Raw genomic sequence first — 72089 nt, forward strand, 5'->3', positions numbered from 1 at the left:
TACCTGGCAACATCCAGGCTCCGGATACCCAGAGCTCTACATTTTCAGAATGCAGGTAGGCGGTACGACTGACATCAGTGGGCGGTCCCTCTGACATTGGTGGGCGGTCCTGACATTGGTGGGTGGTCGTACTGACGTCGGTGGGCAGTCTGCTAACATCAGCGGGCGGTCCCTCTGACATTGGTGGGTGGTCCTACTGGAGTGGGTGGGCAGTCTGCTAACATCAGTTGGCGGTGTACTGAAAGCTGCTTCACCCAGAGTCTCCGGGAGAGTTCCCACATATGTGTATAACATTCATATACGACAGTAATATTTAAGACATAACTTTATTTGGGAAAACGTTGAAGAATATAACAGCCATAATGAATAATGAATTAAATTAACATATAATATATAAAGTGAATATTTACATATGTACATATTGATAACTTATTACATAAAATACACAATGGCATCCAGAATAAGTCAACCGAAAGCAGCAGTAACAGATCTGGCCTGTTACTTAATAATACATAGTCAAGAACTATGAAGGGCTGTCCCTAGTGAGCTTTTCCTGTAACAATGAGTTCACCTGTTGTAAAGTAATAGAACTCGAGAACCGGGATATGACTTCATATACCTCTACCTAATAAGGACAGTGTAAGGACAGTGGTGCAAAAAATAAAACAAATGCTTCACTACTCCTGACATGAATTACGCACTATACAGGGCCAGCTAAACCCTATTATCAGGACAAGAAGTTCGCTAGGCTCAGCCCATCATAATGCATACAGAAATCATTAAAATGTTCACCTGCCCTGCAAACTCTAATGATAATAATAATAATAATAATAATAATGTAATGAATAAACCTCTCTGCAACTGTATGAGTCTAGACTGTAAGCTCGTTTCAGCAGGGTCCTCCTCACCTGTTGTCTCTGTAAGTCAATTTATTATATTACATGCTACTTGTTAAGTCTTGTCTACCCATTGTACAGCGCTACGGAATTTGATGGCGCTATATAGAACAATAAATAATAATAATGAGCTTCATATAACACCTTAACCGGTTTAATATAAATGAATATTACATTAAGTTAACCAATTCACTACCTTTAATATTGTTTTCCTCCGATGATTTTAAGGATATTTTAATGCTATAACACGGTGCCACAAAAAAACGCAAGCAAATACTTCAGTCCTTATTGTTTAATCTCAGGTGTGGCGTGTATACTTTGTAAATAGTGAGCGGCTGATAGAATTCATTTAGGGGATAATGTGCAAACGTGTGTAACGAAGCTATAAAATATTTCTAGGGGTGTAGTTAGTGGCGTATTAATAATACAGTAACAAAGGGTGCTAATAAGGGCAAATATATCGTGGGTTAACCCTTAAGGATACATTATGCCACAGACAAAATATATATATAGAGAGAGAGAGAGAGAGAAGTGCTACACATGTGACTGTAAGGGATAAATAAATAACATCCAACATAACTTGAAATAAACACACACAACACCAAATGTTTGGAAATAAACAGGCCGTTTAAATTAAAACGTAACGATTACAAACAAACTCATTGGAAACACAAGAACATATTCAATAAAAACTCGGCCCAAACCCAGAGTTTCAAAGAACTTTATAACTTAAACCAAGCCAACCGCCCTGAAGCCAGAAGGCCAACTAACTGGTTACCAGTTCACCCCCCTACAAATAGGAAAACTTTAACTGCAATTAAAGCTCCGACAAATATCATAGATAATTAACTTCATTACATATATATATATTTATTTTCTTCATTGGGTTATATAATGCGAGCGCAACCAGAATTTTCCCGTTACATAACCTTACAATTTATATAAAAGTGAAGTGCTGAGATATGACATCATATTCCAACACCCAATAATAATAATAATAAGAGCGGAGGGGGGTTTAGGCCCAGGGTAGCACCAGAGGCAGATATACCCCTGGGTGTAGTAAATTTAACCAAACCATATAAAAAAAAAGTACATAAAACTCTCTCTGTTGGGTTACCTGTGATGTTTGGCTATCTCCTTGGCAACGCCTTTAGTGGTAGGCGTTGGGTCAACACAGAAAAAAGATGTAGAGTCACCAAAGCTTTCAGAACCTCAAAGGTTTCTCGCTAGGATGGAAAGGAAGACTGAGGGGCAGAAAGAACACAAACAGAAAGAGTTTGGATAGTCATTGACAGGATTAACACAAAAACGGATGTGAGTCATAAAGCCACACTCATGGCTTAAGTTATCTCTCCTTAAATCAAGATATTGATATATTTCAATTTCCCTGTTTTTTCCTCATGTGCATTCAGATTCGTACAAATGGCAAATTTATTGGATTTTGGTAAATACATACATTCGTAGAAAGCCACAAAAACGAGGCCAGATCCCTCATGAGTCAGACAAAAACGAACCAAAAAGCATTTACTCAAACTCGCTCTCACGCTCTCTAAATACTTCCCTTCCTTCTCTGCCCACCGCTTCCACTTCTGCCGACCACTTCCGCTTTCGGTGACGTCCTTTCCCCCGATACACGGCTGAAGTTCCTGCCGGGTAATGTCCACAGAGATGGGGACGAAGATAGAGATTTAAATAGAAGAGAAGAGGGAAGTGAAGGGAGAAGATAGAAGATGCGGAAGTGAAAGTGGTCGGCAGAGAAGGTTAGGGAAACATTTAGAGAGCATGAGCGAGAAAGTGAGGGAGAATTAACTTAATTCCCACATTAAAAATTCCCCCGAATGTTCGGACGAAACCGGACGGGCAGGGAACATAATTTGTTGCCTGAAAATGAATGGGCCAAAAACTGTGGGCCAAAAAAAGTTAAAAATTGTTTTTGACCCATTTGTACGTCTACCTGGGAACTTCCAAGATACATGGAGCTCTCATCCTATTATGTAGTGGGAAATGAATAGAAATAGATGACCCGGGGAAGCAGTGCTTCACCCAAAGCTTCTGGAACAAACTCCCAGGTATTTGATTAGTCCAACAGTCTTCCTGCTGTGACCAGAACAACATTTTAAAAGGAAATCAGGTAATTATTGAGCAATGTTTTGTATTTTATTAAGACAGTTATCACGACTAACTGGCAGCTGTGAAATAAAAGCCTTTCCCGTTGCCAGTCGGTTACTAGGAGCTGAGAAGCACGTGGTTATTCTACAATCATTTACACCTTTTTTTTTTTTATTCTTGCCTGGAAGAAATTTGCATTCCTCCAAAATCTCAGAGATTTTTGACTACACTCATGACATTCAAAGCCAATTCTTAGGATCAAAAAATACCAGAATCCTATGTAATCTCCAGTTTATGTAGTTCTTGCAGGTTCGTCAGTAGTTGGAATCCCTGATTGAATATACACAGTATGTATTTGATTACCTCGAGGCTTTGTGATAGAACTTTAGCAGTTCCACAAGGACTTATCCAGAGAGGGTACAGCAAGGCGTGTGCTGCTGCATAGAATCTTTCTGATCAGCTAAAAATAACTTATATATTCAACATTTTTTACTGTGCCTCAGTGTGAAGAATCACCTTATTCTATACTCTAGAGACATATGCACCCCCCCCCCCGTTTTATCACATAAATATACTGTTATGTAAAATTGAGTTTGTGTAAACTTGACAAGCTCATTAATGTCCAGAGCTGTCTTCTCAGTGACTGATGAAGGAGCATTAATAGAGCTGAGCTGTTTAACTGCGTTCTGATAGAAAGCCGGGCTTCTGTGCCGGCCAAGACAAACAGGACAATATAGGGGTGTGAGCAGCTAAATATTTACCTGGGGTGTATACCTTTTCAGTAGGAAAACAAATTAAGATCGCTGGACTGTCTGCATTTGTACAACTGAATACTAAGAATGTAATGCTATATTTTAACCAGACTTTTTTTTAACTAGAGGTGCCACAAGGTACAGGGGAAATAGACACAAACCAAATAATAGGCAATGGAATACCTAGAATTATGTTGTTAGGAACTCTGCAAAAGTGCAAGCAGTTGGCTCAACCATATCCTCACTGCTATAGTTTCCCACTTACGGTCATAGTCCACTCACATTTTGCCCATTTTGCTCATGGCCTACCCAACCCAATCCATGCCTATGTTCTTACTAAAAATTCACTTTTCATTATCAGTAAGAGTTATCTAACCACAAGGCGCAGCTGGCTGGTGGCCAGAAGGGCCTCATACGTGCTGATTCTGACACTTTTGTGTTGATCGGGTTCTGTTGTATGCAACCGCCGACTGGCTATGCTTTGCGGCAGAATGAAATGTGTATCCAACTGGCAGCCAATGGCCTTAAAGTGCCGGGGCCGCTTAGTCATCCGAGTTCAGGCCCTGTCCCCACTATATTTCATTACCTACCTGCCAACAGTCCTAAATATCCTATTTTGTTTAATCCCGTCCCATCAAATTCGGGTCTCTCCTGGCATAGAAAATACTGCCTATGCACAGTGCATTGTGTTTAAACTGTGTATAACACACAGCCTTAACGCTTGTAAATCAGCTCCAAACTACTCAGTATCTGTTCTGGGTGGCATGGAGCTTAACGCGCAGAGTACATGGCCTCCTTAGTCCCAGGGTCCAGGAAGGAAATATTGGGGAGTATGCACATAATGTAAATGGTTTTCCAGCCGTAAATCCCAGGCCAGATCGTATGGTCTACAGTCACTGGATGTAACAGTAAGTTCTCAGTGACAGAATTATGGAGATCAAGAAGGCAGTCCATGCCCATTAACATGCACTAGTTATGGCAGGTGGCAGAGTATCATCAAGAATGTTTACTCTATATTCTGTACTCCAGAAGGTTACTTGCAAAACATGATCTGAACCAGGACCAAGTCTGACACTAACGTTTTCTTCTGGCAAGGGCCACATAATGAAATACAAAGGAAAGTCCATAGGAATCCTAGCAAGAACACAAATACTGTGTGTTCAGAGAAGTTCGGACCAGCCTGGTTCCTGGCTACATGCCGCACTTGAGCCAACCCTAGATCTCCAGCTACCCATTTTAAAGGCTATCAAGGTCAGAGCCATCTGGTTGTTAGTATAGATTATCAGCGAGCGGTGTGTGTGTGTATCCTTTTTTCCCTTTATACTTTAATTGGCCCCAAAGACCAGTTGAAACCCCAAGAAACCTGTCTATGATCATATTATGCCTAAAACATGTTGCTGCTCGTTGGTAAACCATCTAAAAAACACCCAGCGGCCATCAACAGCAACGATAAAGGGACCTATACAAGAGTATCACCAATTCCTTATACTTTGACACATTGTGTTTAATAATGCATGCACAATTACTCCGGGGCCCTAAAAACCTCAGACCACCCATGAGGAGAGGATACACACACATACACATCACCGGCTGGGGTTGAGAGGTATGAAGTATCTGGAAGTGCCTGCCACGCTATGCAGGTGTGGCATATTCCTCTGCCAAAGGAGTAAAATTGAACAAAGACATGCCAAACAATACATGGCAGCATTTCCCTCTGTAATTTAGATCTTTGATCTCTTCTAACGATTTTCTTAAACACAAATAGCAAAAAGAATACTTAGACAACCCACGCTTACATGAGTGTCTTTGATTTTTTTCTCCTTGTCAAACAAGATGAATTGCAGGGGTGAGAATTATGTAGATTTATGCACATTTAATCCCACATCGCATTTAAACTGTATGTTTATGTACGGCGCCGGCGTATCGGTGCAATCAAAGCGTAATCATTTTCCTGTCACTATTAGAATTTCACAAATTGGTGAGGCTTTTGCAGAATACTGATGTATATGGGTTAAAAATGACAAGAGGATCTGCACGGAGAAAGATTTCTAATTGTATCTTTTTTTTATAGTTTTTTTTAATCTACTCCCAATTTTCAGGCCATGTCCGCAAAGCTGTGGATGAAGAGAGATGAAAGAGAGTAAATGCAAAAGGGAATATGGAAGATGAAGAAGAAGATTCGGAAGTGGTCGGCAGAGAAGGTAGGGAAATATTTAGAGAGCATAAGAGAATAGGATTGAAGGGCCTGCAAATTTCATCAGAAAATTCTGGGCTTTTTGCTTTTGGTTCGTCCACTTTGTGGGGGTCTGGCCTTGTTTTTGTGGCTTTGTATGAATCGTCAAATTTGCCAAAATTCCTTACATTTGTAATTCGTATAAATCCGAAAGCACAAGTCTAGAGATTACTGTTATGCAGGGCCCTGGGGAGCACAGGAGAGTTGGACCCACGTAGCAGAGACGGTAGATAGGGCTAACAAGGTGGTGGAAGAATAGTAGGTCAATATTGTATAACAGTCGGAGGTCGAGGCAGGCGGCACAGATGCAAGGTCAAGGATATTCAAGGTGGCGCCACAGGATGGAGGTCAGTAGACAAGCCAAGGTTCAGTACACGGTAGACACTAAAGACACACAATAAACTAGAAAACGCAAATACCCAGAGCAAACAACAGTAAGACTCTTTGATCGGGCACTATTGAAGTGGAACTCTGGGTTTAAATAGGAACAAGGGCGGGAAACTACAGACAAGAGCCAATAGGAGGAAAGAAGCAAAGTATGACATCATTGCGAGCGACGCGAACGTGTAGCGTTGTCGCGCATATCATTTCAGCACGTCGCAGGACCCGGGCAGGCACGGTAGGTGTAACAATTACCAACAAAAAGGCATCAGTGGAGCACACTATTTTTCAATTATTCCCGAGGAAGAAAAACAACCAGTAAACCACAGAATCGTTTGCTGTCTCCAATCCTGGATTATCCATTAGGCGTACTAGCGATGCACCTGGAGACCCAAGAGCAATTCCGCAACAAAAATGATTTATTGTTTCAGGTGTCCAGTAATGGTTGAAATGTGCGAGGGACTTAATAGTTGAACTCCTATGTTTTCTTGATGTTGTTCCCACCTTCACTATGTGTGGTATCAACGCTTCCAAACTATTCTATTTGGGAACAATGGACCTTTTCTGTTCGCATGGATTAGAGACCAAATATTTTCTATAGCATGAAGATTTTATAATGTGTATTATATTGGTAAAAAAAACCTTGCAATGCACTGTTATTTACATCTGGATCTTCTTATCCTTGCTGGTTGGGCATTAAATCTCCTCTACGGTCCTCTAATGAGATCTCTCTGGTACCCGTGGTCAGTAAGGATTTATTAATGCTTTTTATTCCCAGGACTGAGTGAAGCTTGTTTGGTTTTGTTAAGAGCGTCTAAATTGCTGAATCTTCCAAAAATACCTTTTAACCCTAATAAATGCATCCATTTAAAAGCAGCCATGCCGTGTAATGGTTTCTAAGGTCTGATCAGTCGTGTTGTGACGGGATAGCACGTAATTTACGTATTGTGGATTGACCACAAATGGAGAGATCTAAGGAGCCAGGTGGCCGTTGATCAGAAAATGTTACTGTTGGAACGTATTTTTTGTGAGGTCTTTTATGAAAAATGAATATGTACCACTGCACTTTTCATAAGTTTTGTAAACTATAATTTAGTATATCCTGGACTTTGGATATTTTGAATATGTCTATCTATAACTATAAAAACTACTTCTTCCAGTCTTTATAGATGTATGATTTTCTAAATTGAATGCCTTGGACCAAAAAAAAAAAGATTTTATATGTATTGAGTTTTAATGCACCCCAAAACAAACTAAACGAGCAAAATAAGACTAGCAACAAATGGATGTATTTGCCTCATAAAATTAATTTATTGGGGACAGCAAACATAATATTTTCTTTAATACAGAGGCTGCAGAGAGCAATAGCTACACGTACAATTGAGGATACATGATACAAGTCACTAGGAATCTGTAAAGCCTTGTAAAGGAATTCCCAAGAGGTGGAGAATGCGCCCACACTGGCCCAGCCATCGGGTGTCATCAAAAAATAAACGGGTAACATCAGCGTTGTCCTGCAACAGAGTACTTCTGCAGCTAAGATTAGCCAATGGACTAAATAGCACCCATTAAAATAAATTAGCAAAGGTAATCTTTCTAAATATATTTAACACAAGCTTCAGAATCACCTGTATACCTATTTACATTCATCTTGGGAATGTTAATGTGACGTCTCTTCCTTCCGATAAACGTTTGCTGCTTTGTTACAGATTGTAGTGTATTGCTGGTTATACTGGGAAAAAGTGAACGGATTGCTTTTTGAATGCACCGAGTGATTATCCCATAGAACCATTCATGCAATCAGCTCTGAAATGAACTATTAGCTGAATGTGTCTGGAACATATCCCTGCAGGTTCACAGAGCACCCTATGGCTGCAGGCTCACGGAGAGGCACATGGCGATAAATTGATCGTCCATAATCACAGAAATGCGGTTAAGAATAAAAGTATTGGAGCCCCAATTTTTTTTTTTTATTACATCAGAGAGGACCCAGTACATACAGAAGCTGCTGAGTTCAACTAAAATATATGACCGGTATTAAAGACGTTTCATTAGATGAGTAAGCTTCCTACTGAAGATTGCTTCTGCCTTTTCACCTGCTGTTATATAGGTACTAACAGAACGTAAGCTGGGGCCTATGGCTAAGCATCATGGGATATTCAGTGCTGCAACGGCTGGAGAGCTGTCAACAATCCCAGGATCAGATAATTTGCAGTATGTACATAAGTGCCTTCGAGTGGACATGTCACACGGTCAACTAGGGCCAAGTCTGACCTGTTATGTATATACTGTGCTATGAGTATCTCTGGCAAATCTATATACAAAATGTTATAGTTACCTGAACTTTGCTGGTGTGGGTGATGAGTGGGTTGTGTGCCCATTGGCATACACAAAACGCTATATAAGTAAGTATTCTATCACCCTGGAGACAAAGATAATTCTAGGTGTAAACGTTTAGTGGAAATGGTGGACCCAGTAGAGCGCCAACATGCCATTTTAAGAATAAAGCAGACAACTGGGCTACATAACAAAGCAATGTGGATATAATTATAAACTCCTTTGATGGCACAACTACGAGACCTTCCTTTTGCATTATTTTCATTCATTTGATCATCTTTGTTTCCAATGTGTTAACTCAGCAATGATTTGCTTGTATTTTTCCCTCATCAAAAGACTTTTAACCGAAATTGGTTTAAACAGTCCACCGATTCATGGTTGTGCTTAAAAATGCTGTCTAAGTAAAAAAAAATGAGTCTTATTGTAAAAAAATATATATAGGGTGTATAGAATTCTAGGCCAGTGATTTGTGCTTTAATCACATTGCCTTAATTATCAAGATGTATATATTCCATGATTGGTTTCCCAAATGTATTTTTAAAAGGTAAAGCAATGCCTTGGTGTCATACATCATATTGCAATACAATGCATCTCCCATCCCTCTGACTCTCAAAAGTTAAGGGCAACTGATATTATAACAAACGGGATATGGGCATTTTCTCCATTAATCATAGAAGACAAATGCAGATCCACTCAGTCCACGCCTTGTCTACTTAGCCCTACCTTATTATGAGTTGTATCTTGAGGTGGGCAGAGGTTGTCTGTGGTGGTTATGCCTAGATGCCCCTGGGAAATATGCCCAGTACTATCTACACTGAAGATCACTGCCAGGGGGTTTGTTGTATATTTCGACTTATCTTCATATCATAATAATTACCAATGGGCAAAACAATTCCTTTACTATGTTGTTACCATGTTACTATGACCAGGTATTAAATACATTCTCAGAACAAAATACCAGGAAAGCATTGTTTATAATATGTAACATTGTTTCCCATCTGTATGGCTCACGTTGAACATTATTCATGTGATTTTTACATGTTAAAGGCATGTAATATGTCTTTATATATTACTTGCTGGTAATCCAAACTGTATCTAGGGGCTTGCTTTGAATTAACATTTAGAGGACGCTCTTGTATGTAGCAGCAACAGATCGGTCAAGAGCAACAGCAGAAATATGTATACACAGAAAAAATAATAGTTCACGATACAAAAAAATGAACCTGACATTAACGATTCAGGCTACTCGAGTAATCTGTAAATTTAAAGGGCAAAAGCATCAAAGCAAGTATGCACATTGAAGGACTACACGGTCAAAACAGAGATCTTATTCTAATGCAATGAAACCACTGATTCGTTATTGAGCTCTGGTGTCTTTTTTTGGAATTTTCTTTTCTCCGGCTCTCAAATGGGTAAATTTGCTTGCTTTTTATGTGGATGGTGGCAGGCGAACAGATAATTTTTTCCTTCCTCTCCCCAGCCACTTTTAAGGCTGTAAAGCTCCTCTGGACGTGTAGAATTCAGGAATCGGCAAACCTGTGTGAAGTGTTACCTAGAATCGAAAAAAAGATAATACAGTGGGGGTGGTAGGGATATGCTTGCCTCCCATTACCGGTATTTTTTAGCAATGTTAAATGGCTTTAAATTAATATTAGTTAAGAAACAAAATTATTATTATTATTTAATTTGATTAGATGAGGAAAACATGTCTGTCTATAATATTGCTTCACTGCATTACATAGTTGCTAAGGCGACTTGTATAATATGACGTTTTCATATCATGAATTTCTACGAGTGATCTTGCTCTAACTTTAGATTTGCATTCATTTGCTGGGAAACTACCCATTTTTTTAAAATAAAACTATATAAATGTATATATATATATATATATATTTATTTATTTTCATTCTGAAACGTTTTAATTTAGCATTGTCAAAGCTACATTTACAGAGGGTTATTTCATAACAAAAAGAAATTTCATAAAAGAAACATTACTGACTACTGGTAAAAATCCTCTTTTTTGTAATGTATGTGATCAGAGAAATGTAGTTTGTAAATGGAAAGTAGACACAATAGCCTCTAAAATAAAACAAGAGTAAGTAATTTCAAATCCTACATGTAATCAAGAAGGATTCTCTTCTCTTGATCCAACACATCTAATGCATCAATTAAGCTAACATGAAACATAATGGGTTTTTACCTGAACATTTCTATTCAAGCTCACGGCAGGAAAAAATAAGCCTTCCATGTTTTCAAACGCAACCGGTCCCTGCTGTTCCTCATTAATACAAAATGTCAACGTTCTTCTGGTAAAGTCCAGAACGACCCCAACAGTCGCACCTTTTGTGATTCCACCTTCAGTTCTGTGGAAAACAAAACACCTTTCCATTGTCAGACAGAAACGTAAGAATTAATTCTCTAACCACACGTGTATTCTACACTGGTTAAAGTTTTTTTTGGTCTAAAGAAGTATTTGAGAAGCATTGACATTCAGCAATTGATGGTAAATTGGCACAGAACCAGATGGCAGTGAGAGGGAAAAAAAAACCCACGAAACAAGAATGGCACAAAATATGAAAAATGACAATCAGTTATTTAATTAAACCCATTTAATCGCAATATTATATTTTAACTATAAAGCTAAATATTGTAAATAAATGTAAAGTCATATGGCTTGACTTATTAAAAGGTGAATAACTTGTGAGTTTAGCGTCTTTTATTTGCCAATTAGAAGTTTTATTTGCCTGCTGAAACTTAAATATTGTTTACATAAAATCATTCATATGGTTTTCCATCAGACAGATCAGTAGTAAAATGGTCATACTGTAGTTTGGGGAAATTCAAATTCTAATTCTGAATTAAGAAAATGATCCAATGACCTGATTCCATGCTGTTGCATGCTTGTAAAAATGTATGAATATTGCCAAAGGAGCACCACTGACATATTCCGTATTAAACAAAACAGATGGAAAAGGGGTCAGTGCTCACAAGTTTTTTAAAACAGAAAACAAGTGTGACGTGGTCAATGGTTGAGTACACACAGAGACCTTCATCATGCACATCCTTCCAACCCACCCTCTATATGGTATGAAATCCAGTGATGGGAATCGTGTAGAGATGGGCTTAGAAAGAGCTGATTTGAATGATGCAGAATGTCTCAGGCCTGGGCATCCTACAGAAAGAGGCCTTGGTTTCTTCCTAGATGGATGGTTTCCTGGTTGGCAGCTGCCAGAATTGCTGTCACCGATCATTAAAGGGACACTATCATGAAAAAAAACATACGCTGTTTGTGATTTTAAATGTGAAGTAACACATTACGCTTAGTAGTGCACTGTAGTAGTTGTATTACACTCTTCTAAGTTGACGTCTCTTTGGTAAAGTGACACGTCCGAATGTGCCAGAAGATCTCCATAGAAGTTAAGGCTCTGGTAGAGACTATGTATTAATACAAGGATTCTGGTGAGACCCGTGTGTTTTATAGTTTACAGAACAGACATAAGATGCATTTAGATTTGATTTTCTTAAACATGCAGTTGAGGTGAGTTCTAAATGCATGCAATTTTCATAGAATACTATAGTCTCAAACACAAGGTTTCACTGGCAACTGACTAATGCAATGACCTGAATTGACAACATTTAAGAGGAGGCTTCAAGAGATAAGATAGCTATAAAAAGTATTCATGATAGTGTCCCTTTAGGCGTCTTTGTGCTTTTGATGTGTACACATTGTAGTGATCCCAGAACATAACAGCAGTACCTGTTAGTATGTGAGTTGTTGTGCATGAACCAGCTGCGGTTATTGTCCACATACATAGCCCAAGCTTTGTCGTCTTTTCCCAACATAACATCTTTCATCACCTCAATACGAGCCACGCCAAAGGCTGGATCTGGGTGATTATCGTATCGGTCGATAGTCAATTCCCAGTAGTGGATTCCTTTGGAAAACCCAGTCTTTCCGAGAACTACCCTGTCATCGTAGCTGTTGCAAGTGACAGTCATGTTGTCATTGGAGAAGATGATGTCTGAGTGAGCAGAACCAGGGTCAAAGGCAAACCACGCAACTGAGGAGAGAGGGGAAAATACAATAGAATTCAGTGACAGAGTCCCTTTACCAACCAAATAAAAATGTTACTGATGAGACAGGCTATTTTACATATATTCAAATTGTCACTGGATAGAGCCATTAAATGGTGGTAAAGAGCTACATCTCAAATATCTGTTGACCAACAGTAAAATCTTAGCAATTTTGAGCAGAAAAGTTGGAAAACAGTTATAACTCATGGGAAAGTGTAATTAGGAAGCACGTCTGGTGGAAGTATTGGTCAGTTTGAGGAGAAGAGTAAGAGGAATCATTTGTGTGTGCATGGAGGTAAATCAACCGTAGTGGTGTAGATCAGTGGAAGTTGCTGTGCTGTAATAATGGCCGCAATGCATATATATATATTGCCTGCTATTTAATAATAATATGGCATAGGCTTTAGGGTACATATCTTGTTTTCTTTGGCTGCCTCCTGGTGCATGAAGTGAGGGGTAGGGGGCTCTATGTGCCCCCTCAGCAGTGCCTTAGTGTAGTGCGCTGATCTCTTACAGCTGATTCAACCGGTTTAAAGTAAACTGAAAGGGCAGTCTTTGAGGAAGATTTGTATTCGATTTTAAAAATGGAGCTCCGTGTGACCATAGTTAAACTATTATGGATATTAAACGTTCTGTAAGGTAGGCACTTTAGGTCCAGGCAGCGAAGCATGAGCCCCAGAGCTCTACATTACATCCTACGTGCAAAACATGTGAAGCAGGATGTATCAACCTCCCGTGGTTAGCACTGTTTGTTACATGGAATTTTGCTTAAAGGAAAGGCTTGATGTTGTGAGAAATAATAATGCGGAATTTGTCAAAACGGAAAAAGCTAATTTGTGGCAGCACAAAAATCAATAGTTTACAACATGAAATAAAGTGCAATTAATGTAAATCAGGGGTGATGAAATATATACACCTCAAAGGAATTTCTTGATATATATATCAGTGATGGCACTGATGGCTTGGTCAGAATGGATACAACGGATTAATTCTCTTTGTACTGAAGTTCCATGAAGTTATAGATCTTTATGGTAGAGCCAACCACACAAAAATGCATTATTCAGAGGCCACGGAGGTGTCCTCCCCATGTCTCTTAGTAACTGCTGGGATTGTCTGGACAGTATTTGCTGGAACAAGATGAATGGCGGTGTACTATGGGCCTGGGTGCCAGACATCAATGTCATTAGACTTATTCAATACAACAGGCTGCCGGTGGGGACGGCTCATATATCAATGAGCATCTTAAAAACAGCAAGTGGGAGCATTATGATTTCAAACAGCAAAAAATTTACAATTTCAGGATATAGTCACAGTAACATAGGGAGCACCAACAGTTTAAATGTCATATACCATAAAATATATGAAAAGAAAGATACAAGGATAGTGCGATATACGGCAGATTAACAGTTGGAGAAGAGCACAAAGCAAAGATGGGGAAAGACACATGGAAAGAAAAAAGATGGGGAGAAATAGGCCAGGAAAGCATAAAGAAGAACATAAAGATAGGAAGCTTTATATATATATACACACAGAAATATATATCACAAAACCAAAGTCATTCATTTGTAAAGGTAAAACACGATGATCATTTCTTTGAAGTCACCACCTTTTAATAAAATGCACTTTTCTTAAATTTATAATTGGCGAGCACAAACAAATGAGAAGTTTCCCAAATTGATAATTGCTATGTACAGAGCAGGCTCTTGAGAAAACGAATGCGAACATTTTACATGCTTCCAGTGTCCAAGAAATCAACCTTTTTCAACATTTACCATAGAATGTACTCTATCCTTCCATGAATAAAAAAAAAAACATCAATAAAATCAATTTTCCTCTGCCCACGATTCCAAAAACAAAGTACTTGTTGCTTTCTATGTTGTAGAATATCTTTCTATGTTGTAGAATGTAACTACAGACGCTCGATCTGTATGGAGACGGCAGGCTGATATAAACTGGTTACACGCGAACACGTTCTCGCAGCCATATCTCATGTCACGAGAAATGGGAAAATACAGCTGAACATAGATCAAGAATTATAATTTCATCTAAGAAAATCTGCAGGCAACATCTTTCTCTATTTGGCTACCATGGAAACAGCAATGGGTCTCACTTGTGCACAGCATGTCAAACAGCTCCAAGACACTAAATTATTCCGGCAGCGTACAAGAGAGGCCTTGTAAAATATCGCTGAATACACCATGCACAAAAAAAAAAACCACTGCTGACCAAATATTAACAAAAAAGGGTGTCCGTCCCCCATTCTGGACACCCCGACAATGACCGATCACTCTTGCTTCAGTTTGCACCAATAGGTATATCCGGTAGAAAGTATATTGAATTATTCTGGTGGCCCTTTATCTTTGAAGCAGGCCAGCAGCCCCCCAGTCACCAAAACAGAACAGGAATCCCCCCCTTGCTGATTACTGATATATGAATAAAATTATATTAAAGTATCTGAAATTGCAAGAAAATTATGTTTACAGAATTCTGTAGTAATATGCTTAAATATATATATTTTTTTCAATTTATATTAAGTGGACAGCCTGAAAAGTGGCAAATTTTCCGTGAACCTACTAGAGGCACTGAACAGCATGAAACCCGCGTCCTACCTCGCTGAGCACGGGGAGACACGTCACAATGAGACAACGGCTGAAGACGGACCTATTTACAGTTAATTTCTTTCCCAAGTAGCCAAAAAGGTCAAACGCCACTTTTATCTGTAATTGTAAACATATACATCTTTTCATAAAAGCCCAGACAGAAAGAAATAAACTCTCCTAAACTTCACCAAAATTTTTGGTGAGCTCTTTTACTTTCTTGTATAAGGACCTTTTTTAGAAGATGCACCCAGGTATGAATCCACTCTCCATGTAGACCACATATATATAATCTTGTATAAAGCCCAAAATACTGTATTTTGATTAATCTTATTTTATTGGAAATACACAGCAGTGGTTATTATACCTACACCATCCTAGTTCTTCTGCTGAAATCCTTTCTAGAAATAATGGTTCTAATCATTCATTAACCTTTGCCTCATTCATTTTTTTCAGGGAATGCTTAACTATCATGTGACACAAAAACAGCCACTGACAGGTTGTTGCTGTTGAAACTGAACCCCATCCTTAAAAGGGTCTATGTTGTGTTTATTTGATCCTACAAAAGGATGAATAACCTGGTTTGTTTGTTTAATGTGCTACGGCGCACAATTAATAGTAATAATAATAGTTATGTCTAAGTGGGACAGTACGCTTAAAATGTCTTCAGGTTGAGCACTTCAGTTCTCTAATGGTCTGCTTTGGAATATGCCATGCATTGTTGTCTTGATCTGGCAGTAACAAAAGACTTAACCAAGGAGTCAAGCTGTTGGTCTTACATTACAAGGTGCTAAGAGGTGCTAGGATAATTCTTAATTCATGTGCTGAGCTTGGATCCCAGTCCATGCGTTTGAATGATCATTTTTCCCAGCTGCTTTGGTGTGTACGGATTCATTTATTAGACCTTTAAATCACCCATCCGAAGGGGCCAAGCACTCTGAGAATAGCAATCAGTTAAAAAGACATTCCCAGATACGCTTTCTGCTCTGGGAAATCAGATATAATATAACCGATGTTAGAGAGTAAGCCAAAATCAGGCGGTGCCCAGCTATGCTGAAATTACAGTCTTTCACCCCTATGTATGGTGGAACCATTCAGGAGCCGATGCCATTGAGCAGTGAGATTTAATCAAAGGTCTTGTTCAATGTTCTATAAAAATGTTTTAATGCACTCCTGAAGTGATTAGCACGATAAACGGGGCTGAAGCCAGAACAAATGAAAAGGCACTGAGTGAAAGAGCACTGAAACCCTCCACTAAAACACGTTATGCGCTAGGGCTGGACTGGGATTAAAAGCAGCCCTGGAAATAATTGAATACCATGTCATTTTTGGACACACTGCTCTTATCGGCTTCTGGACACAATATTTCTTGTTTAAAATATGGACAAACCCTGCCTTGTAAAGTATATTTGAAAGTTATTTAAAACTTGTACCTCTCATAACAAAAGTTTAAAGCTAAAAATGTAAGAGGGAGGCTGAGGGGGCTGCATGGATTATCAGAGAGAGTGGCTGTGTGTATATGTAAGTGTATGCTTTTAGATTGTCTGTGCATATACGTTAAAGTGTATGGTGTTAGGGTATGCATGCATGAGTGTATGCATGAATGTTTATGTGTGTAAGTGCATGGTGTTAGAGTGGCTATGTGTATGTATGTGTAAGTGTTGGAGGGGCTGTGTGTGTATGTATACATAAGGGTTTGAAACTAAGAGTTGTGTGTATGTATATGTAAGTGTATGGTGTTAGAGTGGCTATAAGTGTGTGTATATGTATGTGTGTGTAGTTGTATGTGTATGTTGTAGGAGCGTTGTATATGCATATATATGTAAAGTGTTAATGGTTATTTGTCCTGTACCATCATCATACCCCTAACATCCTAATTCATTGCAATACCCAACCACAATCATTATCCCCCAACAACCATATTCATACCCCCTTTATCATTATATTCCCCCATCATTATCACCCTATATTGCACCACAATACCCCTCCATCTTCATGATTACATAACTTCATCTCTATACCCATTCTTTATTTTTACATCATCTTAATACCCTTCCCTTAGCATATTCATACAATATTCAAAAATATGTTTCATTAATTCATATGAACTAACTAGAAACCAAAGGGCTCGGGTGTGAAAATTTCCCTCCGACAACTTCACAAGCAACATGTCCTACAATGCCACCATTGTCCCCAAAACACCTTGTTTGTACCATCTGTGCCCCCAAACAGCTCATCTGTATCATCTTTACCCCAAATAGCTTGTCTGTGCAACCAAACAGCTTTCCAGTGCGATATTTGCAACCAGTCTGCCTGTGCCATCATAGCCCCAAACAACATATCTGTGTCATCCTTGACCACAAACAGCCTTCCTGTGCCTCCTTTTCCCCAAACAGCTTGTCAGTGCCCCCCAAACAGCTTGCCTGTTCCAGCTTTGTCCTCAAACAGCTTGTCAGTGTCCCCAAAGAGTTTGTATGTGTAATCTTTGTCCCCAAACATCTTGCCAGTGTTCCCAAGCAGCCTGCCTATGCCATCTTTGCTCCAAACAGCCTTCCTGTGACATCTTTGCTCCCCACACATTTATACATCCATGCTCACACACAAACAACTACACAAGAGTACATAAACATGCATGCTCACATACACATTCATGTTAACACACAGTTATACATACATTCATACATACTCCCTTACCTCCATGTTCCCTCCCTCTCGCACCACCTTACCTTAGCTTTCTCTCTGGTGGACACTGTGAGAGCAGCCTTGCTTTTACCATCTACCAGTCAGCACGGTGCCAGATATAACATCATTGTTATAACGGCTCGCTCTTATATGTTTGCCCGTGAACGCAGCGCCAATGCAGCTGCCATGGGCACACATATGATTAGATGGATGGCCTCAAGACCCGCCCCACATTAGGCGGCCTACTGCGAAATCCAGTCTGGTCCTGATATGCCAGTCTGGCCCTGATATGCGCACATCATTTTTGCTCTAGGGCAAAGCCAGGTGCATAGTTCCATAGCCCACCACACATGCACCAGATGCATGATGAGGGACCTGAAAGTACCAAACTTTCCACTGAAGCGAAATTTTCATTAAAAGAATAGGAGAAATTAAATGTATCGTGTTAAATGCATTTCCTTTAACTTTTTAGATGAGCTGCTTTCATTGGCCGTTACCTGGTGAAATACAAGATTCCTGTTCTGGGTGTTGGAGAAATTCAAGTGGAGAGGGTATGGAGCTGGCTTGCAGACGAGCTGCAAGAGTAGCTGACATTCGAGCATAAGGACCTAGTGTGAGCAAAGATTAGAGTTAGTGAATAGTTACACTTAATTCCTAAACTGTCAGAGAGCGATGTAAAAACCATCTACCTCCCCTGTCTGCTACGGAATTAAGTGCCACTTGTCTCATTAAAGTGAATCAGACACATAGGTAACCCTTTATATTAGTCAACAGCATATAAAGCTTTCAGTCACATTAAAAATGTTCAGCGTTTTTTAGTTATAAACTTCAACCTACCTGCTATGGAACTCATTCTTGTGGAATCTATGGGACACATGCTAAGCAACCCCCCACCTCTCTGGAAGGAGCTCCTCTCTTCCGAATCCTGCACCAGTTCTAAAACAAGTTAGGAAGATTTGATAATATATGCAGTCCATCAAGAAGTGGGAGTCCAGGTACAAGTTCCTAAATCTTACGTGATACAAGAAGGACTAAACATGCAGACAGGACAAGAAAGTGAAAATGTTTTACATCTTAACTGCTGAACAACTTTTAACATAACAGACAGACATGTTTATACTGCTTTGATTAATATACAGTTATGTAGATGATAGATTCACTTTAATTTGAGATTCAGTTATGAAATGAACAGAGATGGACACAAACACCAGAACAGAGGAGACCTCAACCAGCCCCATCTTCCAGTATAACCATTTTCAGATCACACAGAAAAAGCTCTGACATTGTTCCTGAGTAGTCCCATGGGGTGACTTGGCTTATTGTATACCCCTGCTCAGTAACAACTGGGAAAAGAAGACAATCCGGTCTTATTTCAGAGGAAGATGAATTAAGACATGCTGCAGATCCTACACTATTCGGGGAAGGTTTCCAAGTAACACAATAAAACTAGCACTGTGCTTCGGTCGGGTAGTCTGAAAGCCTGTTGTATTTATGGCCCTCACGGACAGGGTTTGGACCCTGTTGTCTTAATGCGTATCTTCAGATATATATGCAAACTACGTTCTTTTCGGATGTCTATGTATGATGCTGATACTCGATACAACGTAGTCAGAGTATCTCAATTGAAAATACTTGAGAGGTCAGTAATAAGGTTACTGTCTACTACAGATCTGGGTATACCCCATGTTAGGTTAAGTATACTGATGCTAAAGGGTTAAAGATTGCATGTAACCGTGATTGGTTAATAGGCGGCAGCATCTGCTTGTGAACCAAGTATAACTTGCTGGGTACTCAGTAATTAGAGGTCTATGTTATGGCGATGATGCTTTCACTCCTATGATATAATTTGCTCCTAGTAGTTGTTTGTTTAAACAAACCTGGCTTTCAGTTTCATCCTCTGCTGAGATCCTTTACAAAGACGTGCCATCCTTAATAGTATTAAACTTAAAAAAGAAAAGACCATACTGATCATCGCAACAAATCTAGCAATGGATATGGATACAGACCAAAATAAAAATAAAAATATAATAATTAAGAAACTAAATAAAAAAAACACATTTGGGAATAGTTTTTTATCCCTTTCAATTCAACAGGCTGGCGTGGATTTTACAGAGGTACATACAATCCGTTCATATTTGTATAAATATATGTATCTGTACGTACGTGTGTCTATGTACCAATAAGTAAGCATTGCTGTTACCACACTCGTCAGTCAGATAATACTAACTGTATCAAGAATGTATCAAACACATTAATGAATAGTGTGTTGGCCTAGCGCTACGAGCTGCGTCTGAACACAAAAACGGTTACAGTCCCTCTGTGAGAGAGACACACGTGGCACAGGAAGCACTCCCTGCTCACTTTCCAGACAGGAAGTGCCAATGGATCAAACCACTTGAGGCGGAGGAGGTAGAATGTATTCTCCTCCGTGTAACGTACCATTCCCAGCAGTGTATGTACCGCTAATGGCACAGGGGTCAGTCGCAATCAGAGGCAAAGACATAAAGAAATGGAGGCAGCATTTGTTTCTTATTTTCCTTCCGATTACACGCCGCATCTCTGCTTTATAGGATTAGGAAAGATACGTCTCTTTGGGAGGTGATCCTCAATCTCAGGGACTGAGAAAAACCAGGGTATCATGGCACTGCAGCACCGCCATTATTGTTCCCTTTTGCCACATATCACTAATGGAGACTTTAAACCCATCAGGCAAGGGGCAGAAGGAGATGCGATTCATTGGGAGACGTATCCACTGTTTGAAATATTTGGTGCTCCATCGCTTGTTTATGCTTCCCAGAGATGAAATGGGGAGAACAAGAACTGGTAGTAAACAATTCTAAACAAATATTTACACGGATAAGTAGGACCATGCTGAGAAACACACTTAAGTCTTCACAATGATGCAAACAATAAATGGCAAATCAATGATTCCTTGTAACGATCACAAATTGCAAAACAGAAATATTTTCTACAAACGGAATTCTCGTCTTTGGCAATAATCTAGCAGCACGAATATAAAACAGGCGGCAGCAGATTTATAGAACCTTCATCACGAGGACATTGTCCTTTACCGAGCCCAGTATGTAGCGTGTAAAAGGGCTACTGTCCCGATTGAGGAGTTTCTGGCTCATATATTCAGTCTATCAGCTTACGACTAAAAACGCCAAACAGGTATAGAGCGGCCAAATACTAACACAACAGACACATTTATGTAGGACTTGCAACCGCAGTATGGAAACCCACGGGCAGAGTCATCAGCCCACAGTCTATCTGGCAGGGTATTCTCATTTAACACAATATTTTTAAATGAAATCAAAGTATTAGATTGTGGTCCATTTCTTATTGACAGTCTAGGTAAGAATGGCTACTAAAGAACTCTGGTCACAGACAATATACCCCAGCTGGCTGAGAACTACCCTTCCCAAGTTTAATATTACTCTTTTATCCAGCCAGGGGCAGAAGATGGGTATTGTCTATAAACAGGGGGTGTAGTTTGTAAAGTCCTCTGCCCCCCCCCCGGTCTCAATAGCATTGGTCAGTATTCCCTGTCATAGAAGGTTCTTCTCTACTGAATTAACGTTCTAACTCACACTAGTGTGTGTTTAATGTGTGGGAAACGGCAAGAATGGGGCCACTCAGCCCAGACTCAATGTGCACTATCCAGTGCTATCTAAAATATATTTACAGAAAACTCACACATGGAGCACATAAATGATCCAACCACAGTATAAATGCTGACTACAGTCATTGTCACATGAGACACCCTGGTGGCTTTATGTATGACTACAAGTAAAATACACATAAAAGTTTCAAGTAGAGAGCCAAAGGCTTTAAACCAGAACAACCCAGGGGCCACTGCCACCCCCAGCCCCCGGCTACTTTATTTACTTAGATATTTATGTTCAGAAGCACTGTCTGTAGTTTTGGTTAATAAAGTAATTTATTTTATTCATTTTACAAGTTGGGGTTTCTTTGCTTCCTGCTCAGTTACTGTGAAAATGCAAATCTTTATATTGGACAGGACAGCAAGAGAAAATATTTGCCCTACCTTCAGAAGTCTGAAGAACCAGAGTCTTGCTGTACTGGCTCACCCCGGCTTTGTTGAAAGCTTTGACCCGAGCATTGTATGTGCTATTAAAATGTAGACCGTCCACGGTGCACATGGTCTCCTTCCCAACAAACACCTCCTGCGGCAGCGAGACATACAAGCAACAATTACGTGTTAATGTCACGGTCAAAATTCACCGAATCACAATTGAGTATTTCGGCAAGTAAATCTGGTAACATATGAAAAAAGTCAATTTTTTTTACCCAAAACCAATTACGGTCAATTTATTACAATAAGCACTAATATACTTAATGTGTTTTATCAAAGTTTCTGTGTCCAGGAGAAACAAATTCGGAGCAAAATTATCACTGGGCATGCATGCCTTGTTTAAGCAGTGAACGTTCAAATCAGTCTGACCTGGAATTGGCTTGAAGCTGGCTGGCAAACGGGGGTGCCCATCAAAAAAGATGCCACAATCAAATTACATTATTATAATTTATTGTTCTATATAGCGCCATCAAATTCCGTAGCGCTGTACAATGGGTAGTGGTATATTGTCACCAGCACGGCAAATATAAAACATTGGCTCCCAGAAGCTACCGAATCATGTTCAATAAATAAAAAAAAACCACGACATTTTATTTTGAAAAAGTTGCTTTAGATGAATACAATAAACCAACTTTACAGTGCTTTATATAATTTATGCCGTTATGAGTAAATTCTCATACTTAATGCTACCCCAGCATTTTTAATATAAAGGATATATACCCCTTTAATTACTACGTAGATTATTGGTCTTACCCGGAACTGTCCGCCATTGCCATCGTCCAGCTCCAGAATGTATCCTTCAGCTTGTACCATGGACAAGGGTGGCTGCTTCCATGACAGCGTGGCGCTGTTGTTTTGGGTACAGCACTCCTCCATCTGTAGGATTGGGGGCGCTGGGACTAAACAGGGAACTGTACAAAATTTAGTGTGAGCCTGGCTAATATCAGCTACTAAAGTGACAGATGTTTCAAATATTCATTACAAGAAATATAGTTAATGGGACAGTCTAATGGCCCTGACACCGACCAAAGAAGAACGCATAGTAAAAATGCTGCAAGACTTCTTCTTCCATGATCTGCCATTTCTTGCCACTGATTGGCTCCTTGAAGCTGCCAATCAGTAGCAGGAACGTTCTCCCATTTAATAAATGGGAAGACTTTGCACATGTGCAGATAAAAGCATGCTTCATACGTACAGAATATATTGCGTTTGGAAAACTAGGGGTAACAGGCGTTACAGCCTATACACTGTAGCTTCCCAGTTTGTACATGCCTGATCCTGTATGACAATCTGACTATTAAAAGCAAAACGGCTGAAAACCTGCCCTATGCTGACCTGTGTATGACATGGCAAAAAATGAAGAACAAATGCTGTCTTGCAATAAACTCCCTGAAAAGAAAATATTTGGTTGACAGATTTGGCAGAGAAACTAAGGGGATACTTGCCAAGACGCCGTTGTGCAAATACTCACTACAAGCAATGCGGGGACGGCTGATTCCTACCTACTGGTCACAGGCAACCAATTCTAGCTTATCGTCAAAGATCTTCCTTTATATTAATTCTTTAAAAATAACCAGGACTGTACAGCCGAAGCAAGTACAAAGACATCAGTATGATCATATATTATGCAATGTTTGTGGAGTAATCTGAAAAGTTTATCTCAGCTACACATATACTGAAAATTGAGCACATCCTACACTTCACAGGAAAAGTATGTTTGTTCGTTCAGTCTCCTTTTGATACATAGACCCTGCATGTAGGCAGCGCTCTGTCGCCTTGGATTGAGCGGATACTGGGGGGCGGCAACCTGTATGTACTTACCTTTCATCTGCACAAAGTCGAGCTGGTGAATGGACTGCAGCAGAGGTGCACTGTCCAGGTTCAAGTCAAAATCTGTAGTCATTCTTGGTGTGAGGGTTCCCTTCCCCCACTGATCCTCAGTCAGGTGCACCCTCCGAATAAGAGCATCAGAAATCTGATAGGTGGAGAGAAATAACATCAATCCTCTATGGAGATGGCTGCCTGTGTGCTTGTTTTTATACACCTGTTAGCAATGAGTGTGACTGAAACCTAAACTCAATAGTTAGGAGGGTACCCACATTCTGTTGGTCATATTTGTTCATATAGTGTATGTTTTTTCTTTATATATATATTATATTTGTTTTGTCCCGATGAAGAACTCACTCATGTGTTAAAACATACGTATTTGCACTGAAAGTCTTATTACTGGAATAGGGTAGGGTACAACTCCCTGACTTGATGCACCTCCGCTTTATGAGATTCTTGGTGTGAACTCCACCTGTTTCTATTTTTGTATATTATATAGTTAATCCGGTGAGTACAACTCACCGCTTAGTAAATAATTTCCAATGAGCACATATAAATGCCAATAAAAAACATTAAGTTACATGAGCACTGATTTTATTGTTAAATATTGTATCAGTTCTACAAATCACACTCACCTGGAGGAAGCCGCTAGGGTCATTTTCTTTAATGACTTCCAGACAATACTCCATCAATCCCGTAGTCTGACGCAGTTTCACCGTACAGTGGGAAATCTGATCTCGCACAACCTGGAATAGAGTCAAAGGATCATTTCTTTAAAAATGTGATCATAAAAACCCCAAATGCCTGACAAACAAAAAACTCTACTCATTATCCATCACTAGGCGGCAGCATTTGCAAATTTTATTTGTAAGCTTGAATCCAGAAATATTTATTCCCAGCAATACAACTGATAAGAAAAATGCCGCCTGACAGTTACTAGAACTAATATTTATTATTTTATAAAGCACCATAATATTCCATAGTGCTGTACAATGGGACATAAGAAGTACATAACATATACATTTGTACTTACAGAAACAAAAGTTAAGGAAGGCCCTGATTAAAAGAGTTTACAATCTAGACGTATTTCAAATTATATTGAAACAATACAGGATCTACTTAACATCATATCGTTCTTCCTAAAGCAGAATGTAGTCTAATGTCCCTGACACCCCTAATAAAGAAGAAAGCATATTAAAATAATGTAAGTAGTTTAATATGCATTCTTCCAAAACAAAAACTAAATACAATCATCTATAGGTCTTACTTGACGCAGAAGAGGCCGCGTCCTCCTCCAGGATCTGACTTTTCTTGCCACTGATTGGCTGGTTGAAGCAGCCATGTGACCATCATATGCATTAAAGTGCATAGGATGGCTGTAGTGTGCCTTTCAGACATTAAAATGGCCATTCTTCTATATATTTATATATTCTATATATTTCCAATAATAATTTGCAGTTGTTATTTTCAGTTTTGAGTTTTATTTTTATTGTTTTTTTTGCAGGCATGTTCTGATGTATTATTATTTGATGTCATTATGGTGTTGTAGTTTGGTATTAATATTTGTTATTACAATCTTTTCTTATATCCGTATTTCTTTTTACAGTTATTATCTTAGCAATCCTTCAGCTGACGTCATTATCAAGCAGGGTCGGCAGACTCCTTATGCGGCTCTGTTCTCAAATATTTACACTGTAATTAAAGAAAGTGGCTGCACTGACCAACGCACACAATCGATGTGAAATAGGATATTGGAAATACAAACTAAAAAACTGAAATCAGGGAATGTATAAAAAGAAAAATTCTTTCTAAACAGCGTCTCTTAGTAATTTATCTCTTCCATTCCATTTTCTGTTACCACTTAGTGAAATGGCAGCTAGATCCTGTGGGATCAGACCTCCAGCAGGTCACAGAGAATGAACTCATAGGGCTGATCGCAAGAACAAGAAGAAAAATGAAAAGCTATAATTGGCTATGTAGTTAATCTTGCATTAGACTCCTAGCTGCCTTTGGCAAAATCTACGGTGTAATATGATAATTAAGGATTAGGATTTTGAAATCCGATAGGGGAAAAAAAAAGATTAATTGCACAGCCTCACAATTGTTTAGCTGTTAAAGCCAGAGAAAGGGTATGAGCTATCTGAGACCTCAAACATAAAGGGTTAATAATATAGTAACATATTACAAGTTAGTAACATATTACAAAATATCTACATACCTCATGTATCAAAATAATAGAAAAAATGTTAATAATAGACATTTTCTTATTTCTTACTAGATTAGCTGTGCAGAAAAATCTTTTATATATATATTTCTTCTTTTACCTGCTTCTTGGGGACCAGTAGTTGGGTTTGCACCCAGTGCCCTAGAGTACCCATTGAATACATTAATAAAGCACCATGGTTGGCGATCTGGTTCCTGATATCCACTTGTCCCCTATTGTCCTCATAGAGCGCTTCTTCTCTAATGAATTGTGTTTGCTTTAACAAGACTGCTTGTGGAGTTTTTGCAGTATATGAGAATGTAATAATGTCCATTCTAAACAATGTTATAGCAGAACGTGATGTTTGTAGTGGTAGAATGATGCTTATTTTAACTACCTGTGCCAACACTAAGCAAAGACCATCATATTGTCATTTAATTGTAATCTGGTTTGTAGTGGGTCAAAAAACCCAAATGGAATAGTTTACTCAGAGTCTTCCATTACTCATGGGAGAATTAAATCTATGTGGCACAGACGCTGTGAAAATATTGATACAAGATCCCAGTGTTATTAGGATGTTTTTAAGAGCATGAACCAGTAGAAAAACATTATTCTCCAGTTAATGTAGTCCTATATATATATGAAAGAAAAGAACCAGTATCTAACATGTTTCCCCTGAACAGCGCTGATTGGGAATATATTATATGATTTCTCGGATTCATTCTGTATCTGGTAACCGTAATTGAATGAATGGACCTACCTTTAGTTTGTGCTCATGTTCCTTGTTAACTCTGGAAAGAAGCTGGACCTTCCTTCTGTTGAGGGCATCGATCAGAGCATCACACTGGGCAACCAGGCAGGCTTCAAACTCCACACTGTTCTCCTGTGTTACACATTTGTTGTTAGGGCTCAATGTGCAGGACACTGTCTCACTTCTCACCTTTATTTAAGGACATGTAAAATCTGTTGAACAAATGCGGTTCTACGACACTCGATCAGGATGGTTAGAGATTTAAGCCAATGCTTGCTTTTCCAATCTTTTCCAAATCAGTAGGTTAATGAAAATCAACCTCTTCCAAGGTATTATACATGTATAATGAATAAAAAAGCGCTGCACATAAAATATCATGGTCCTTTATTAGGACAGAACAAAGGCCTATGGACTAGCACTATGTAGAGATCAAAAGTATTAATTGCATCTTCTACCATTCTCTTTGATGGTAGGCCATTTTAAAGCATGATATAGCACAAAACAAAATACCTTGAAGTGCAGACATAACCCCGGGCCCTTTGTTCCCAGATAACATATGACACAATGCAATGGTTTCCAACCTGATCTCCAAAGCACACCAAGAACTACTGATGAGGAACTAAGCCAAACCTTACTGCATACTAATGCTCTGTTTTGTTCCTGTGCCAACTGATAAATCTACCTGGATTTGCTGGACCATATTTCGCAGTTGAACTAGGAATTCTTTGGCTTCCTTGGCTCTGTCTGACAATCCATTCAGGGCCTGGGAAAGTTGACTCTGCAAAGACAACACAATACGGTTACGTGAGGATTAGCAGACTCCGTGCTAAAATATTCCAGAGGATTTTGTTCTGCAAACAACATGCATTGTGATGGATTTTACATTGTGTTTGTTAGAGCAGATGTATTGAGTCACTTACCATGGTTCCTTACTGTGGGTTTTTGGAATTTGTCATACATGTACATAGGGGGTTACAGAGAAACTATTTTCTGGGTAGTTGCTTAGAATAATCGGTTAATAAGACTCTGATCCTGAACAAGAGACAAGGACAAGAAACGAATAAGGTTTGGGATGTTGCAGCAGTGTAAGAGATGGGCAGGTTAGATGCGCCAAATGGTCATTTTCTATCAGCAAGTTCTGGTGTTGAGGAACCATAGAATTCTTCTTCTCCTAAGGATAGACACTCATGGGATCCTCCTACACTGAGGGTTAGCATCCCCGTATGCGTGGCACAGGTCTCCAGTTACTATTACTGGGGAGATTAGAGTTTGGGTAGCATATGACCAGAACTTTTACTGGTTCCTCGATTATTTTAGAATGATATTAATAAATACTTCAGTATTCAGCTGTTCAGTATTTTGAAATTATTTTTACGTCTCACCCTGCTAAAAACTTCAGCCTAAAATAGAGGATGTTCTCCTCTCTTTCACATTAATTCAGTGTATTTAGACACCATGTGCCCTGCAAAAATGAAAGCTTACGTTAGCTTTATGCCCTCTATTTAATTCACTATTAATACTACGTTCATTTTGTTAAAAAAGAAAAAATCAATTAGCTTGCCTGGCTGAATTCTATCCTCAAAAGACACAGCTTGTGGGGAAGATTTTTATAGCATGTATGTGATTGTTTTAGAAGGTCCTACAGCAGGCATAATACAGCCAATTAGCCAAGTCTCCTGCCGAGAATCAAATCAATGAGAATTCATGAATCTTAAAAATGTTCTTTTGATGGTATCGATTTAATTGACGCGCAGCACCATTAAAAAAAAACTTCGTTAGGGTGTGATGTGTGCTGTAACACTGTGCAGATATCTACACAAGGAAAGAAGGGAGAAGAAATGAGGGTAGGTAAACGGATCACCATCAGGCCACGCCCTCTCTACTGTTCATAAGCCAATCATCTTTCCCCAGGTGGGAGGGGCTGCCTGCACTGCTTATATCTTGACCGGAATGTCTTCTTCATTATGTTTAGTATGGTGTCCGATGAGTACACATCGCATTTATATTATTGATAAAGTATGTCATATTAACAAAAATACTAGCATGGTTAATAATAATAAAAATAAACATTGTACCACAAAAATAACATACAACGGAGCCAATTATAAGGACTTTAAAAAGCCCCACTGTGGCAGGAAAGTGTTCCCAATGAAATCAATGGGATCTCTTCACATGCATACTGCAGCCGAAGGCATCTCTTGTAGGGCATTTAACTGGGAGGTAGATAAAACGGGCAAACGCATTTTAGGGATTCTGCAAAGTCCCCCAATGCATTTCCAAACAGACGCCACAAAAAATGAAAGGGCCCACACAGCTATCATATGCATTAAGGTGTCCCTTTAAGCATAGCATCCATGCAACAAACTCTCATGCAGTAAAGAATGGCATTTTTAGCACATGGGGACGCTCACCACCAACTTATTTTTCTGGAGATTGATAAAACAATATTTTCTCCTTCCAGGCACCCTGAACAGTTAAGAGGAATCCAACGATTTCCAGCTCTAATCTTCCCTAAAATGACCTTCAAGACTCAAGTGATTGGAATTAATATTGCATGGTCTATCTGAATGTAATTAGTCGTCTGCTTTCTGCCGGAGAATCAGATTCTGTACGGAATGGAATTAGTTGAGGCGGGAGAAGCAGGGGCACCACAGCTGGAGGATAAATTGGACTCCTTAAAGATTAATGAAAAGCTGCAAAACCGAGAAGGTGTGAATACACATGTGAATAAAGGGACTGGTATTTGTGCCACAGGGGGGCCAGATAGACCTAATTTTTATCCTTCTGTAAGTTTATACATCCAATACAGGGTACAAGGTAGCACTATAGGAGGGTGCAATGTGTGCAACTATAGGGGTGTGTGCAACGTGACCAAATGAGACGTGTCCTGGACAAAAAATAGGCAACCGTACTCGTAGCCCATGTCATCTTAAAACATGTAGGTTTCTATTTCACAGATGAGCCAGGTTGTCTGCGATAATAGTAGTTTGGATTAAACTAGAGCCCTGGTATATATATGCAATGTACAAGAGGAAAAAAGAGGCAGACTATACGGGGTGATTATATGCCATCAAATTTCGACACAGACAGGCACCATTGAAGTAACGTTTCCTAAGCCTTCCCATAAACAATCAAACAATTTAGAAAGCCCTATCTATTTGAGCAACTCTGCTTCAAAGAGCAAAACGTGAAACATCACCACTTAATCCCATGGATTTATGGTTTATTTTTGCCTCGATAGATATTGCCAATAGCTGAGCTGCCAGAGAGCTGCAAACGAGGACATCCAGTGCGGTACACAATGTTCATAAACCGTAACTTGAGGATTCTATTGACTTACGGTGTTAAGGAGACAGTAAAACATCATCCCTGACATTTCATATAATTTACTGGAGGTTTTATTCATGTTTCTGATATATATACTGCTTATTTTAATATGCGCACACCTTTATTTAGCGAATAGAAAGTAAATGTGGGATTTTGTTACACTCACAGATCCGCTTTAATGTGCTTCTCTGCTATTTAGTAACGAATAAACTTATATTTCCTACTAAATCAAGTATTTAAAATCTCAATATGCTACACAATTTCTTTTTTATGTTTCGATCGTAAATGTTGGAGGCATTTTCTTGTGACTGCTATCAAAACACAAAAAAAGCCAAAATCCCCCAAAGCATTATGGATATCAAGGAGAAATTATTATTTAGGCCACTGGACAAATCAATAACCAACTCATTCTTTTTTTACCTCTGAAGGCAAACACAGCGCAGTACTTTATGTTACAAAGCCAGAGGAACACCGAATGAAGACATAACTTCTAAACGACGTCAGGAACACTTTCCATCATACATGTTGATTGCTGTGTTGTGTTCCTGGTTACTCCGGTGAAAGTTATGGTGTCACCATTACTAACAAGGTTTATGCCTACCTGTCAATACAGAGAGTGGTTTATGGGATAGAATACAGATAGGTTATTCTCTGAGGTCCAGCTTTTCAACATAGACTTTCTCATGACAATATCATGAGACACATGATAGGAGAAAGTATTGTCATATGTTTATAGCACATTGCTTTTTCATATCAATGTTCTGGTTCACCATGGAATGCTTGGTTTGCAACTTTTAGCACATTAGGCAACTCCTACCAGTTGGCACAAACTGGGCTATATGTTCCGTACAAGTTACTCGGTCCTATTCAACACATATTCGCCTGAAGGAAGAGCACAGAAAAGTTCAGTGTGATGACACAACAAAAAATGTTGCGTTAAATTCTTGTTACTATTGTCAAAAATGGCCAATAGTTTTCCAATAAGAGTGGCCCAAGCGGCACCATGCCAGCCCACCTCCATGTATTTGTCTTGCTGCATGCCAACGAAGACCTTTTGCCACATTGCGGTTCTGTGTCACTTTTAGTAACTTTCACAGCTTTGAACGATAAAAACACCGCAATTGCGCACTAATTGTAACTTATTTGTGCATGTCCCATGTTTACAAAGACATGGTGTACAACCAATTTTGCTTACAAAAAAAAAAGGATCTTAACTCCAACAAATTTCTCCTTTTATATTACACTGGAAGTCTTTTTTCAACCTTAATTAAAAAAGCGGCAATTGAATGTTCTTGAAAGTGTCCACTGTCCAGGTACCCACTTATTTATAACACTATGATAGAAAATAGATCTTCCCAAATCTGTGCAAATATGTTACTAATATAGGGTTGTTGGTAATAACAAAATCTGCAAAATGTTATCTAGTTCATTATAAAGTTACCACCAGCTCAGTCATAAACGGGGGTTCCAACGAGGACTCAAATATGCATGATATTCAGTAGGTCAGTATAGAATAAATTCAAGATAAGCACAAGCTGACCATGATTCTTAGCTTTCGATGTTAATTAAGCAGAACTCATTGATTACCAGGTCTACACATAAGATGGTTCTTACTTAATGTCTTTAATGTTTAATTCTCAGAACATGGGTCTCTTGTGACCAGAAGCAGAAGGCATTTATTCATGGTCCGACAGTCTAGGACCCGGGAGTTTGTTCCAAGGTACTGGCAGCATTAAGCAATTTCCAACCGGACCAATCAATAAGAACATGGCAGGAAGACGTATGAGAGAAGAAGACGAGCAGAAGTTGCCAATAAATACATAAGGTGAAAAACAGAAACAGGAGCAATGTCATAAAAAGCAATCACCAACCGGACGGAGGAGCATCTTGGTGTGTGATAAAAAGTTCCAAAGGCTTATCTCCAAACCTGGTGGATGGATAACCGCGTGGTTTATCAGGATTTCTTTACTCTGCTTACATTTTGTGAAATGTGGAAATATAACCCGGTGTTACTAAATACTGTTCTTAACCCTGGTCCGTCTCCTCTCTAAAAAGTTTAGCTCTTTTTTCGCCATTGGAGGATTGTTTTAAGGTAAGTACCGTATTTGCTTATAAGACGACCCCCCAAAATCTGAATATTAATTTAGGAAAAAAAGAAAAAGCCTGAATATAAGACGACCCTATAGGAAAAAAAGTTTTACTAGTAAATGTTAATTCATGTAAACTATTTTTTTTAATAAAAGCTATGATTGAGAAAAATATTTTTTTTGTTTCCTTTTATTTGCCAATCTGCCCCCCCCCAGTTATGCACATCTGCCCCCAGGCTTGCCACTCTGCCCCAGACATGCCTTATACCCCCATATGCCACTGTGCCCCATGATATGCCTTTTAACCCCCTAAATGCCACTGTGCCCCATGATATGCCTTTTGACCCCCTATGTGCCACTCTGCCTCCAGAAATGCCTTATACCCCTATATGCCACTCTGGCATTTAGGTCGTTAAAAGGCATATTATGGGAAAGAGTGGCATATAGGGGGCTTTTGCTCTGAAAAAAACCTCGTCTTATAATCGAGCAAATACGGTATATGCCGAAAGCTGACCTCAATAGCTGACAAAAAAACAACCATATATGTATATAATCTCTAAAATGCTTTGTGTATATACAATGTATATAACTTTGTATGCAACACCCTGAATGTTGAATTCATAATGAAATCCTATCGTTGGCAGGCTAAGTTTGCTTTAAATGGGTTTTAAGCGACTTATAGATTGCTCTACAGTGTAGATTGCATTAGAATACGATTCAGATGGGATGTTGCCATTTTTACACGATATGAATACCTTAAATAAAACCAACGAGCAATTACCTTCTACACGTCTGAGTCTGTGACAAACAAATTGCTAGCGAGGAGAACTGAGATGAACACTGAGAAAATCAAGAGGAATGCTGAGAAATCACGAACAATAAAACTATAGACCGTTAAGGAGACAAATCAATTGAACGCAGTACGCTGAATGATATACTCACTACAATCCCTCCTACGGTACATTATACATATATATACTATAACATACTGTACTATACTATAACTGTCTGTTCTATACTATAATGCGGACTGTCCATGGCTATGACACATAGTAACAGGGACAATGCCCTCATAATGTCAAAACGTTCAGAATCCAGAACAGCCTAAAGAAACATATATACCCATTTTCACATCCACTGCGAACATTCCTGGTTAGCGCCTACGCTTGTTCCCAATATAGATAACACCTATATATAGCTATAGACTCTGATGGGTGCCTTCTGGTTACCATGGTCTCCAACATAAAAGCGAGAATTAATTACTTATCATTTTGCCTTGTGTACAAAATAACCTTTCCCATAGATAGAAAATGTACTGTTTCAACAGAAATTAATAAACAGCAATGAAAAAAATAAGATTATTACTTAATATTAAGAGCTATCATTTATAAAGCATCAGTATTCTCAGTAGTGGTCTACAACAGTATTTGTGCTCTAACTAAAAGGCTAGCATTTAGCCCCAAATGACCTATAATTATTGTTCAGCCCTGCGGAATATGATGACGCTACACAAAACGATAAATAATAATTATTATTGTCCTTTTGTAATTATTATTTTCCTTTTGTAATTATTAGTATTATTATTCATAATTAGTTGAACTCTTTCAAAGCCAAACATCTGACAATTAACCAACTAGAAATTTTGCAACTACAATATATAAATTAGCTATATTCCACACAAAGTGATTTTTTTACCAGAATATCACAGTAGCACTCCAAGAGTAAAAAAGATCAGAATTGGTACATGTGCTATTATTCTCTTTTTTACTTGCTTTATATGAATTTCCAACCATTTTTCCAAATTCTTGTCACAAATCTTCATGTACAGGTCAGAGGGGACACTCGCTCATTTAATCCTTTTTTTTGTATCTAAAACTAACAACTGCAATATGTGAAATAATAGCGTATTCAGTATCACCTGCAGGCATTTCAGGTTCTATTACTGAGAACATATGTGCAGTAATGGAATCGCTTACACGTCAGTAGGGGAAGCACAGCAAGCAGACCTAATATAAAGTCTACGAGTACAACAATAATTTAATTCAACAATATTTTAATCCTATTGGAAATGATACAAAAATAACCTATTGTTATATGCAACATACTATTAGAAGAACGCAATAGTTAAAGTCTTCCAGAGTAACATTATTACAGTATAATGTCTAAGAGTAGAAGGCTAGGTGGATACTGTGGCACTTGTGCATTGCTTACACTTCCCCCATGTATTATACATACATAATGTATTATGTGCATCCCAGAACATTCTGATTTTAACATGGTTCTGCATCTTTGTTCCGTCTTACCCGCTGAGGATTCCAGATAACTGATCAACCATTTCACCCAGTTCAGGTCAATGTGCAAGACAGAATAACTCCCAACAGTCACGGATTTCACTGGATAGTCTTGATTAAAAGCTGGTTGGGTAGATCCTCTGATCTCCTCTGACCAGCCCAGGGACCTCTAAGATCAGTGGAGGTCCGAGCTATTGCAGCCTAGACCTCCAATGAAGCTCCCACAGTGCCACCTTCGTGACTTTCCAGGTAAGGTGGGCTGTGGCCATGGCGCCAACTGGTCCACTTCTGGTTCTGACCCCACCAACCTACCCTTGTCATATACCCGACGAAGGTGTATTCACATCTAAAATGTTTGGGGGGTCGAGATTGGAATTCAATGATATTTTGTAAAGCTGGGAGAGCCAGTGTAGATATGCACCTGTTTTGGGATAGATCTTACCTAAGTGCTTCCTTGTTCTGCACCTACTAACAAACACTGATTGTTGAGATATTAACTCATGCTCTTAATTTTAATATGTTTAGTATTTCGATATTTACATATCTCAGTTTTACCCTAATACATCTTGATTTGTATGCATTCCATGAGACTGTAAACCACAAATTAACTAGAAGAATCTCTGCAATTATCATTGAATGGCTCAAATGAGAATCAATGTCTCAAATGAGGCCCTTTTGAGTATTTATGCTCCAAAGATCTCCACCAGCTCAACTAGAATTAAAGATCGTCAAAGATAATCCCAAAGTGGGCAATTAGATGCAACATTCTGATCTGTAAAGATTTTAGCAGTCTTAATTAGACTTTTATCAAACTTGTTACAAAACCCAAGTGCCTTGGGGAAAAAAACCAGAAAAATTAATTAACAGGTTTTCTTTAATAGACCCAACTAAGTGACTATGTAGATGAAGGGTAAGCCAATGCCTTGTACCTAATTTGGCTGAGCATATACAAGTTTACTTTGTATTTTCGGTGGCTCACTAATTTTGCATATAAATATTTACTGAAAGGGGAAACCCGAGTGTTGGTAACCATGGAACTGGGTTAACCAACTAGAAGCTAACCAGATCCTTTGGAAAGAACTGCAATAACTCCATACCAAGATATGGTAGCAATTAGTTTGCTAAACTTCAGATGCACTTTTGCTTCTTGGTCTAAGAAATGCTCCCATGATATCTGCATGTGCAAATTCTGTAAACCAATTTCTGTCCCATTATGTCCTGACACCCTAAAATTATTTTCAAAAGAATACTCCATTAGCTACATTATATTGGCTCATAGTGAATTCTTAACACTGAACAGATTTATAATTTAAAAGGAATATGCAATCACTCATTTATACACATATAGTGAAGAGTACCATAATAGATTGTAAGCTAGCAAGAGCAGGTTCATCCTCTGTGTCAGTATGTCTAAACATATTTTAACATTATTGTCAAATTGGTATAATGTCATCTTTAATGTTATTGAATCTTCACCCCCTCCTATAATAATAGTGCTATAAAATGGTAAATTCCTCACACAATAATGAACATAAAATGATTGCTACTTTCATGTCAATACGATACAGTAAGTACCCTCTCCTTAAATTGCCCAGATTATAATCTGATAGGCAGGTCCATCTAGTCTACTACTACTCCATAGAAGATGCCATACTTACAGCAGGTAGTAAAACTATCTCTGCCAAGAATGGGGAGCACTTAAATAACTTTCCCTACAGTGAAGGACAGAGAAAAAATCTCCACTGGGATTTCAGACTAGTCCTGTCTATGGGGGTAACCTAGATTGCCCTTGGGAATCTCTTGGGGGTTCCATAGGTATGAAGGTGATCCCAGAAATGGACCTCCTTACTTACTGGGCCTAGACCCATAAATGCCAAAATGTACGTATGAGGCTGTTGGTTCCCTCATGCAGCAGAAACTTTCCTCGCATTCTCTAATTGGTTCACAAAATAGTTATTTTACAACCTATTAGTGTCAAATTCCAGCGTGGTAGGTCCAATTGCCTTGTTAGGGGATTGGTTTCCCTAGTCCATACCAGCTTAGGAGATCAAAGATCTCTACAACCCTCCATAGTATCTTTACATGCGGCCTAAGGCAGATCAGGATTATGACATCATATACAGGCATTTTCCACAAAGCAGAAGTGCAGCAGAAGAAAGAAACCCATCGGCATAAAAACGCTGGGGAGTTTCCCTGGGTCTGGAGCAGCAAGTCCTCTACACACATCACTGCTGTATATACCCATCAAACACTTGACCTATTTTTTTTAATGTTTCACCCATTTAACCATTTCTTAATGTCCTTCGTATACTTTAAGGCTTCTGTTGCATTTTTCTTTATATTTCTATTATCATAGATAGTACATGAACTGCTCTCTATTTCTGGTTACAACTCTACTAAGGCTACTGAAAATCAAAGCCAACAGACATGTTTATGATCTATTGATTTTACACTAATGGTCTGCTTTAGCTTGGTGGGTTTATTTCTTAACATGAAACTGTTTTCGTGTAAAAAAAAAAAAAAATGACATGACTGCCATCCTTTCTGGAGGCTTGTTCCTAGGGCATATAGCAATAGGCAGTCAAACAAACCCCAATGTTTTTGTATGCGGATCCAGTGTTAAAGGAGTTTGACCCAAGAGTACTGCTCGTTAAACAAAGCTGTCAAGAACACAAGGGATTTACAAATGAAATACACTTTGTTTAGGTGAATAAAAGGTGACGAGGAGGCTATCACTGCTTGCTTCACTCATGGATGCCTATTTAATAGGGTTATAGCGTCTATAAGAAACAGGATCATGGAGCTGCAGTGGACCATCATTGAAACCTTTATGTGGAATATTTAGGGTTCGCCCATTCATTTCATCCTTCTTTTTCCTGTCTGATGGAAACAGGCTTTGCAAGCCATCGTGGTCTAGTGGAAATGAACAGTAGCATGTGTGGCCCGATTTACCATTACAACAGGACCTATTGGTTTCTCGCGAAGGGTAACTATCACATTAATGATACAACGCAAACACTCTTTCCACCGCAATCATACAATGCCTTAGAAAGTCCATGCGTTCTCTTTTAATCACCGATGAGGTCTTTTTTGCTCATATCAAAAGATAAAGAAAACAATAAAACAGGCAGAACAGACAATGCAAGCGATTGTACAGGGTTTGTATTGTGTGGTGGCTCTGAGGCTCTGTGTTCTTGTCCTGTGAGGCAAAGAACGCATTTGTCTGCTGGGCTGTGTCCTGATTCACGCGGTTTGATACCAGAGATATAGGGATTTGGGGGCTTTTGCACTTTCGAGTGGGATCAGGTTACACCGGGAAGGCGAGAATGACATTCTTCTCATTAACGTACAGCTGATGTCTGGGAACAATGTGAGGGGGTTACGTGGGCACAAAACAGTGGGGTGCGAGAGGAGGAGGCAAATGGTAGAAGAAGGCATGTGGTGGGCTCGTATCTATGCATATGTTGCTAAGGAAGAGCAATGAAAAGGAGGGTGCAAAACATCTGTTCCTCGCATTCCAGTCCATAGACATAAAAGGCACACAAAACACACTACGATGGATGCCGGGTGTGACAGACTGGTGTCGTACGTCTGTAACGTGTGTCTGGGATGCTCCTCACTAAAACCTGAGTGTGAGCACAATCCAGATCACTCACCAAAATCAGAGTAGTGGTGCTGAAAAGAGCACTCCTTATGAAATGTGAATGGTGCGAAACATAAGTGAACCCCTTCTGTTCCTATGGATGACACTACGTGTCTTATATAATAAAGCCCACGTATACTGTATCCCGGTTATTACCATCCACAGTAGATGTACCACCAGTACGGCATTGCCCTTGAACTGAGGAAAGCCCTCTTACCCAGTTGGCAATAAGGGTTACACTATTCTAAGGGGTCCGGTACATTCCCAATATACCAATTGTGTTTACTGGTACAGACCTAAAAAAATTATTTTAATTCACCTACAAAAACAATTGCAAAAGCTTTATGGCAAAGGGCAGTGACCAGAACACAACTTGGCAATTAATACATGCGAACAACAGACCAAGTGATGTTAAATGTCCCTTTTTTGTAACCAGGAAGACAAAAAGATTAAAGGATTAAAAAGAAAATAAATGTCATGCACCCAGTATCTGCTGCCGTAAGACTGTTGGGTATCACTGTGCTGACCTACTCGAGATTTACTAAACCTCTACACCCTGATGTAACAAACATATGTCGCTATAGTTCCTAATACATTTAACTCATCTGTCCCTATTATAAAGCTGGGAGCTTTCCTGGTTTTACATCGATTATTCCTATTTTATGGCATTTAGGCCTCCACATGAAAATGTGTGAGTTATGAGGGTCTTGGCCAAGGATCTATGTTAAAACTCAGTTTAACTGTGTAGTGTGGATGCCATGGATTTCCACGCTCATTTCATCATGATGCAGGTGGAACATTTTCAATTTTGGTCATATCCCGTCACTTGTCCTCGGGCAGCAGAACGCCTGGGAGATGCACTGGGGTAGGAGGACACAAATATCATTGTCTCTTCTATGAGCGTTCGGTATTCAGTATATTACACAGGGTGTTTGTAACTGTGAGCCTCATAACCTATACATGGCTTGAAGTCTGTTCCCTGTTCCCCTGCGGTTGTCACATCTGAATTTATACGGCACAATGCAGTGTATGCAGGCTCCAAGCTCCAAAATTGCTTCATTTGTAAACATCATCCAGTGTTCGCTCCGTCAGTCTGCATCTAAATCATTTCTGCACCGATTACCTAACAAAATGGTCACTGCTTCCAAAATGTTCTATTAACCCATGGGTTGCTTGAGAGCTCTACGTACAGTATTGGATTCATGGCTGTTTTCCAGCGTTCTAAATGCTCTGTGTTACAGCTTAGGGGCCTTTATATCGTTACTGTCAGACTGACCTACATCTGGGATTCCCAACGCTATCCTCACGTACCCTTAACAGACTGACGGCTGCATCCATACACAGCTGTTGTTGGGTTTCCTTTCCACCATTCTCAATCTCATTCATTCAATAGCGATAAAAAGCTGGGTCTGCTCACCCACAGTGAGAGGGGAGGTTTTTTAGCTGTAGTTTGACATTTATTAATGTAGTTTGATTGTTAGCTACATATGGTAAGGAATACCAATGACTGAATACATACTGTATGTCCTGGCTGTATAGATCCTACAATGAATGCACTTCTCTCACTATCAAACAGAACATAACAACCTACAATGTATATATATATATATATATATATATATATATATATATATATAAATATATTGTCCATACATATGTTCTGTTTTCCCAGACAATCTTAATTCTCTTTATAAGGAGCTGCACTCCCAAATATCAGGTCATATCCCTCATCTCTTTGACCCATAGTAATAAGGACCTGAGAAATTGGGCACCTTAAATTAAAGACCTTGACACCTTAATTAAAGACACCTTACTACGTGTATGGCAGCCGAGACATCAGAAAGAGAAGTGGAATTTAGTCAGGGGTTGATATATATTTTGAACCCTCATATGCAGAGACTGACCGGGGATTTAAATTGTCGATAAATCACATAATAAAAAAGCAGGATCTATTGTGCAAGTGAAGATAAAGGTACATGGGAGATGCAATCGAGCACGGCCCGCCTGCTTGGTTTGCCAGATGTAGTGGAAATCTGGAGTGGACATCAGAAAAAGAAACAGATTTTCAGATTTTGCCACCTTTTGCCCCACATCTCAGATTTTAAAGCAAATATCTCCCAAAAAACAACACGGAAGGAAAAAAGTGCAAGCTGGCTTTAATAAATTGCTTATGCTATTTTTGTCTGCAAACGAATTAATTAGGGTACTTAGATTCCACTAGCCCAATGGTAGGGTGTGGGGTATTTTACTACGTTATTCCAAGCAGCCTTCTTGCTGTCTTCCGCAGAAAAGGAACAGCGAGCCCCTCTAAAACACACATGCATTTATTTGCCCCCCTCTCTTTTGTCCCACGCCATTCCTTCCCTCTCGCTCCCGATGTTCGGTCTCCTTTGTCCTATTCCCATGAAGAACTGTAACCCTTTTGCTGCCTGTAGGACAGATGCATTATATACCCGCGGTCCTTTTTAAAAACTCATAGAATACATAGTTCACTATTACTGTTTTAAAGAGAAAATGCTGAATATGGATGTTTCGTCATCTGTTTTTTAATGCAGACATTAAAAGGCTTCCATACATCCCCGGCGTTTTGTCTGCAATGCGTTACCATCGTCTATAGAGCCTAAGGAGATTGCAGGTTCTGTTACGTGCCGTTACTTATTCACAGCTATAGCCCTAGCTTACCCAACCCTTTAGGGTTAACCTATTTTTTTCTGTAGGGGGCAGTGAGCGCAGACCCCCAAACAGATTATTACTGCTTTCCATTTCCATATAACTACAATATAAGCCAAAATGGAGAATGGGAGGCTAAAAATCCCAAGAATCGGAAATAATTACTCAGTATATAATATGTTACTTATTATAATTGTAACATTTATGGTCATATTGAAAATGATGATGCCATACAATGAAAAATCACTCATCTCACAGTTAAGACATTCATAGGCTTAACCCTCGAGGTAACGCTTGCATTAATTATCATGTGAACTTATTATCATGTTATTGAAGGGAACAGATCGCGGGTATAAAGGCTTCTGATTCCCTCCCGTGGAATTTCTGAGACAAGTTCAATTCATTTTTATCTCCTTTGTCCCCGGCGGGAAATATATTGTGATCTGTAAAGATTATGTAAGCACTATCCCAGGGGTTCTCGACCATACTCTCAACTACAATGGTGCCCATGAACTACATCCATTACCCAGCCACAGACTCAATCCATTATCTATATTAGCATATACCGAACAATCAACTCCTACAACATGAATATAAAATGTACCCGAAAAAACATTAACATTCTAGTCCCTCATTCTCTATAAAACTTGAAGAGTTAAACCTACGGCTTGTATATGTCACTGTCGCCTTTTTAGTTGTAGGCAAAATACCAATAATGAGTTGCTGATGGTCTGAAAATCTCTCAATCCACAGATGGGACAGGATAAAGGGAATTGTGGTTTATCAGAGTGACACAAGGGGATATATGATTACTTTTAGGGTCAGCCTTAGTGCTAGATGCCTGGGACATCTGGACTACTGGAGAGCTGCCCGACAACCCAGAAAATGTCCCCAATGTGTCGACTACGAGTGCAACGGAAGCCTGCAGAAAGAAGTGGGGGACATGCATAAGAAATCCATGCCTACGCTGACATTCGTTGACATCCGGCTGGAATGGATGGCTACTGTTTGGAATGGATGGCTACTGCTCCCAGGCCAGTCCAAAAGTCTTTAAACTATGTTTTTGTGTGTGAATGCGTATGTGTTAGCATGAGTGTGTATGTTCATGGTAGGAAGAGTGTGTTAGTGCTAACATGTGTTAGTTTGAAAATGTGTGTTCTAGTGTATATGTTACAAGCTATGGTTCAAGGGCCAAGGAGGGGCCACTCAGCTTTCCTGCTGCCCCACCAAGCCCGAAGGTGCCAGACTAAATGTAAAAAAATACTTAGTATGTACGTACTGGTGGCAGGGGGTGGCAACAGAAATGCTCCTAGGGTCAGGTGTTATTCGGTTCAACGCCTGATCACCCTAACACATTACGCTAAACCAGTGAGTTAGGACATAGGACGGCAAAGAGCAACATATCTGGCATAGATCTATTCAAACACCACCAAATGAACTAAAGAGTGAGTAAAAAACAACTGGCCATAAGGCAAGTTAAGTATAATGGGACATTTACGTCATCGTGGGACTAGTAGTCAAAGACAGATGAATTAATAGAGGTTAGTTTAATATCCCAACTAATTCCAGTGACAAAGGGAGATAACTGGCCTTTTTATTAGAGTGGTGATAAGGTTAGGGGTTACATGGATTCATGGTGCGAACTATATGATCTCTAGGATTAAACAGATCCTATAAACTGTCAATCTCCTGAACATTACAAGTCATCTGGTTGGACTGTCTACAAATAAACAGAAGGCTGGCCAAGATCTACAGAGATGACACACTGCATGGTGAGAGCTGCTCGCTCGGTGGCCCAGACACTTCAGCTGGGAAGACACAAACCCTCCGGTCCACCAAGGACTAGCTGACAACCGGTGCACAGAGTGCAGGCAGCCGCTGCAGTACCCGGGAAAGCCGGCTCACCTTGTGAAGCTTCCACATGGCCCCCAGAGCCTTGACCTCATGGTTGGAGTGCTTGCCCTCCTCCAGGCACTGGTAGCAGACCGGCATCTTGCACTGCACGCAGTACATGCTGTGGTTCTCCAGCTCGTGGTCGGTGCAGGTGGAGATCTTGCGGGGGCTCAGCCTCCTGCTCACTCTGCCCTGAGCCGGGGGCACCAGCCGGTGCTTTGCCAGGGGACCCCTGGGTGGGTGACACCGCAGGCGACAGGGCTCGCAGTAGAAGACGTCGCACTGCTCGCACATGACGGTGGCCTCCTTGGGGCTCTTCTCGCATAGCTGGCACTTGAGGGCCGAAGCTTTGCTCTGCTGGTAGCGCTCAATCACCCCCTCCAGCACCCGGTTCTTGGCAAAGCCCCTCAGCCCCCTCTCATCCAGGATCAAGCTGCGGTGGCATTGCGGGCAGGTGATGCACGAGTTGCGTGCACCGCTGGGGAGCAGCAAAGCTCCCGAGGAGTGATGGTGGGGCTGGGGTGGCGGCATGGCCGGTGGGAACACCCGCACCCCATTGGGGGACTTTTGGCAGGGTGTGGTAGGGGCACTAGCAAAGCCTCCGTACGAACCGTAGCCCGAGTCCGCCTCACTATACAGGCTCATCTTGTCCAGGTCCAGGTAGTCATAGTCCGAGATCCCCGAGGCTCTGCGGCTCTGGGGGGACTCGGAGTCCGGGGTCTGCACCAGGATGTTTCGGGCACATGCTAGGCACAGGCTGTGGGAACAGGGCAGGATTATGGGTTCCCGGTAGAAGGAACCGCACACCGGGCACTTGAGCTCTTCCTCCATCTCTTCCATAGGGTGCCACTGGCTGGATGGAGCTGCGCCGCTTCGGAGATGCAGCTGACGTGCCGGTGCAGCAGACAACGAGCCCCTCCCAGCATAGGCACTGCGGGTACCATTCCGAGCACCGCCTCCGCACGCAGGCTATTGGAAAATTAAGAGCCACAGGTTTCAGCTCATTGGTTCGCTTGGCTGTCAGTCATCCAGAAAGTCGGGGTTTGATATAATCTAGTAGCAGGATTTTCACAGCATGAGCAGCGGCTTCCTCTAGGCGCCAGGCGCTGGTAACGGGAAAGGCAACCCGAAAACTCCTATTATGCTCAGCCTAATACCTGGCCTTTTAGCACACTTGTATATAGATGCTGATGTTTCATATGAGCCAGTGTGGGGCATTGACCAGGAACCCAACCAACCCCAGTAGTACCCGCGCGAAAGGCACATTTCTCATGTGAGGAACGGGGCCATGTTTATATTATCGGTTATAAGACGGCACACGCCAATGGCTTCTCTGCTGGGTGAAAATCAAAAAGGTTCAGTTCTATTAATGCCAGTCATGTGAAGGAGAATATGGAGTAGAAGAGCTATGAGTATAAATAGAATAAAGAATGCAAATCAGTCAGTTATATGTGTTTAAGTAACTATCTCTGTGTAAAGGTTTAAAAAATGGACGCCGTAGGTTTAGTCGATCCACCGGCTGTGGATCCAGGATGTCCCAACAAGCGCCCACCATTTAGGGGCAGCCTTTCTATAACGTGTGCGGATATTGATGGCATTTCGCCTCCAATAGTTCCTAATCATTCATTATTGATGGGATGTGATTATTAATAACGATTGTACATGACGGGGGCCTCCCGGTGCAACAGGGCCTGATGTGAAAGAGAATATGTAAAACCTATTCTTCACATAGTGACATCTTATTAGAAGAAAATGGGGTTCTACTTCCTACTTTTTGTGTTTAATTGCAATATTTATTTCCGGTAAACACATCCTTTGCCACCGTTATGAAGGTCCTTGTACATCACTGCGTGCTTAACTCCATTGTTGAGCCCCAGATGATGTGAAGGACTGTTGGTGGCTCGGTGGACGGTGAGAAGCCAGGAGCCAAGCCTGAGCCACTTACTGCGGGACAGGAAGAATCTCGTTGCTCAGCATCAGCACCTTCAATGGTGACATTTCTGAGACTCCACAATCCACATTTCTGCTTTATTTTTGCGAGTCTCTCTGATCCCAGCTCTTCAGGGGGGCCGCGCCGATTCTGCCGAACCAACGCGGTCATTCCGTTGGGTGCTTTGATAATACAACCACTTCCGACGTGATTTATTGTGCATAAGCCTACATGGTTGTATTCTTATTAACACATGTTGGGCCATTCTGGTTTTTCATGGTGTAACTCAGGTCGTCATTAATCTACCTCTACCCAATATCAGTTATCATTAGTCATTATTAGTGACAATAACCATTTTTATCATAAAGAGTAAATTAATAAAATTGGTGCCATAAGGCTTCTGAATCTTGGTATTTCAACCTTTGTAACTATATAACCTGGATGCATATATTTTTTGAAAACAAATAATTGGAAGCTGGCAATCTAAATCTGAATTTAGATTAATTTAAACACAAATGAGGCAATTTTAACATTGTACTTTGTAAGATGAGTTAGCAGAGCAGTCTGCGTGATTGTTTAGTAACACTGTACATGTTGTTAATGATTTTAAAACACTACTGTGATGTTGATCTGCTGATAAAATGAGAAAATGTAATGACCCGTGTAAAGTCTATCCCCTACTTTAATTCACCAGTAGTTTAATAGTTTGCGTGGCCCTTCTGGTATATGTCAAATCGAACAATATCCAACCTCAGAAAGACAAAAAGCATTTTCCTGCAATTGCAAGAGGCTAACGTGTTTGATAAACTTAGATCTATACAAATCTGAGCCAGTTAATTTGCTTTGATCTAATTTGTGTACCCAATGCTTTGATTGTGGATCTTTATATCTGCCACCCTTTGCCCTGCTGTTGTTAAGACTGAATTTGGTTTTTAATATTATCTTTAGGTTACATTATGATGGGGAATTTGGTATACATTTGTTTCATCCTATAGCTTTCACTAGACACTAGTGAAGGGCAGGACAGTCGCCTTTGTCCCACCAAGTCTCGGCTAGTGCTATGAACCGTTAATCCCTTGCGCAATTGAGCTTTCAGCGGCAAGGAAGATCTCTACGGCGGAGCTACTCTGAGTCTCCGTCACACAAACTAACAAACTAATGGTCATTTTAATACATTTTAATGTCTTCCTCTTTATACTCCACAACAGTAAAACACCAAGTCAACCTTGCTGCCCATAGTTCATTTTTCTATGAATCCTTTTAAGAGGTCATTTCAATGTGAAAGAACCACATTTCCATTGATTCAGTAGCATCAAGGCCATAGAAACAATACACATTTGTGATACAGTGGTCATTAATTTATTACAACACAGGTAGCGATGTCTGAGGCACAGGTTTTCACTAACTTAACCCCTTAAGGACCGGGCTCATTTTTCGTTTTGTACCCTGGGACCGAGGCTGTTTTGACACTTTTGTAGTGATTGTGTTCAGCTGTAATTTTCTCATCACCCATTTAGTGTACCCACATAAGTTATATATTGTTTTTTTCAGGACAATGGGCTTTCTTCAGATACCATTATTTTGATCGTATCATCTTATTTACTATAAAAAAAAATAAAAAAAACATGGTGAAAAATTGAAAAAAAACCACATTTTATGACTTTTATTTGAAAAATCTTTTACTCACCTAAAAAAGCAAGTAAAAAAACTAGCTAAATAGATTCTACTACTTGTCCTGAGTTTAGAAATACCCAATGTTTTTATGGTTTTTTGCTGTTTTTTGTAAGTTATAGGGCAATAAGTACAAGCAGCGTTTTATGATTTCCAAATCTTTTTTAACAAATCTGGTCAGTCTGCCTCCATCTCCTCTTTGGAACATCTTTGAAGCCGGTTAACTCAATTTAACCCCATCAAACCATATATTTTTGAAAACTAGACACCCCAGGGTATTCCAAATACTGTTATTTTAACCCTTTCCATGCACCAATTATAGAACTACACTTTGTCAAACTTTGTAATAGTAATTTTTTTTATTTTTTTTTTCACACAAATTGTACTTTAGTTATAGATATACAGGTCCTGGTATATGTCACTGTCAAACAACCCCCCAATATGTGTTCAGGAACATCTCCTGAGTACAGCGATACCCCACATGCATGGGTTTGTCGGGTTGTTTGAGATTTAAAATGCCACATTTGGGAAGTGCGCTTTTTTTCTCCATTTTGTTCAGTCTGTACCTATGCCCTATCTTTGAGCTCGGCCACTCCAATTTACCCCATCAGCCATTTTTTTTATATATTAGACACCCCTTGGGTATTTGAAGTGCTTTTATTTTAACTATTTGTTGAGATTTTTGAGAAATTTTAGCACTTGCTCAAAATAATAAACTTTATTTTTTTATTTTATTTTATTTTTTTAATACTTTTTTTTATATTTTTTTTACACATTTTGCTGGTACTGGATGGTTCATCAAGTGACATCACTGCATAATTATTTTTAAATGTTAGCACATTTTTTTTATTTTTTTTCCATTTTTTATTTTTTTTATTTTTTTTTTGAATATTTTACTAATCACATAGTGATTAGAAAGCTGGGTTCCATTGACTTGCTTGGTTGAATGCAGTACCTGTATTCAACCTGCAAGTGGAGCCAGAGTTCTCTAGAGGGTCTGGAGACCGTCTAGCGAACTCTTTCTTCTTTATTTTTTTTTTTTTTCCCGGGCCGCCGCCATCTTGTTGATGGCGAAGATCTCCAGCAGCTGCGGCTGTGACGGCTCTCCGGAGCGGTCACAGCCCATCCAAAGGTAAGTGTTTGGTGTCGCTGGATGCCTCCTGATCGCCTCCTAAACACTTTTAAAACGGGCGTCCGCCGCTGTTGACGCCCCGGGGAGGGGCCAGACATGGCCCCCGATGCCGATCTCGGCGTTACTGAATGCCTCGACATTGAGGCATTACAGTAACGCCATTTAAGCGAAGAAAGTGATCGTTGATCACTTTCTAAGCTTATTTAATTTTTTGACGGTTCAGGACCGTCAAAGGTCATTTAGTGACCTTCCTGTCATGACGGTCCTGAACCGGCAAAGGTCGCGAAGGGGATAAAGCCTTAATAACAGTGCTGCTCCACTGAACACCTTTGTAACCGAACATAGCATTTTCGTAACTAAATAAAGCATATTGGTACATAGCAGGCCCTGGGCCCTTCCTATAAATACTTCTTCAATAGTGCAAACTGTTGTCTTTTTCATAAATTTTACATGGATCACTTAACTGTCATGTGGCACAAAACCAGACACCAAAAGACTGAAAAGGCTTCTTTTAAAGCATTTTGTCTTTTGGCAGCATTTGCTGTAATACTTTGTTTTCTACAAAAGGAAGAAAGAGAACATATCAGTTGCCAACATTTTGGCCAGGAGATAATGAAGTTTCAGGAGAGGATATGCGATATTTAATATATGACTTTAATTAATGAAACTCACAAAATTTAAAGTCACATGCACTTGCACCCATGTGAGTGTCCACGTGCAAGGGCATGCAACCTCAGTCTTTCAAGATAACACAACGCCACGGATCACTCGGATTCTTAGTGAATAAACCTAAATGAGATTATCCCTCTGGTGGCTGATGTTTACTAGTGCTTACAAATGCATCTTTTACAGCTTCAACCTAAATGATCCCATGTTTTACACGTTTTGCGCATTATGATACATTGCAGCTCTTTTCATGAGGGAAAATCCTGCTCCATTTTTTTCATTCATATATATTGATGAAGAAATACCTCTAGAGAGCCAACCATGTTACAAGGAGGGAAACATGTAACAGATAAAAACTACTAAGTCCTTGCTTCCTTTTCAGATACGCCAACGAGGAATAAATTAACATAATTAAATTAAGGCAGGTTCCGCAGAAAGATGTTAATGGGTTAGTGTCCTAATGGCAAGAAATAATGTTCACATAGTGGCCATGTACAAATGCTTAATGGTAGCGGCTAGAACGTCAGGGCAGGACCATCTTTAATATTGATTGGACCCTGGGCAAGCTCTTGCTTGGGCCCTTACATGTTCTCCAGCGTGCGCTCACGCCCTCTACCCCAACACCCCTCATATATATTCTTTTTTCGAGTGAGGTATCAGAGAATTAGCTTTAACGCCTGCACTTGAATACTGACATTTTTGTTAGGGTCAACACCTAAAACACCTAAAAGTATATTGCAATTGCATTACATAATGGTGTGTTTGACCATTCCAGGCCTGAGAAACACCCAAATTCTTCTGTTTTAACAGCAAAACAACCAAATCTGTTTCAGATATTAAAGCACAAAAACAGATTTGAAGCAGGCAGAATTTCTTTAAAGCTAAATACGTTGTATTAAATAACATAAATATATGTCAAAATAATTTGCCTGTAGAACTTAAGTGTGGCTTTAGTATTCTATGATCTGTAATCATTGTAATTACCCTCTGATAATTTTAATTCTTTTGCGCCATGTCAAGACAGACTATAGCATTTTTTATACTAAAACCCTGTACAATGCACTTCCTTATCGGACTTAAGTTATAAAGACAATGTAAATTAAGAGAGGGAATAAAACCCTTTGCAAAAATGTAAATGTTTCTTGTTACTGGAAATCTGCATTGACAGCAATTTAGCAATGAAGTTTTATCAGTGAGAACATAAGGACACAAGCTTTGTTTATCCAAAAGTATTATAAAAACAGCTGTCAGAAAAATTATGCCTTTGTGCTTAAGGTTTTGTCATCTCAAATTAGAGTCATCTCACATTAGAGTCATCCGATGCTTATGCTTTGTTCCTAAATATTTTTAATTTTCCCCTTGTGTAGAAAGTAGAATAAGCCAACACACTGCCCATCCCTGTTTTGAAATGAAGGCATCATTGTGTGTAGGTGTTCTTCAAAATCAGGACAGATGGCTTTATTGAAAGAGGTTGCTATGGACAAACATGATTCATGTGCTTTTAAACATTTTTTTCTGCCTCCAGAAAAAGTTGGATCCAAATTGGTATTTCTGTGATTCAAAGTGAAGTCTTATCAAATAAAATGATAATTTTATTTCATGTTAGCTTTTTGTATATTGTACATTGTATTTTTTAATCCATGTAATTGTTTTCAATATATTTATAAGAATCTATTTTCCTTTAGAAACCTGTAATCAAATCAATTTCTGGTTTACTGGAGTTCTCTGCCTTCTGCTTACCCCATTCTAGCAAAGTCTACCTGAACCATTTAACAGCAATTTGACAACTGAAGAGTTGCACAGTGCACACATTCACTCTAACACTGTGGTTCTCGTTCATTCTCTGTCAAACGCTTTCTAAAAATTTCCCTACCTTCTCTGCTGACCACTTCAGCATTGCACATCTTCCTCCGCATCTTCATCTTCTATCTTCTCGCTTCTCTATTCTATCCTCAATCTTTAATCTGCTATCTTCTTTCTTCGTCTGCATCTCTGTGGACATAACCTGGCGGTAACTTCCGCCAAAGTGATAGTGCTATGGTGAAGTCCTCCACGATCCTCCAATCGAGGATGTCACTGAAAGTGCCAACTGAGGGCAATATGGCGGCCCTTGCGGTGGCGTACTCTGACGATCGCAGAGAAGGTAGGGAAACATTTAGAGAGCGTGAGAGAATGAGTAAGTAACAGTGTGAGTGAATGTGGACCCACAAATTTCGGACCAAAATTCAGAGGTTTTTGTTGTTTTCCAATTTGTGGAGGAGTCTGGCCTTCTTTTCAGGCTTCATACAAATCACAAATTTACCAAAATGTTTAAAATTTGAAATTTGTTTGAATCCAAATGCACAAGCATACATTACTTATATTGTTTGGAACAATTTAAGGGGTTTTTCCTGGGTCAGAAGTCAATAAAGCCAAATATATTTTCTATAATTGATATTTTCTTTATGTGAGATATACAATTTAAAATTTGTAGCTCCTCAGAAAAAAAGATTATTATTGAATCAAACATTTGCTACTGCAAAAATTTTTAGATGAAAAAGTCCAGTTTTATTCAGCGCAACAAAACAGTGATAGCATTATTCTTAACAATATTCTTGAAAACGAAATATGAAACTTCAACAAAACTTTTAGCCATTAATGCAACACAATCTTAGCGCTGCGTCACCAAATGAACACCTCATCACAGATAACAAAATGCATACAGCTGCATATAACTAAGCTGAATACCACTTGGTCTCCCTTAACAGGGAAGGACTGTGAAACCAAAGGGGAATAGCGTCCTGTATAATGAAATTAAGAATTGAGTTTTACAAACTCTGAACCAACATCTACGTTTCCTTTTTAATAATATATCCAGATTGAAATAAGAGTAAATAACACAAAACCTTTACTTTTCCTCTCACTGATTTCTGGGCCTAGAAAGTTTTGTCCTCTGAAGTGACCACAAAATCTGGATAAATAAAAATTACAAAGTTCTATTTAACCCTCTACAGCAAGTAAAGTGCCAGGAAACAGATGACCAAACACATATCAGGACAGGGTCTGCCACACTGACACCCAAACACATACCCCAGGACAGGCTCTGCTGCCACATGGACCCCCACATCAGGATGGGATAACCTACTAATATTATTAATTATATACTACTACTACTAGTATAAAAATGCTTTCCACATTGCTCTGTTGTTTGTGTGTATTGACCCTTGTGTATTTGTGCCCCCCCCTTTGTGCGTTTTTGCAATACACCCTTTTGTATTAATTTATTGGATGCCCCCAGCCAGCCCCCTCCCTTGTGTATTGATTTATTTAATGCCCCCAGCCAGCTCCCCTCCCTTATGTATTGATTTATTTGATGCCCCCAGCCAGCCCCCCTCCTTTATGTATTGATTTATTTGATGCACCAACCCCTTGTACTGGTTTATATAATGGCCCCCATGCCCATGTGTATTAACCCCCCGTTTGTGTATTGATATATGTGACATCCTTCTAACCACCCTGATGTGTAATGATGTCCCCAGCCACCATCTTTGTGTATTATTTAATTTTGCCAAGGCAAATACTTTTTTTGCTGGCCTTCATTCTTCCACTGTAACACCGCTGCTCTTCTCCCTCGTGCTCTTCTCCCTGTCAGGCAGTGACAAGCAACTGTTCCGTAAGAGCCCGCCCCCTTCAAAGGGGCGGGACGAAGAGCCTCAATCAGTGATCGGCATGCCGGCAATCCATTAAGTGGCCAGCGGAGGCGGTTTTACAGCTGCCTTGAAACTGTCAGCCGCATCGGCTGCAATTGGAGCTTAGTGTGCCGGCACACTGGTAAATGTCCCGGTTTCCCGGCGGTGGGCCGGGTCAATGGTATAGCGTTTCAATTGGGGGGGGCACACTGGGGGGCACAGCATAATGTAGGGGGGCCATGGCCCCCTCTGGCCCCCCCCGGCGACGCCACTGGTTGTTATCCGCTATATTGTCTTTAAATTAGAACCTCTTTCTATTCCAAGCTTAGTACCACACTCCTTGTTACCTTAAAATTTGAGATTTGCAGATGAGGGTATGCAAAGTTGCAAGGCAAGTATTATGCTGGGGTCAGGTGAGGAAACCAGTATGCAGGGATAGGGGCGAAGTGTATAGCCGAATGTAGGTAAAGTCCAGTAACACGTACCAGAACCAGAGCAGCCGGATAGCAAGCGAGGTCTGGCAACAGGTATTAAGTCCAGCGTATCCAGGTAGCAGGTGAGAGTAGTCAGGTATCAAGCAAGGTACGGCAACAGGTATCAGGTGAGAGTAGTCAGGTATCAAGCAAGGTTCGGCAACAGGTATCAGGAGAGAGTAATCAGGTATCAAGCAGGGTCCGGCAACAGGTATCAGGTAAGAATGGTCAAGTATCAAGCGAGGTTCGGCAACAGGTATCAGGAGAGAGTAGTCAGGTATCAAGCAGGGTCCGGCAACAGGTATCAGGTAAGAATGGTCAAGTATCAAGCAAGGTTCGGCAACAGGTATCAGGAGAGAGTAGTCAGGTATCAAGCAAGGTTCGGCAACAGGTATCAGGTAAGTAGACATCCAGGACAAGGTAATAGGGAGCTCAACCGTTAAAACAACCGAGCACTGAATGAGTGTCAGTGCTCGGCTTTTAAATGTGCCGCTTCCCAAGACCCCGCCTCCTGTCTTGCCGGTGTCCAATGGACATCCCGGCGTCTCCACAGGGGTATGAGAGAGGAAGGGGGACGTGGCGTGCAGTACCACGCACGTCCTTCTCTCTGTGGCGGTTCGTTGTTACGAACCGCCGAGCACCGGTACCGTGAGGCATCGGTGCCGCGTCGTCCCGCTGTATCCGGGGGATCGTGGGTGTCGGAGGACCGAGGAGGTAAGTATCGAGTACCCGCTAGTGGCGGGTACTCGGGGGACATGCTCCGTACGGGGCCGTGACAGCAAGTTAAATTCACATTCACAAGCCCTTGGTTACAGCTGATGATCATGCCATCTGTTGCTCATGGAAGGAATGGCCATTCACAAAATAATAATACTAATATTAATAAAACAGAAAATGTAAAAAATATACAAGAGCAAAATATGTTAGATAGAAATGAACTAGAAATAAAGCCACAGGTTACATGGGAGGGAATATATTTACTTATGACATCTCATCAAAACAAAAAAGAATTAAAATTAAGCACTTATCTGACACAGAAGAGGTGGCAGCCCTCCTCCATAGTCCAATTATCCTTGCCACTGATTGGCTACTTGAAGCAATCAATCAGTAGCAAGAAACCACACCCATTAAAATGAATTGCAGCACTTTCCGCACAAAAATGTAAATGGGTCCACACATCTGTCATTGCATTAAAGAGCATATGATGGCTGGATTGTCCATTTAATCTACTCCAAAATTACCTCATCTGCCAACTCGCAATCACTCTACCTTTAGTGAATTAAACGTATATAAACCTATATCCTTCAGTAGTAACAATATATAGCAGCCAATAAAAAACACTGTTTGCCATTGTTTACGGGCAGAGTGTTTCTTTCTTCACTTATATATATTTTGTGTTGATGTCACTTTTATAAATATTTGCTAAGACAGGCTGATTTTAAGACAGGCCAGTTTGTGACCAGAATCTATACAGGTTGCTATGGCAGCAAAAGAAAAAAAAAAAACAGCTTAAGGTATCTGAAACATACTCAAGTCACTACATACCAACCAACCATGCAGACCGTTTCAAATAGAGGAGCACGTTTATTTAATGTATTGCACAAACATGCAGGCGATTGGACTCAAATCTATCAGATACCTGGCTGTAAATCACACAATGGATGACTATATATGAACTATATTCCAAAATGAAGGCGCGCAATTCCTTTTTTCTATTTAAAAAATCGATTATGGGTGCATTAATCCCCCCTACACACACACACACACACACATACATACATGTTGTGCTGCTAATACATAAGAAGACTCAAAGCAGATCTTCCACCAAGGCTGAATAGTAGCAACCATTCCCTGATGAGAGAAGAGTGAGCAAAAATCAATTAGCTTTCATAAAAATAGGCAGAGGTGAGCAGGAGTTAAGAGGGAATTTAATAAACTTGGCCCACTTTACCTGATGGGACCACACAAAACGTGGAGCTCGTGTGAATCCAATGTAATAGTCAACTTTGTAGGAAGCCTTTTTGGATGCCATGACTATCCCAATAGTAGCTGCCTCACCAAACCCAGTGGTGTGTCTGCTACAAGACGTGTTAAAAGGCTTTTCCATTTTTTCTTGAAGTCATCAGGTTATATCTGCTCACCTCGCCAATGGATTTATAAGGTATGATTCTTCTATTGTGTTTATCATGTTAATAAACAAGAAACACATGAAACATGCATTATAATCATGGAACAAGTAAATGGCACAAGTAAATACTTGGCAGACTAATATTTGTTTAACAGAAGCATTTTCCACTTTAGATATGAAGTCTAGATGTGTTGCTATGGTAACCACAAATTCACAAAACAATTAAAAACTACAACTGGGTAAAGGTTCAAAATAAGTTGCCTACTTTCAGACATCTCATCTGTTGCTTCCAGTTGCCTATAGAAATAACTGTGGTGGAAATAACGTCTCCAGTACTTCTTAATGTGTGTTAATGTTATAGACAATTTGGGATATTTTTAACATTGTTAGTGTTCATTTTCACTCTCCCCTATTGTAAAAGCTCTACGCAACTGCAAGAGCTCTAAAAATTAATGTAATTTCATTATTTTGTTGTCACTCATCCTGATGGTATACTACACAAAGCGAGATAACTTCTCGATTACCTTACTATATATATATATATATATCGATGGTGACCATGGGTGATTCTCGTTGTATGAAACAAAGCGTAAACACAATAGATTTTATTTTTTTATTTCTCCGTCCAGATGAGTTATTACTTCACTCATATTTTGAAGTTACTGGCTGTCTTCCTCTGCAGAAAAAAATGAATAATGGTCTCGCAACTGTGCCAATAATTACACATAACACCAGTGACTGACACTGTGTGTGTGTCACTGCAGTAAACTGAGTGCCACCTCCACATTATGTGGGAATACATCATTAAAATGCCTGGAACCAAGTCATGTTATTTCTTTAACCCTTCTGAGTATCTGATCACAGCCCCAAGAGTGACAACACACAGCTATTTTTGTGAAATGATGTGTAGCCAGTGCATAGGTATACGGTAAGAGGAGTTTTAGTAACTCATGCCTACTTGCCTTTGGGGGAACCCCAGCAAGATACTGTAGACTAGAACAATAAGGGTTAGGGGGGAGGTAGCCCACCTGTTGCCAAACTGGGGGTTATATTGCCCTCTTAATCTCTGATCTCGCCATCCTGGTTCAGACCTAGGGCAGCCTCAAAGTAAAATACACCTCTGAGCACCCTTGTGCCTCTTGGGATATCCTTCCCTGTCCTTGGTACTGAAATCTTAAGCCGACCAAAATGCTTATGCTCAGCACATTTTGACTGTTTGATTGGTGGTTGCTGATATGGGTTGCAATACACGTATAGGAATTGCATTCATATTCTTGTGTTACTAATAAATTATGTCTTATGCAGTAATTAATTAATTATTCTGATCACAGTATAGAATAAAACATTTAACAAATAATAGTGATAATTCTCAACATACTTCATATAATTAACCTGCTTAATGCCTCAGGCACTTAAAGAGACAGCTTTTTATCTTATAACATACCGTGTATACGTAAATGCATTTTTGTAATCCTGTGCGTTTTATAGTTTGGGTCACGTTTCCGTAAAAGACTGAGTCATTCAGATATTGGTTCCCATAGTAACTAATAATGTTCTAGATGCTGGAGGATCAGATAAAAACGGTCTCCACTCCTACTTATATCTTTAGAAAACTTTCATGTTCTTGAGAAAAAATATGCAATAATAAATTTTCATTAAGACACACAACAGGTGCTTTAGCTGATAAGCAAGAATGTTTTTTCTTTATACTGCAATGACGTCAATATTCCAGAATAATAATATGTATTGTGTATGGTACAATAATTAGGATTAGAACTGGGAAGTTCTCCAAGGGTTTTCAGATCAATAAACACATACATGATTCATTGTATTTATAATAATTGTTTTTTGCATGGTTACCAACCTTACTGATCTCCTATGAGCGCTAGGGGGTACTCGTTTACATCTGTTTGTGTCCTCCCCTGGGTAACATATTTGGGAATAGAATGGGTTCATAACATTTACTCTTGGACTTTCTTGTATGGACACAAGAAGCAAAATGTTTCATTTATAAAAGATGTTGAAGGTGCCAGCAACAAGTAGAAAAATGGCAATTGCAGATATTAAAAGCAGAATCCAGCAGTCACATTAAAAAATAAATCTGTTAATCAACAGGTGCACAATTGGATTTAAAATGTGGTAATTCCCATGTATTCATATTTTACCAAAAAATACACACATTTTCTAGTGTTATATTTCCAGATCACCCCAAATGTTCATAAACTAGGTTTAAGGGGTAAAAAAATGTCCTTGTTTTCATAGCCTATGATGAATTAGACATGGCAGGTTGTGTCGCTGTGTTGTTCCTACAGCAGAAGTTAAAGGAGGTAATATAATGAGGGAATTTAAACATGCATGGGATAGGCATAAAGCTGTCCTGAATATAAGACAAGACCAAAGACCGAGTAAGGTCTGAATTTTTACAGGCAAAATGGGCAGATTAGATGGGCCAAGTGGGTCTGATCTGCTGTCAAATCGTATGTTTCAATGAAGAAGCTCACAACGGTCATTCTACTTTATTGAAAACGAGGCAAAATTGGTGTGTTGTGAAGGTATTTTTTGGACGCCCCCCTGTAGCGACATCTATGTACCTCATCATCTACACCAGAGGTTCCCAAACTTATTTGTCTTACCGCCATCTTTGCAGAAAAAAATTACTCAGCGCCCCCGTGGAAATCTACCTGACGTGTTCCAGGGCCCCTCAGGGGTTACAGTTACATTTTGTATGTTTACTTGTAAAAAAAGTAGTCACCACGACTATGTTTTACAACAAATTAAACGTACGAACATTTTTCAAAATTTTCTTATCTTTTCTTATGCTTCCATCACCCCCTTCTTTTTATTCAATGCCCCCAAATTGCACCCGGGGCTACTCCCGCCACCTGGATCGTTCCAGCGCCCCCACTTTGGGAAGCACTGATCTACACCCAATCTACACATGGAATTAATCCAGTCAAAGTTTTAGCAGATTGTCTTTGCAGTAGTATTTTAAGGATATGTACAGAATTGTTATGAATATAACCTTCATCAGTAGAAAGATCTAGATTTAGATTTTCCACACAGTAAATTAGGCTTGTGCCAAAACAAGTTCTCAGGGGAGGCAAGGGTGAAGAATGGATGGACTCCAATTATCTCATGCACTTCTGCCCCTCCAACAAAGCCCTTTTAATAGTGATTTTATTATTTTATTATTTTTAATATATTGTCCAACAGTAATATTTGTGCTTATATTTGTGCTTAGCCTAAATCCAACCTTGAACAAATCACACAAGAATTCCACACATACATGTTTAATGTCCACTAGCAATTTTATATAGATGGTAGAAATTCCAATAGTAAAATCAGCAAATAAATACTGACTTGCTACATGACAGATACAACATGACGGCGCATTCCAGTTTTATAAAGATATGACGGCACCTGATTTACATCCATTTACATTCTGCATAGATTAGGAGTTGACATCAATATCTCAACTAACAGATGTTGCAGTTCAACAGAAAATATAAATACAACAAAGGAGCCTTTTAGGGGCAACTGAATTGTTTGCTTTTCGAACAACCTAAAACAGATTGTGGAATTTAACCCCTTGCATGCTAGGGTGAGCAATACTTTACAAAGCCTAGTAATGTGCTGCTTACCCCCACTTAAAGGGTTAAACCACGATCTCCCATGACTTCTGTGAGGTTCCATAGAGTCCTTCACATCTGGTGTTGTCAGGGAAACAGAACAACCAAAGCCATTTATATTGAAGGTAAAACAGTAAACAGAAATAAATAGTGGTTCTGAGATCTGTCCAGCTAAAACCCACTACGTGCTGCAATTTCGAGGCTGTCAATATTAATGGGATGGCTCTCTGATCAATTTCGACAAATGTTTTTTTTTTTCCCCCCAATTATTGTCAGCTGGCTGGTTAGTATATTTTTATTTATAGTCTGAAAATATACAGGGTAGCAACATGAATAACAGTCTGAGATTCCGTCACATTACTACCATCTGACAATCTACTTGGCCAGTCTGTATGCGACCAGCTTGACGAATAAGGAATCTCCAGTCTTTCTTCAGAACATATAATTCTAATTATTGTTATATAATAATACTTTTTTATTATTATTATTATTATTATTATTAGAACGTGCAAAAAATAGCATTACATTTAACATGTTGATGGTACTTATTAATTCTGTTTCTTTTATTTTTACAAAATTGTGCATACGTGTATAGTAAACGTTTCCAGGAAAAACAAAGACATTAGAATCTTCAGGAACTCTGATTCACCCAGTCAATACTTGGGCCTTATTACTCTGTGTTTCATCAGGACCCTGTTGTCAGCAAGAATGTTAACAGAAGGGCTGAGTAACAAATTTTAAACACTGACATACTGTTGTTATATTGTTGAAGTACCAAACCAGACTGGAGAAGCAATGTCCAGAGAAAAAAAGGGAAAACTAACTGATAATCATTCTAGACAAACCCAACACTAGTTCTAGCAGAATCATACTGCTCAGGGCTGGCAAACTATGTTATCTTATGAATACCATAAAGACAAAAATGACATTACAACTTTGGAAATCTGCACGCATGTATTGGCTTACGGAATCAGTAATGGTGGGTGCCGGCCTGGGCCAGGAAAGAGCTCCAGCTGCCCCTCTAGACCCTACCTCTATGGTGGTGATTCCGGTACTCTGCCAAAGAAGGTCACATGGCACAGCGTACAGCATGCTATGGAGGCTGTGCTGACTAGACACAGACCTCCCTAGTGTAAATGGGCCAGTTGGATAAATCATTGCACCCACTCGTGATTGCTCAATAGGTGATCTGCCCCTGGTGTGTAGCTGTTGTCCTATGCATCCTTGAAGCATCTTAACAATGGTCCATTTCCATGTAGATATAGTTGTTTTATATATTTTTTACTGTGGACATTTTTGACTAATGAGTAGTGATATCCAGTGTCAAAATAATATAAAATGCAAGAAACCAGGGTATTACTGTCTTCAATATGCATAGTCTGATTGTATTAAAACTTTGGTGCTATAGATATTGCTGCTTGCCTAGATACGGTGGCGCCATGACATGTACAATAATGCTTGCAATTACCTCAACATATTGATTTGTTATACACTACCATTTTGTTCTTTAATATAATATGTGATAATGTTGAAGTCAATTATGAGGGTATGATCCACTATTCCTTTTTTATTTTTGCAAGAGTTCGGCAGAAACTACAATAAAATCAACAAAATTAAAAATGGAGAAAAAAACCCATAAACCTGAGGCTATCTAAGCTTGGTCTCTGCAATAAATGACAATACTGTGTTTCTGTTCTAAAAATTACACTCATTGATCGCTATCGGTAAAGTGAAATATTGATCAGTCAGTTAAGATGTTCAGAAATGGTGATAGCAAATAATCCAATGGATAGCCTACATAAATGTCAATGTTTACGTCAACCTCCTGCTTGCATACCCTCAACTGTAACTCAAGTCACAAGAAATCACATCCAATCATCATGTTTTTTTTTTCCAAGATGCAAATAAGGGCATGCTTGTTAGCTGCGTTCCACTTGAACTTTACCATTTTCTACTACGCAAATGCCCTAATTCCTTAAAATATTTTTTTTTTTCTAAAAGTATAAATAAATAAACAAGGGTGGTCTGGTGAATGCATGTGATGGGAAGCTCATTGTTAATCATTGAAAGGGCCAACAGCAACTGGACACCCAAATATGGAGTTATCAATATACATTCCATTAGGTTCCATGGGGATTTTACCAATTTAACCTTTTTTTCCACCAGAAATACATACATGAACATAGGAAATGAAATAAAAATAATATGGTGTGTTTGATCAGTCCTGCGTGAATTTGTTTCTGGTGCTCAATGCCTTATTTAAGTGTAGCCATACGTTAATAGGGTTTTAATAAATTGAATCCGATTGCATGCATTTATAAGTATGTCACTATACACTTTCCCACAGTGTTCCTGACAACAAACCATGCTTTGTTTAAATCTTATTAAAATTCATTAAAGGCTGACACTGCAGTAGGCAGAAACATTTTGCACTTACTGTCTTCCAAGTAATTGTAGCTTTTCATCCCGGAGAACATGCAGACTGTATCAGACATTTGTTTTGATGAGGCCAGAACGTATGCTCATACTGCATGCATTCACATCCATTTATGAGCATATTGCTTTCTGGGGAAAAACACTTTAATATCCAAATCATTGTCTGTTTCCAAGTATAGAAATATGTCATTATCAAAATTAATAAACCTTTATTTTAAACGCATTTCCCATCCAACATTTATCTAATGTATAAGATTGTCTTAGTCTGTCAGTCCTAGATTTGACATTCCCCTTGAATATCTGTATTCTATGAAGAATATCTGTATTCTATGATGTTTTTCTCGACAAAACTGAAAATGAAGATTTTTGTATGTTTGGCATTTGTAATGGGGTAAGTATTGTTCGTACCCGTTATCAGTGGGCTTGGTGGAGCTTTGTCTGGATAAAAGCTTTATCCAATCTCTGCACCATTAGCTTTCTTTGTGTTTACTCCCCAGAAATTGCGAAACAGTAATGACGTACTTTGGCTACCACTGCAATCCTTTCCTGTAATTCCTATCATTTTCATGAAGACATCCCCGATATGTCAGCCTATTTGTTGATTCTATTCACCAAACAATGCCCCCGTAGCCAATTTATTCTTAACTGCTACATTTAGAGAATTGGAACTACATTTCGGATAGTTCTAGGTATTTTGATCCTACATTTGTTCCTGTGTCATTTTCTGTTTGTATAACTTCCACGTCAATTTGAAATGGTTAGAATATGATTTAAATGAAGCATTTATTAAAATACATTATTTATGGCTGGTGTTATTTTCAGACCTTGCCATTTATACTCTTTGGAGAACTAAAAAACCTGACATGGCGCTGGCACCAAGGTTATTAGCTGAACATTGAAGTTTATGAACGGTGAATGATCAGATATTACTGGCTCAGTGGTCTTATTAGTTCAAGGGGGAAAATGTTTTTAAGGGTTCATTTTAAGAGATTAAATTCATAAATGAGAAGTAAGAAAAGATGATATGTAAGTCCATGTGATTTAATGTAACCAAATGAATAGGTTGCCAAAGCCTCGTATATGACAAAGTGTATACTTCCTATATGTTAGTCTTTTTGTAGGACAGGGTGTAGAAATGTCATCATCCTGAATCACACTAGTCTTTACGTGTAATCTTCTTGATCTTATATATTACATTATAACCATACCTGGTTTAACCTGGAGTCTTCGAGTCATTTTGCTCTTTCCTCTGGCATGGGAGTGGTGTTTGGCCACACCTACTTTCCATTCTATGCCCATATTCTGGAGCCCTGCCCACTAGACTCCCTCCTAACACATTGTCAGCCCTGCCTACCCGCTTTGCCACTCCCCCAGAAAAGGAAGAGGTCTGGGTAGCCTATCATGGGAAGTTCCCAAGTAGGATTAGAACCCAAATGTATGAGGTATGATATCTTAGAGCAGGGGTGCCCAAGTTTTTTCTGCAGTGGGCCACTTCATCAGAATTGTATACGTGCGCGGGCCGCACTCTTTTTTCACTGTGTGAAAATATGGCCTTTAATAAGATATGCAGCTTAAAATAAAGTAAATGACACAAAACCTTTACTTTTCCTCTCACTGATTTCTGGGCCTAGAAAGTTTTGTGACTACAAATTCAGGATTCTGGATAAGTTAAAATGAAATAGTTCTATTTATCCTAGGGATGCACCTAAATGAAAATTCTGGACCAAAACCGAAAATTCAGGGTTTACCCCCCACATACTTTTAATATAAGTAAGTTGCACACCAAAATTGTACAAAAAAAACTATATATTATGATTGTTAACAGCAATTTCAGGCATACCCAGATTCCAGTATGTACTGGTTGGCTGGGCATTGTAACAGCAAACAGACTCTTTTCATACCAAGGCAACCAGTAAATGCTGGAACCTAGGCATAATGGGACTGTGATTGCTGTTAGCAGATTGCTGTTAGCAATCACACTCCTATCATGCCAAGTCAGCCAGTACATGCTGGTACAGGGTGGCTGTAAGTGCAGACCCCATACTGCTGGCAGCATCAATACACAAGGGGGGCAGCTAGCCAGGTTTCAGCATGTACTGGCTGACTTGGCATGATAGGAGTGTGATTGCTAACAGCAAACACACTCTTTTTATACCCAGGCAACCAGTAAATGCTGGAACCTGATGATGGAACTGTGATTGATGTTAGCAGATTGCTGTTAGCAATCACACTCCTATCATGCCAAGTCAGCCAGTACATGCTGGTACAGGGTGGCTGTAAGTGCAGACCCCATACTGCTGGCAGCATCAATACACAAGGGGGCAGCTAGCCAGGTTTCATCATGTACTGGCTGACTTGCTATATGCAATCACAGTCCCATCATGCCTAGGTTCCAGCACTTACACATCCATGCTATCACACACACACTCATTCATTCATATACTCATTCATTCCCTCACAGGCATACTCATTCAAACAACCTCCCCCACCCCCTTACCTACTACAGCTCTCGATGCCACTCACAGACTTCAGCAGGGGGCGCGGACTCCCTTGTTCTCCCCACAGAGGAGGCAGGACTGGAGCAGAGAATAGACCCTCCCACAAGTAAGCAGCAGGGCTTGTGATGATGTGATCCTGGCTGCCGATCTCACGCGGGCCGCATTTGGACGCCCCTGTCTTAGAGTATTCTTTTCAGAACTTGTGGTTTAAATTTTTTTTTGTCTTTTATATGTAGATTAAGATTTTATTTATAGATTTAGATTTTTAATCTTTTAAGATCTAACCAACCTCACATATAGTTGATACATGGGTAGGTTTGTATTTACATTTAAATTTTGAAAGCAGTCTTATTACCATAGCAACATTTAGGATGTTTTTAATGATCAGACATATTCTTTGGGTGGTATGGTGATAAGACCACTTTTGAAGCCTTGCATCAGAATCATTTTTAGATATGTAGCTGACCCTTATATTGCTTTCAACAGAGATGATTATGACCTGACAAAGAGAAAAGAGCTCTCTAGCTGTGTAAAATACGGGAAAGTACACATAAAATGTGTACCCGCAGCTGTATAGAGGTTTGTGTCAGTGGGTTGGCCAGAAGCTTCAGCATAATAAAAAGGGACTAATTATGCTTTTCACTAGTTTCTTACAGCCTGCTAGAATTGATCTGGAGTGGTGTGGGCCATGTTCCAAGACTTAAATCTATATACGGGTCTCACAGTAATATCTGGCACCCTGTGGCAATAACACTACAGATGTGATTAGGGGTACAAAGTCAGACAATGTTTACCCCAGAGAGAGAAAACTCTTCTTTCTTATTGTAGAGGCTATTCAGTTGTTCTAACACAAGGAAGGGGTCTTTAGCAGGTAGCATACAGATATCTGGCTACCCTTGAATAGCATATGAAGGATCAGCATACCAAGTGTCTGGAGTAATGTGTATGTGTTCTAGCATGATTAACTCATTGTGCGCACATTGTGTGAGTTCACTAGCTAATCTATAGGTGATGTTTCCACACTGTCAAAGACAGAATAAAGATTAAACCATGGTCACTTAATTGACACCAGAATCCTGAAGGCGTGCTATGGTATCCGGCGCCAAGACATTAGCAGCAGATCCTTTAAGTCCTGTAAGTTGTGAGGTGCGGCCTCCATGGACACATCCTGGTGTCATGTGTTCTCCAGGTAAGGGACGCACCGGCCAGCCACGTAATGTAAAAGAAAACGTGATTCATCAGACCAGGCCACCTTCTTCCATTGCTGTGTGGTGCAGTTCTTATCCTCACATGCCCATTGTTGGCGCTTTCAGCAGTGGACGGGGGTCAGCATGGGCACCCTGACTGGTCTGCGGCTATACAGCCCCATACGCAACAAACTACCATGCATTGCGTTTTCTGACATCTTTCAGAACCAGCATGAAGTTTTTCAGCAATCTGAGCTACAGTAGCTTGTCTGTTGGATTTGACCACACGGACCAGCTTTCGCCCCTCACGTGCATCAATGAGCCTAAGGCTGTAGGCGGTTCACCGCTTTTCCTTCCTTGGACCACGTTTGATATGTACTGACCACTGCAGACCGGTAACACCCCACAGTATATATATATATATATATATATACTCATATGTTAGAGATATGTTAGAGATTCTGCTATATGTTTCTAGAGAGGGGATCGTTTGTGTATTTACCAGATTTGTCAATATGAAGAACTCTAAAGCAGATGGCCGATCTGTTTTATCCAAAGAGACTTAAAAATTGGTACAACTGCTGATCACCAAATGCAAATATTAAGGTCAATTCTTTATACGAGCCTGCTTGTTATACTGGTAATTGATTATGCATTTTAAATTTTTTATGTTGGCATATGATCTGGTATAAAAAAATATGAAATGTATCATAATTATATCAGGCTGTGATAATAGCGGTCCATGGGCGAATAGTATTTTATCTCTAAGTAAGAACACAACTTGTTGTAGACACACAGTAAGAGGGAAAGTCTTTCACAGTATAGTTTAGCAAACAGCAATTCAATTTCTGGTAAATCCATTCAATTTTCTTTGTATAGCTTTTTATGTGAATGTCTCCAGGCTTCTTACAAAAGATCTGCACGCTGCAAAACAAATAGAGCTAATTGCCCACAAAATAATCCAAGCACATTTGAAGATAAACTTAAAACATCAACTTCCATGAAGATAGATCATGGAAGAGATTGGATTATCCTTGAACACAAGCCTGGCAGACTAGTCCTGTAGTGGGTTATATATTAGAAGACGCAGGGTCCGAGAAGGTCTTTGATAGTCTCCATTGGCTTTTTCTTTCAGCAGCCCTCTCCAAATTTAAATTCCCACGGACAATCATTCGAGCCATGGGTGCTATATGGCACCCCCTTGGCCTGTGTATCGATGGCAGGTTTCCTTCCCAGACCATTCCACATCACCAATGGTACCAGTCAGGGATGCCCACTCTCCCCACTCTTGTATACTCTAGCACTTGAACTGTTGGATGCGCCCCCGCTTCCCTGTCATACCTCTTACGACATCCAATACACTGGAGGTATGGAGTAGGACATCCAGATGCTCATATTTCAAAGGCTACGTCTCTTTCTTTTTTAGAAATATTAGTACTGGGCCTGCAGCTTTGACATTGACAGCAGAAAGATCTACACCTGATAGAGAAAAGGCTGTTCTCCTTTAAGAGGTTGATTTGTGAATTCTCCTTCCCACCTAATGATTTCTATAAATTCTTACAAATATGTCACTTCCTATACATTAAAACCATTAATACATTTGTAGAGGTTAATGCTTCCCACCCTCTGGTTCATCTTTGTAGATCTGCGCCAAAAGTGGCGGCTCCATTTCTCTCTGTTATTCCTATCAGTGCATAAACTTTCACATATATTGGCATGGGAAGAAGATTTGCAAACTGAATTCTCACTTAAGTCTTGATATGAGGTGGATGAAATTATGACTTGTTGCACAAATCATATAGAATTACAGAAAAAACAGCTGTCCTTGGTATTTGACTCCTAAAAGACTCCTGATTAATGGTTGTTCCTTCCTGAGCTGGAAAGGTTGTGGTGACAATGCCAGCATGCTACATTCCTCACATGTTCCCAGACCCTCTCCCCCTCCGACTAGGAAACGTATTATAAATTTTTTCTTAGAAACTAAATTACTTATTGCTCGGAATTGGAAAACATTATGTATGTATGTTTGGATGTATCCAAGTTATCAGATATCATTCACCACAGAGTGAAGGAAAAGATGTCACACAGGTTATCGCAAACATCCCAGCACTATTCTGAAGTTTGGATAAGAAGTACTGAGTTTGCCTCACTATAATATGAACTGGTGAGCTCATATGGAGCTCATACTCATATGGAGTAATTATTTACAACCTCTGTTTTGCATGAATTTCTTCTATAATGCACCTACTGCAGTGGGCCGTCCCTAACCATATTGTACTGAACATAAGATATAAGCATCGCTGTCCTGTGTGCTTGTCATTTATCTGTAAGCTACTGATGTAGGGAACACCCTGATCACCATACTTATTATTACTCCATTTGTACTTATGTGCTACAAACTGCCCACAAGTCCTCCATATTTAAATACTTTGATTGTTTATAGGTCCAATGGATGTTCCATGAACCTTTCTTTCATATATCTTAAATTCTCCTGCATTATTGTATACAATGTCATATAATGTCATACAAATGTTCTTTATTTTTTAATTTTGTATACACAGAAATGCATATTATGCTTCAAAACCAATAAAATTTAACCTGTAATAAAAGAAGACACAGGGCCATGTTTATCCAGTCTGTGGTATATTAGCTTTGTCTGGGATACAATATCACAACTCTGTCAGTTGGCATACATTCTTTTTTGTGGGACAAGCCTAAATTAAATTTGGATGAACCGGTAAAATGAATGAGCATTCAGAACATGAAGACTACAGGTAAATGCCTGTATGGCCACCTACTGGTAGGTCATGTGAAGTACAAAAATATATAAAAATAGGAAAACATTCCATTTATATATATTTATGAAAAGCAAATCATATATTAAACAATATTAACCATTTGACTGCCAATGAATATATCTTAGTGTTTCATTTTCTTATGTATCTCTTAAAAAACATGCTTTTATTATGCTTTACTTGGAAAGCCCTAAAGCTATAAGCACAGAAGCAGATGATTGTGGATCTGAATAGAATGTAGTAAGCAGTATCAACAATCCTGATGATAAAAGGAGAGCATATGCTTCAGTCATCATATACACTTTAATGCATATGATAGCTGAGTGGTTCCTTTAAATGTCTCTGCAGTCCCAATTGAAGTCGCATGGGGGATTCTACAGAACATATGCATTTGCCCTTTTCCTCGACACCCACAGCTCTTTGCCATGCTATTTGTGCACATATTCAATGCCTCTTCCATGTCAGAGTTCTCAGGAGTTTAGCAAAACCACTGTTTTGCGGAAATCATTCCCATTGATTTTAAACATAGCTCTTTCCTGCTTCAAGCAGTGAGTGGTACAAATTGTCAGACCACAAACTATGCATGGTGCTGCAGTTCTGAAGCTGCACCTTCTCCCTTGGTATGTTTTTGTGGGTTGTTCTTTGATGAGGCTGTCTGGGACGTTAAGCTGTCCCTATAAAAAAATATGATCCTGAGCTTATTAAGATCCCTTTCCCTTTTGGGAACATTTGGCTATAGCTTGAATGGGTGTGGGTGACAGACTAGGTGGAATGCATACCATTGGATGGATACAATGGGGGTGGGTCCTGTCCTGTCAAATTCCAGTTTGTCCTTGGTTTTAGAATGTGGCTAGCACACAGCTTGTGATGTTACAGAAAGGCAGAGTTATGGTTTGTAGGAGGCCAGAGGTGGAAGGCATTATGACAAAAGAGTGTACAATTCAAAAGGTGAATACCAACATTTTGTAAAAAAAAAAAAACAATCTCCCCAAAATACATATGTGGTAAATATACAGGAAAACATGCATAATTATACAAAATATAACTCAAGAAACTTGATTGCAGATCTGGCAAAGTAGTTCAAATGTGATTAAATCCTTTGGAGATTTTGCCTCTTGAAAGATGGGGGCAACTTTTTAAAAATAAACAAGTTTCCAAGAGAGTCTCTACAGACCCTCCTGAGAACTCTGGGCTCAGGTACAGGTAATGCATTCAACCATGCAAGTCAATGGAGTGCAGCTTTCTAATCACAATGTGATTAGTAAAAAATAAATAAAAATAGTTACAAAATAAAAAAAAATATGGTAACATTTAAAAATAATTATGCAGTGATATCACCATCAGAGGAACTATCCAATGCCAACATATTGTAAAAAAAAAAGTCTGAAAATATTTATTTAAAAAGGAAAAAGTTTAGCAAGTGCTAAAATTAGAGCTGTAACTTTCCAAAAACTCCTGGCATGGAAAGAGTTTAAATACTAGCCTTTGAAATACTCATGTATGGTTTTATGGGGTAAATTGAACTGATCTGCTTCAAATATGTCCCTAATAGGACATGAGGACATGATTACCAGATTTGAAAAAAAATGTTTGGTAATAGCAAAACACTACTTGTACTTACTGCCCTATAACTTGCAAAAATGCAAAAACATTGTGTATTTCCAAACTCGGGAGCAGTTTTTTCATTAGCTTTTATACATGAGTAAAATGTTTTTCAAATAAAAGTGAGAAAAAGTCATTTTTTTCAAACTTTCACCATATCTTATCATTGTTTCTTATAGGAAATGATATGATACAATCAAAATAATGGTAAAAGAAAGCCTTTCTTGTTCTGGAAAAAAACAATATAACTTGTGTGCGTACACTAAATGGGAGAAAAATGTCAAAACAGTCCAGTCACGAAGGGTACAAAAAGAAATAAACAGCCTGGTCCTTATGCAGTTAAATTAAAATGTATTTCCTGCTTCCAATGGGGATGAAAATAAAAGAAGTAATTAAGCATGTTGTGACATTCATGTAGGATTGGTGGTGGAAGGGAGGTATGTTTCTCCTAGATTCCTTTCCTATGTGAAGTAACACCTGAGTCTTCCACCTGCTAGGTGATTAATTTAGGTGAATGAGAGGGTGGATATAAAAGGGAAGCCAGGAGGGCAGGTAGCTCTCTGGCTGAGGACACAGAAAGCCTGTCTGTGGAAGAGACATGTGAGTAAAGTGAGTAAAGGTTGCTGGACATATTATTGTTAAGTTGGCAGAGAGAAGCTCTCCAGCTGGTAGTGAGGGACATCCTTTGTATAGTAAGTGCCGGACAGGCAAGGTATTTCTTTTGTTGCTGTGTTGTTATATTTCTTTTGTCTTTGCAACCTTTCCAATAAACCTGACCCTGTGTCAGATTGCACAAACCTACTGCTGTTTGCCTGGTGTGAATGAAGACGGGCACTTGTCCCTTGACCTCAGCGAGGGACGATCCCAGACCTACCTCACAATGTGTATGAATGTTTAACCCTTTCTGGACCAATGACGTACCAAATAAGTAATAAAAGGTGGTCAGTTACAATTGATCCCAGGTCATCATGATCAAAGAGATCATGGGGACACAGCTGTTGCCGACTACTACATGACCTACAGCAGATTCCCCGCACTTCCTTCCATGTGATCACTTCTACAGCCGATCATATGCATGGACACAGTCTGATGACAAAGGCAATGCTTGTAAGCACTGGCTTTCCCTCTATGCTCTGCCTCTCTCCTTCTCACTGTGATCATAAGCTGGAGAGAGACAGAGAACAGTAAGGAAAAATGTTCCCCAAACTCCAGGTTTAATTGGTTTTATTTGACCATAATGTTTTATTATATATTTACTTGTTTGTTTATATTATGTAATTTTTGTGTTATTCATGGGAATTAGGTAGAATTAGGGCCAGGTTTAGGTAGGGGGTTACAAAAATGTAAAAACTAAATTTAAAAAACCTAAACCAAATTTAGAAAACCAAAAAAAATCATATAAGAATATGGAGTGTTTTCCAAATCAGGTTAACAAATATATTTTTGGAATGTTTACCAATTTATACTAGCTATGTATTTGTATACCTGTGAATAAATGTGTTTTTGTTTTTAAAATGTTATTAATAAAAATAATGTTTTAAAAAAGAAAGAGGAAAATCACGAATGAAAAAAGAAATAGCAAAAACAAGGAAATTGCCCTGGTCCTGTAAAATAGCCCTAGTCCGTCAGGGGTTAATTAAAAGTGAACAGCTGTGTTTAACATTAAACTGCAACTGAACACAGGTATGTACAATACCTATGGCCTTCAACCACCTGCTAATTCTCATGGTGCACCTAAGCATGAATTACAGTCTTTATGGGTTTAAATGTTTTCTATCATTATATCTCCAGTTATTGTAATGAGGACAAATTGGAGAAATATGCAACTGAACCATTACCATTTAAATGAAAGGTGTAGAACTCTAAATACTTTTCTTTCTAGGTGGGTTGAATTGGATCAACTATGACTTAAATTGAATGCAACTTTCTTCTCCTGTTTATACCAAGAAAGAACCGAAGGCTGAGCCCCTGGTGGCTCATTTTACATAACCGTTGCCACAAACATGGGATTGGCTGACACAGGAAAAAGTGCTCAAGCAATAAAACACTGTTAGGATAGACACGGGCAGACAACTATTTTTTACCTTTAGGGATTCTCAGTTTCAATATAGTGCCGATAGACTGGTATAAGGCAGGTGTTGTGCTCATATTAAAAAAGGGATCAAAATCATACCCGGTGAGTTTGACATTCGTAGTAGGGGAATGATTCAAAGGGTTGCTAAATTCATACATTCAAAAATTCAACTTGAATGGGAATATAATTAGTAGAAGTCAGCATTGCTTTGTGAAAGAAAGGTCTTGTCAAACCAACCTAATAGTATTCTCTGAAATTAGTAAAAATGTAGCTCTAGGTGTGGCAATCTATTTAGACTTTGCTAAAGCATTTGATACAGTTCCAGTTTAAATTGTCAAAAATAGGCTTAGTTGCAAATGCATGTACTTGGATTGGAAACTGGCGCATGTAGTGGGGCTTGATTGTATAGCCACTCAGTATGCTGGAGCACTTTTTATATGTGTTGTGAGACTGTGAACCCAGGGAGTTGATTGTCATGGCATCTGGGTACAGCTGCTATGCAGATCATACATATGGATCCCTGGGGTGGAGCAATTGGAGAGCGGGGTGGAGCAATTGGAGAGCAGGGTGGGCCAATGATCCGTCCCCCCATTCTGTGCAAAATCCATGCCGGCTTTTACAAGGGGCTAGAAGTCTGCAGGATCCGGTCCAGGATTCCTATGGGGCCGGCATCAGGCACAGGTACTGGGCATTAAAAACCCCTGGAGCTTGATACTCAGAGAGACTGTTGGGGGAAGAGGAAGTTCCCTGTACCCCCAGGGAGAGGCCCTGAAGCAGACCATCCCAAAGCCAAGTGAGGCAATACCTGCCTTTTGTGTGCTGTCTGGGGGAGGTTTTCCAGAGCCTGGCTTAGCTGGGTCTGGCTGGGAGGTCGAGTTAGTGGGTAATTGGATCAGTCTGGACCAGTATAGTTTAGTTAGAGAGGGCTCCAATTGGGAGCTAGGTTTTCTTTTTATGATTTTGGTTTTTGGGGTGTTGCATTTAAAGAGTTAAAAAAAACCACTGTTTTGTTACAAGATGGTGTTCCCGACTCTGATTGCACTGGAGGACTGTGCTTAGGACCCCTAACTGTGACATATATGGCCCTCATGCTACAGGGTTTGTCAGGGTGTATATTCTGGCAGGTTCTACGCTGCAGACATCCCCTGCAGTCTTCAGTTTCTGCACAGCCATGGAAAAGTTCATCGGTTAAAAAAATTAGTTCTGCTCTCAACTGTCCATTCTCTTGCTTAGAATTCTTAAGAGGAAAATGAACATTTTCTTTATCTGAATCATTTAGGGACCTGAAGACAGCGAACGTGTTGATGACCAACAAGGGACACCTGAAGATCTGCGATTTCGGCCTCGTTGT

General features: G+C 39.5%; 1 protein-coding gene across 1 annotated transcript; it reads right to left on the reverse strand.

Annotated features, from left to right (window-relative positions):
• Positions 1-10194: 10194 nt before the first annotated feature.
• LOC149279457 (E3 ubiquitin-protein ligase TRIM9) lies at positions 10195-43689 on the reverse strand. The gene is made up of 10 exons (XM_089501165.1): positions 42862-43689; positions 27621-27716; positions 26948-27070; positions 24620-24730; positions 23979-24132; positions 22911-23056; positions 22110-22248; positions 12466-12769; positions 10909-11071; positions 10195-10260 (listed from the first exon to the last, which is right to left on the reverse strand). The coding sequence occupies exons 1-10, from the start codon at positions 43687-43689 to the stop codon at positions 10195-10197; spliced, it is 2130 nt and encodes a 709-aa protein (XP_089357291.1).
• Positions 43690-72089: the final 28400 nt, after the last annotated feature.

Source organism: Sceloporus occidentalis, unplaced genomic scaffold (genome assembly GCF_023333645.1).
Source record: "Sceloporus occidentalis isolate IW3139 unplaced genomic scaffold, rSceOcc1.0.p SCAF_165, whole genome shotgun sequence".
NCBI classification, from domain to species: Eukaryota; Metazoa; Chordata; class Lepidosauria; order Squamata; family Phrynosomatidae; genus Sceloporus; species Sceloporus occidentalis.

Bases quoted from the DNA above. Each gene is read 5' to 3' on its own strand.
- LOC149279457 (XM_089501165.1), bottom strand. From the start codon at position 43,689: ATGGAAGAGATGGAGGAAGAGCTCAAGTGCCCGGTGTGCGGTTCCTTC. The intron at 27,717-42,861 runs GTGAGCCGGCTT...TTGTCTTTGCAG, and splicing joins CCATGTGGAAGCTTCACAAG to AGTCAACTTTCCCAGGCCCT. The intron at 12,770-22,109 runs GTAGGGCAAATA...CTCTCTCCTCAG, and splicing joins GGTTCTTCAGACTTCTGAAG to TTGCGTGGTTTGCCTTTGAC.